The sequence below is a fragment of the Aedes albopictus genome, chromosome 3 (genome assembly GCF_035046485.1).
Source record: "Aedes albopictus strain Foshan chromosome 3, AalbF5, whole genome shotgun sequence".
In the NCBI taxonomy this organism is placed as follows: Eukaryota; Metazoa; Arthropoda; class Insecta; order Diptera; family Culicidae; genus Aedes; species Aedes albopictus.
The window spans coordinates 330,512,975-330,585,063 of NC_085138.1; positions in this window are offsets into that span (position 1 = coordinate 330,512,975).

A 72,089-nucleotide genomic window follows, 5' to 3' on the forward strand; every position below is an offset into this window, starting at 1 on the left:
TGAAAGGTCTGAAACACTTTGCTTCTTCATACGACGCACGACCCACGATCCACTCACGGAGCGATGAGTATGGCAGCGCGGAAGGTTATAGGTACCTGCACAAAGACGACCTAGTAACGGGTTGTTCGAGATTGTCAGAGGGTAACGGATGAGAAGAATGTCGTCGGAAGCCGGATGCTGGTGACTGGGACCCAGCAGAGCAGGGAGCGACATAGGGAAGCGAGAGCAGCCGAAAAACGAATCCACCGCAGAAAAAAAATACCATGATTGCTCAGGCGCAAGAAAGTATGGAGCAGAATGATATGCGGAGGTTTTACGAAACTGTCAATGACGTGCGGAAAAAACAGCGCCTTCTCCCGTCATGTGCAACTACCGTGATGGTGGTTGCCAGGTGGAGAGAGAACTTCGAGGAGTTGTTGAACGGTGGGAATGGAAGAGCAACAGACAGAAATCGAATCGATGACGACGGACAAGCTGTGGAACCTCCAACGCTAGACGAAGTCAAGACAGCCATTAGAGGGCTGAAGAACAATAAGACTGCTGGGAAGGACGAACTCCCGATCGAGCTTCTCAAGCACGGTAGTGAGCAACTGTATCAACTCTTAGGCCGTATTATATTGAAGATATGGGAAGAGGAGGAACTGCCTGCTAGTTGGTTGGATGGTTTCATTTGTCCTCTATACATACTGGAGTGGACTGGAGCGTACGAATTACAGAGGAATTACACTTCTCAATTCAGCGTACAAAATTTTGTCTGGAATTCAGTTTAACCCTCGAGCAGTCGCATCTTTGACTACCTGCAGCGATGCCGTGTTCACGCTGTGTACCACAAGCGTGCATTTTTCATGGAGCGTGTACTCAGTACACGACGCGACCGCTCCCGGGTTAACAGGCTGAGGCCGATTGAGGAGTCCTTCGTCGGCGAATACCAGGCGGGTTTTCGTGAGGGCCGATCAAAGACGGACCAGATATTTAACCTGTGGCGGGTTCTCGATAAATTTCGGGAGTACAACTTGCAGACCCATCATCTGTTTATTGATTTCAAGGCGGCGTACGATTCAGTGAAGAGAAACGAGTTATGGCAGATTATGATCGAACATGGTTTTCCGGCGAAGCTGATTAGACTGATTTGTGCGACGCTTGACGGTTCGAAATCAAGCGTACGGGTTGCGGATGAAATTTCGTTATCGTTCGTAACCTTAGACGGGCTGAAGCAGGGCGATGCTTTTTTGAACTTACTGGAAGAAACGATAAGAAGAGCTAATATGAAAGGAGCGGAACCATTGTCATGAGGTCGCATATGCTCTTGGGCATCGCGGATGACATCGACATCGTCGAGATCGACCGTTGGGCCGTGGAAGATGCGTTCATACCTTTTAAAAAGGGAGACTGCGAGGATTGGACTAACGATTTACACCACAAAGACCAAGACCATGATTTCTGGTGATCAACGTCGGTCCGGCCGTGGTAGTGGTGACGAAGTGGTGCTAGGTGGTGAAAAGTTTGGTGTTGTGGACGAATTTGTTTGTCTTGGTACTCTAGTAACGTGCGACAATGATGTTACCCACGAGGTGAATAGACGGATTGCAGCTGCGTATCGGGCCTTTTTCGGTCTGCGAAACCAGTTCACAGTGGTTGAAATCGCGAAAAACACGATCGTGGGCATTTTGAGTGTGATAATGTGAAAATAATATAATGTGATGTTCTGCAAAGTTGTTACATATTTTAAGAAGCAACTTTTGATAACTTTTGATTTTTGATAAATTTACCCAAAAGTTAAATGAAAAATCTATTTTCTACAAAAGCAAAGAAAACTAAATGGTGTCTTCGGCAAAATTATAGATAATATCATGCAGAAAAATATTGCCGAAGAGACTTTTGCTCTATCTTTTGAAATGAGCGATATATAATAAATTTAGTATAAAAACCCCTTAAAACCTTGAAAAGCTACTAAATGCTTTATATCTCTTTTGGATTAGGTTTTCGAGGCTTCTGATGTTCTGAAGACTTTTTTATTATGTTATTGTGCATCTTTTTTCTTAAGACAGTGTTGCCATATTTTCATTGTTTCTGTGTGATTTTTTAATTTTCCTATAAAAAAAGACTGTTTTTAATAATGAGATATCTCGAAAAGTTGCAAAAAGTTGCAAAAAATTCAAAGCATGTTGAAAAGTTGAATAAAATTGCTATCTTATACAGGTCAACTGATGAGTTGCTCTCTGTCTCTTCGATGCTTAAAATCTGTTTGAAAATTGTCACTTTCACACTTTTTAATGTTGAAATAAATACTTTTTCCATGTGATAATCTAAAAATTGTGCTATACAATGTTCAGCAAAGTTGTTTCATATTTTTAGAGCAAACTTTTGATAAAATTACTTTTTTAAAAAAATTGTCTTAAAGTTAGATAAAAAAATGTTTTTCTTAGGAATCCGCAAATCAAAATGGCGTCTTCAGGAAAGTTGTTCTAAATGTTAAATGGAAAAACTTTGTCGAAGACACCATGACTTTATCTTCAAAAATGACCATTTTAGAGCTAGTTTTATGAAAAAACCCCTTAAAAGTTAAGAAAAACATGAAAATTTCACTTAACTTTTTTATATTTGATTTCCTTGACATGAAATGTTTTAGGAACTTTTTTGTATTCAATAAATGCACAATTTTGTCGACGACACCAAGAAGCTATCTTGAATATTTCTCTTGATAACATGCGTTTTCAAAGAAAAAAAGCACATTTTTGAATACAAATATTTTTTTTATCTAACTTTAAGGCAATTTTTGAAAAAAGTAATTTTGTCAAAAGTTTGCTCTAAAAATATGCAACAACTTTGCTGAACATTGTATAGCACAATTTTTAGATTATCACATGGAAAAAGTATTTATTTCAACATTAAAAAGTGTGAAAGTGACAATTTTCAAACAGATTTTGAGCATCGAAGAGACAGAGAGCAACTCATCAGTTGACCTGTATAAGATAGCAATTTTATTCAACTTTTCATCATGCTTTGAATTTTTTGCAACTTTTTGCAACTTTTCGAGATATTTCATTATTAAAAACAGTCATTTTTTATAGGAAAATTAAAAAATCACATAGAAACAATGAAAATATGGCAACACTGTCTTAAGAAAAAAGATGCACAATAACATAATGAAAAAGTCTTCAGAACATCGGAAGCCTCGAAAACCTAATCCAGAAGAGATATAAAGCATTTAGTGGCTTTTCAAGGTTTTAAGGGGTTTTTTATACTAAATTTATTATATATCGCTCATTTCAAAAGATAGAGCAAAAGTCTCTTCAGCAATATTTTTCTGCATGATATTATCTATAACTTTGCCGAAGACACTATTTAGTTTTCTTTGCTTTTGTAGAAAATAGATTTTTCATTTAACTTTTGGGTAAATTTATCAAAAAACAAAAGTTATCAAAAGTTGCTCCTTAAAATATGTAACAACTTTGCAGAACATCACATTATATTATTTTCACATTATCACACTCAAAATGCCCACGATCGTGTTTTTCGCGATTTCAACCACTGTGCAGTTGAAGTCTCGTAGGCTGCAAACGAAGACAAAACTCGCGTTGTACAAGACTCTGATACTTCCGGTCGCTTTATATGGCCATGAATCGTGGACGTCGAGAGAAGCTGATCGGAGAGCCTTTGGAGTCTTCGAACGTAAAGTGCTGCGAACAATACTCGGCGGTAAACTGGATGACGGCATCTGGCGGCGTCGCATGGACCACGAATTGTACCAAGTACATAAAAAGATGGATATAGTGAAGCGAATAAAACACGGCAGGCTGTGGTGGGCTAGGCACGTAGCTCGTATGCCGGAGGAACGACAAGCTAAAACCATATTCAGCAGAGAGCCAGGATATGGTCGTTGGCTTCGTGGTAGGCCGTGCACACGGTGGCTTTTTGCAGTTGAGGAGGGCCTTAGGGCTCTAAACGTTCAGGGTAACGGAAGCGATTCACAGTGGCCGGAAGCCGGACAAAACCTCAAAAATCGACTTAAATTTTTTATTTTTCTAATATTTTTCTTCCATTATAGATACTTCAACTAATAAAACCCCAAATTTTCAAGTCATTTGGTCGAATATTGAGTCTTGTAGATTTTTTCAAAGTTGAAGTTTTGTGTGCTACTATACTTGTATTTATTGTCTTTATTTTATGAGCTTTATTCATGAGTTCGTTGTAAAAGTTAGGAAGATTTGAATAATGTGACAATATTTTTTGTGTTTTTGGGTATGAATTACTATTACATTTCAGGGATTGTTTGGAATCCAATCACAAAATTATTATGTTTTTACAATATGCAAACATATTGACTTTTATGAAATTTTAAAGAAAAACTTCGTATTAAAAAGATCCAGTACTTGTTTAGGAAACATCAGAAAACGACACCGTATCCCGGATCTAACGTGCAATTTTGTCTAGTTTTTGGCTATATAGGTCACTGTTTGCGCATTTTTGCGCTAAGCGCGAAAAAAAAATTTTTTTTTTCTATCAGGTCACAATGGAGTCGCATGGTTGTGGAGGAAGTGATATTGTTTGAAGTTAAAATTTCATCTTAACATAGTTCAAATTGACATCAGGAATACTAACAATTTAGTGTAGTTTTCATTCTTGTAGGATACCTTCACTAAATCACGCAGTCATAGGGGGAGGGGTGGGGGTTTAGGGTTGGTGATAACGTGATGGCCACATTAACATTTTTTTTAAATATATTTTTTGACAGAAAAACACAAAAGGTTGGTGCTCCAGTTAAAAACAGTGAGCTGGAGAGAAGTGAAGTGATGACAAAATACGAACAAGCCTTTGTTTACTTAGACACTGCCTACATGTTGCTTCACCATATACAACTAACTCTTTTAACAATAAAAAAAAGAAAGACAAAAACAACCGTGAAAAACAAGTAACAATAACTTCAAACCATTGCTCATTGATTTTCTTTAACTGGTCGTTTCTTCGATTCACCTTAATTATTATAATTGCTCAACAAGCTTGGAAGCAATCTCTTCACGAACTTCCATCGAAGTTTCAATACATATTGACACAAATTCGTCAACATTTACGCGTTTCTTCTCTACACGCACATTGCTACAGTTCAAAGCAATAATCACCTATAAAATATAAAAGGAATTCGCTAAACGGCGTAAAACGCTGCGATAAATATTTTTCTGCGTAAATGTCGCGATCATCAAGGCAATCTTGGAATATTTTTATCGCAATTTTATGAAACGAACATGTTACACTCTTTATTATAAGGGGCTTCATTTGTTTTTTTTTTTTAACTTGAAGTTTTAATGTATGTTATGCATGCGTTTTCATAAAACACATTTCTACTGAACGACACACAAAGGGATAAAGATTTTAAAAATATTTGCTGGAACTCTACTGTTCAATGATTACCTATCTCTGATGATCGTTTATCAACAACTCCTTTCGATATTGCGAATATGAGTTGCCAATTCTTTACAGATAGGGTTATTTTGGTTGCTTTGACAAGTGATAGTAGATATCAATGCAGCTTACAATAAAAACTCGGAAGTGCATTAAGTTGTTGAAATGAGATTGATAAAAAGCAGTTCAAATCTTACGCAGTTCACTATATTAGACTATCGGACCCCATAACGATTGAATCAACACACCTCCGTGTACCCACCGTAGAATGTCACGTGGCCTATGGGCAGTCCCTAAGAAAAGTCCGCGTCTGTTAGCCAACATTGGTGTGTATCTGAATTGATCCATTGAAAGATAATGTAGATATACGATTTTTTCTATTGATTTATGTAGTTTTAAAGATTTTGGACCACCCTAACAGCAACAAATAACCAATTATAGTATATTTCAATACCAATACGTGATTTAATAACCCCCAAATTAAGAGGTTAATCAAAATCTACGTTCAGAAAGCACATCGTGATAGCTTATTGTCGATTATTTTTAACATGCTTCCCATAATCAGTAGATTTCAAAATTTTGAGCCACCCTAATATAGTAAAAACAAAATATATGAAAAGTTCCATATCAGAAATAGATTTAGGGAACTAAAATCATCATAACCTGTGAATTTTAGCAATTTCGGTTAACATTAGAGGTTTTGTCCGACTTTTGTATGGAGGCCCGCCACTGTGCGATTGGCCCAGGACCGAGACCAGTGGAAGCGAATGCTTCATTCGGCGTAGACTCACCGCTACGAGTTGTAGCCCATCAAGTATCAAGAAGGTAAGAGGACATGCTTCTTCAAAACCTTCCATGATGAAGTTCGTTGTAGTATCAACGGCATCATCTAAATCACTTGGAGGGTCAATAGATGGTGAATACCCATGAAATTTGGCTGCAAACAAATCGGAGCCTCGTAGCCGTGCGGTTAGGGTCACCAAGCTTCTAATCGCACCATGCTGTGGGGTGAGGGTTCGATTCCCGCTCCGGACGATGAAACTTTTCGTGAGAATAGTTTCGTCCCCGTATCCACTGGTGCATGCTCCGTGTTTGTCCCTTGTCTAGTGTTAAGTTAAAATTCAGTCTGTACAGCCTCTGGCTGAAGACGGTGTCCTCGTCTTTTTTTTTTTTAAAAAGATCCCAGTTTGTTGACCGGGGATTCCTGAAACGCAAAATTTGCGAAGTAACATTTAAATGTTTGAAAAAGATGTAGTGACGGTCAGATGACAATTGCTTAGCTCTTGACTAATTCTACTAGAGCAAAGCGTTATGTCTAACACTTCCTCTCTAGCATATACCATGTGTAGGGTTCTTGTTTAAATACATGTTCAATGTACTAACATACCTTTTTAAAATAAACCTTGATCCAGCTCATACCTGTGTATGTTTGAATGACGTTGATTATGATGTCGGCTCGGGAGAAGGAAAACAACTAGGGAGAAGTGAATACGTAGCGCAAACGAAGTGGACAGGAGATGCCGAAGATCTCGGAATATGGACCTTCTGGAAGGCGTACAGAGTTCGCAGAATAAAACTCTATACCATGAAGTTTGGGCGGTTGCCTATGTTAAGTAATCCAAGATCTGTACTACTCAATCTAACTGGAGCCCATTGGCGTATCTAGCTTTTTCTTTTTTCTTACTCTCCTAAATAAATACGAGAAAGAGCGGAATGCAAGAGGGGGCCTGTGTCCCCTCTTTCATCCTTCTCTTTCTCGTGTTTGTTTAGGAGAGTGAGTGAGAAAAAAGAAAAAGCTAGCTACGCCAATGCTGGAGCCTCTCAAGTTAATATCTGAGCTGCCCCAGATGATATGGTGAGCATTAGCATCACTGCCAACAATCAGCGGAAGGCCTTTTGAAGTGCAGTATGCGATGACTTGATTGAGTGCATCCGTAGGAGATGGTTCATCATGCGGTAAATATTGCTTTTTTCACTGAAAATTTTCGTTGCTTCGCTGAACAACATTCGTTTTCTTCCAGCGAAGGCTTACGCGATACAGCAAATCGCTAAATTACACACTAATACAGCAAAAAGTATGTCAACAATAACTCAATACACATGCATTTTCAGCAAAAAGCTTTATTTGCATGACAACAATCCACTCGCATAACTAACGGGCGGCCGCCGTCAAAAATCAGGATTGCCAACTGTCCGGCGACTGCTGTCATGTCTCCTTGTCGCCGAGTTTGGCGCTGGGTCTTCGGCGCGGAAACCCAAAGGTGGGAATAAAATGTTGGGGTTTGCGCGCAATACATAAAACAATAGACTTATTTCCTGTTGATGTTTCCAACAGATAAATCAATTGTGACAGCACATACATCTCTGATACTAGTTGAGAGATGAGTGTAGTAACGGTTGCGCTGTTGACAAGCACACAGTCTCGAGGCATGACACGCGAGTTTGCCATTTCATTTCTACTGATAGTAGCAAAAACCGGGTTCACAAGGTTTCCTAGATAGAAATTCCTCTTACTAAAGTAAGGTTCTTGGAGCAAGGCTATTTGTGCTGTAGCATTTTGCATAAGTCTGCAAAGATTGATCGTTGCTGTTCTTTTATGCTGAAGATTGATCTGCGCTATCCTACCGTAGCCACTACCCAAACTAGTCAAGATCAAACTCTTCGCAAATTTAGTCAATTAGAAGTCTGATTTTATATTGTCTTGTTGTAATCAAATGTGAAAAAATAGTGTTAGCTTCAGAAAGAATATAGGCTTAATTGCTCTCCATAAAAGTGGATCCTTCTTCCATATTGTGCTATTTCACTTTACGTCAGTTTTTCGTATGCTATTTTTAATGAAATCATTGTGGTGCCAGTGTCATTGGTTAATCAAATTCCCTGAGGACCAGCTCTTTAATATATTTCCATCAACAACTTTTTGCAGGCCCTCTCTAGTGACAGCTGAGGAAATAATGTGTCAATTAGCATTGAAATGCTGGAGTCCCCTACGGGTACTCGAACGTTACCTATGCGACCATACCGGTTATGCGATCCGAACAATGTTTGCATACGGCATCTGTACTCAGTGTTCCAAACCAACAACCAAACGATCCTACGACGGCCGTTGCGTTGATTCAATACATTTGCCGAAGTCTTAGTCTCGTTGGCAGAATCCGGAGGAGTGCCTTCGTCAATGAATTGAACAATTTTCTGCTAAAACTCATGGAGGCACTTTTTATGAAGTAATTTTCCGTGGATGCCTTATACTGTTGATGTCTCAATTTCAACTTATTCCAATTGACGATCGGTTGAGGCTCGAGGAATGCTGAACAGGACGCGTAGCGGAATCTGCAGTCGCCGTTTTCGGCGCAGACACACACGTCTCGGGTAATTGAAAGCTCAAAAGTGCGTTTGTTGTTTGTTTGCATTTTAGCAGCCAGCCAGTCGGCCAGCAGCGCCAGCGAATGGATCAATGTTTGTTCTTTTTATTTTAGTTCGGAATCGAATGAGCATTGGAGGTAGGCACCCTCATCCCCAGCGAGCGTTTGAACGAGGAAAGTGAATTCGTGCTTTCGTTCGCGGGGCTTTGTGGGAGCCATTAGCATTAATACGTTAAAAGAGCGCGCGCGCACTTAGCCAGGTTTAAAACGTATAAATAACGGATTTGCATCAAGGGGGTACGGTTGCGGAGATGCGGTTGCGGTCCCGGATTACCAAAAAGCGAAACGAAGATGTCTGGGCTGTCAGTACCTGGTAAATCAATTAGCATACGTATTTCGTCTGGAGAGCAGTTTTAAAAGCCTGTGACGGCCGATGAAAAAAATCATTCAGAGGTTTTGTTTCTTATTTTCGACCAAAGAAGCGATTCACGAGGACCGCGGCAGTGCGGTGTAGCATCCGCCGTCGCCAACAGATAAATGTTGGTCAATTGTTTAACTTTACCAAATAAGATTAGAAGAGTCGTGAACGGAGTTTGGATTGGAGGGTGGTGGAAATAGAAGAGTATTTATTTATTGACGGATGAAATCGAAGGCACCAAAACGGGAGGTCGACTGAGGGCACTTCGTGACTTCGTTGATTAAATGGAACGATGGCTTAGAACAGAGGTTCTTCATTCATCATTGTGTAAGTATAAAAATGGTTCAGAGCTACATAAGTGTCAACTAAAAATCAACTAATGGAAATATATTAAAGAGTGTGTTTTTTAAGGGAAAAAATCTGATTATGAAACAAAAAAAAACATTCCAAGGAATCCTTTAAAAACTCCTTTAGAGATTCCTTTCAAAAGTACCATTAACATTTTTTTTCTAGAAATTTTCAGAGATTTCTTATTTTACTGGGATTTCTTGTACAACACGTACAAGTAGTACGTTTTATAATTTGTTGATTTTATTCACCGAAAAAAATCAACAAATTTGGAAACGTAAACCTTAACAGTAACTAAAACCCCACAAAACGAACAAGTATTTTTCACGAACTTATCCAGAAATGTTTTCAGGAATTTCTTCAGGGCTTTATCCCGAAAATCATGTAGGAATTTCTCCAAAGATTCTTGCATGATAGAGTCTTGTACCATTTGGGCAGTTGTACCTATTTTGGGCACTTGCTAAGTCGATTCCATGTCAAGTAATTTTAATTTTTGTTTAGGATTTGATACTGTACGTACCTCCACGAGTGAAAAAGATTAAGTTATTAGGTATAACATTGACTAAGTTATAGCGGCAAGTGCTCAAAATAGGTGCACCTGCCCAGTTGGTACAATACCTAACCTTCAATCACAGACAAACAGAAGTATAACTCTACGCACTTTCCATCGTTACCCATTTTAACGGACTATTCAAATATTCTGTAGTTCGCAAATCTCGTTTAACGTTTGCTCACTACCACCATCTACTCAGTGAGTTTGCGAAACACAGCGTAATTAGCATTAGGCGATTATACTTTTATGACGATGATTTTAATCGCACTTTGTTCCAAGTGGTACGTCTGTTTGTCGGTGCTTCAGTGATTCCAGTAGGATTTCTTCTGGAGCATCTTCATGAAAATATCATGGAGAATGCTTGAGAAGCTGCTCCACGGATACCGCAAGGAATTTCTCCTCGTATTCTTTCAGGAATTCAATCAGATATTTCTCTCGAAATATTCCCTAGAAATTAAAACTGAAATTCTTTTAGAAATTTATCAAAATACTTTTCCTAGGGGTTTTAACAGATTTTTTTGAGAGACTTTACCGCTATGCGGCATTCGTCTAAACAGAAGTTTGTCTAGGTGTTGCTTCAACTATCCCAGAAAGAATTCTTCCAAAACTACGTTCAAGGTTTACTTCCTTTTTTTAAATTTCTCAATAAACATCTTCACCAAATGTTTTCATAGGAACAACTCTGATCCGGGTATACATCAGGTTTTTTTTTAAATTCTACAGGAGTTCGACCATAGATTTTGTCTGAAGTTTATTTAGGAATTGCTTCAGAAATTCCAGCACATTGTTTTACGAGAACGGATCTAGCCTCGCGAAAGATTGACCAATGATGCACATATAATAGGTTGACAAACAGTTAAAATTTGAGAATTTCTCATGCATTCTGTAAAAGTTTTAGGTTGTTGAACCTTTTTGTGAGAGAAAATAAAGTTGCCAATCCCAAACATTTTGGTTACCCCCTGTTGTACTTGTTTGGTATTTCAAGGACTTTATCAAGAATATAAGCAGGAGATACCTTCAAAAGTTCTTCTATGTTTTTTAACCTTTGCGTCACAAACGTATTTTGCGCACTTAAAATTTGATGTTCATTTAGTTCTATTTTCTTCAATTTTCACCTGATTTTGATGAAAATTTGACTAAACAACTGGAACCATTTCATAGAATGCATCGGTTGGGCAAGTTGGTTGACCGGTTCCGGATTTATACGGAAACCCTGTTGGGTACGTCGGTTGGGCAAAGGAACTGCCTTCAAACATTTTGCTCTACAATAACGTTTTGGTTATTTTTTCAATATGTGGCTTATCCTTGGTAGATCGATGATAGTAGAACCTAAATAAGATCTTCAATCTCTTAACGAAGTGTTTTTTTCACGAATTGAAATCCATTTTGAAAATTGGGACGGAAATCGAATAACGCCTAAATGTATGCAATGTATTGTAATTTCATGTAGTTAGAACTGTTGTGTAAAATATTTGTTAATATAAATTTCTAAAGCAACTCAAAAAGGGAACTCAATATACGAAACATATAATATTATGTTGATGTACAGTTAAAACAAAAAAATACGCAGTTTATGATTTGATTGCTAAATTCACTGCGTGCAAAATATCTATCAAAGTTACCCAGTTTTACGGTACCTCGGAATCCGGAACAGGCCACTACACTTCCAAATGACCTCAAAGTATCCGAAGATACGAATACTTCATGATTCAGATGTAAAAACTAATTGATCCATATAAGATCTGTAAAAACGAATCCCACTGGGTTTCCGTATAAATCCGGAACTGTTCATGCAACTTCACCAACCGGTGCATTCTATGAAATGGTAGTCATTCCTGGTTGTTCTGTCAAAATTTCATCAAAATCGGGTAAATTTGAAGAAAAAAGAACCAAATGAACATCAAATTTTGAGTTGATTCCTTCAGGAATTTTTTTTGGTAAATTCCATCAGGGATTTCTGTAGAAATTCAAGGAATCTTTTTAAATTGCTCCTGCAGTTCCGTTAAAAATATCTCCGGGGATTTATGACCAATTTCTTGAGACCTTGTTTAAGATATTCCTCCAGGGATTACTGGCCTTTTTTATCAGAAAAAGCAAAATTAATTACTAGAGACTTTTTCCGCAGGATTTCAAGACAAAAGTCCTTGAACGAATTCCTGATGTAAACTGTGGAAGAATTCCCGGATAATATCTAGAAGAGCTCCATGAGATATAAAGGATTTTTGGAAGAGTTTCTGAAAAAAAAATCCCTGGGCAATTTCTAAAGAACTCCCTTAAAACTGCCAAAATAGCAATCAAAATTAATGGAGCAGATCTTAAAGATGTCCCAGGAGGATTTTCAGAATCCCTAGAAAAAAAAATCCTGAAAATATTGGTGGGGGTATTCAAAGAAGAATTTCTGAAGTAATGTGTGGAGGAAAGAATTACAGAAATTTATGATGATACTATTTTTTTAAGATATCCTGAAAGAACTGGAGAATCATCAGCAGGTTTTCCTGTATGATTTTCTTAAAAAATTGCTAGAGAAACACAAAGGATTAAATCTTTAACCCTCCAATACCCAATTTTTTGATTTTGATCTAAATATCATTTTTCGTCATCTAAAATCGATTTAAGCATGTTTTGGAAGATGATTCTTTTTAATTCTCGATTTTGTAAATTTCGGTTTTTGATTTTCTAATTTTTATTTTTGAACATCCCCCCACTTTTATATTTTTCCTGGAAGCCATTTCGGGATGTGGATTTTTTGAGACGAAAACATTTTAAGATTTTATGACTATTGTTGAAATATTAATATTTTAACATTTTTTTCATTGACAATTTTATTTTCCGTGTAATTTTAAGGAATATAAGTTTAGAGTGTATTCGACTCCCTTTAACTATTTTGCTGTGATAGAATGATTTGGGAAAAATTTAAAGTATGTGATTTGTAAAGATTCAATACAAAATAAACAATGAGTTCTGAAAGGTGACTAAAACATCAATTTTTCAATGATTTTTAAAAATATAAATACGATTTAAAAGACACCACAAACCATTTTGAGATATACAGAACAGTCCTAAATGTCAGCCAGAAATATAAAAATTTTGATTGTCCACGAAACAAAAATTACAAAAATGCTCAAAGGCGGGGTTGGGTATTAGAGGGTTAAGTAATTTCGGAAGGAGTTCATAAGAGAACATTCTCTAAAAGAATTCCCAAGGGGTCGGACAGCTTGATGATATCGGGGTTAATATCGGTTGATATTTTTAATAGGGGGATTCACTTAACAGCGTAAACTGATTAAACTGATTAAACGTCGCGATCACCAAGGCAATCTTTGATTATTTCATTCGCAAAATCATGAAACATTTCAAATAAGCGGAAAATCATGGCTTACGCAGCAATTTAATCTGTTTAGTGAGTACCCCTAATATTTATTAAAACCATTCGTTCAATCCAAGTAGCTTCCGTTTTGCTTTCAATGTATGTCTGTCATAAACCAATGTGTCGCAAAGAAAAAGCAAACATCGATGGGTAATGAATTTCAGCGATATCAAATGATAATTAATTCATGAGTTTCTACAGCATAACTAATTATTTTTACAATTTCAGATATTAGAGATGGTTGTTGAAGAAATTCATAATTTTTATAACGTGCCGAAAGGTGGATAGAACCAATTCTCTAAATCACCACTCAACTGGATGTCTCCAGAAGAGGATTAGCGATTTTCTCCTTGGTCACATAGATGAAATAAAATTATATTTTAAACTCTAATCCATAAATAAAACGTAGATTTATTACCCCGTGATTGATCATTTTAGAAATTCTGTCTAGAGCATGCGTGTGCAATGCTTGAACATCAAGCGGTTGGGCAATTTAGCGTCTGAAATGATGTCGTAAAGCAGACTCAGCACTTTTTACATTACGGTTGTTTTCAACCCATTCCCACCAAAAAGTTGCGGGCTCGCTACTTTCTACTACGATGGGGATTTTATCTTTTTGTTAGATGTTTAAACGATATGACCTAGTAAAACCGTTGAAAAGACTTTTACTTCTATTTTTTCAGCAATGTAGCGATTTACAATAGTTTGTTTTAATAGCTACAAGCCGAAAGAAAAACAATATGGTACAGTACGATGCGAATCACAGAACACGGATGACCATATTTATAATAGGATGATAGGATGCCATTCTAGCTAAGACTGCTGCTTGCTCAAGACCCGCTCAATGAACGTTTTGAGAAGCATGAATCCAGATACTTGTGCACACGTTGGAATTATACGGTTCAGTGGCAAGGGATGGACTGCAATCATGAGCAACATTGGCATGTTTACCAGATTTATTATTTTATTAAAGTGCAATCGCTGACTCGAACTACAAGGAACTAAATATACTGATTCGTGTAATCACTTTTCAATATCATTTGACATGATAATAAACAAAACGAATGTCGCAGCACACTTGATCATTTTGATGATATTTGGATTAATATTTTTAATATTTCTGATATTTTGATACCAGATCGAGCTGTCCGCCCCCTTGAGAATTCCTGAAAAAAGATTCGGAAAAAATCTTAAAGGAATTTTTGAAATAATCCTTCAAGGAATACCTGGAGCGAAGGGGCTTCTAGAGGAGTCCTTGAAGAAACTTCTAAAACAAATCTCCTGAGAGTTTTTCTGGCGGAATTTCTGGAGAGTTTCCGAAGAAAAGCTCCAGGATATACTTCTCTAGAGGAATTCCAAAAAATGTTTTGGAAAGAATGCCCGAAAAAATTCTGAAGAAATCCTTAAAGGAATTCCTGCAAGGATCTCTGAAGGAGTTCCTGCAGCAATCTCTACAGAATTTTCTAGTCTAGTCTAGTCTAGTCTAGTCTACACATACACAGCCAATCATTGAAAGAATCCTGGAACTTCTACCATTTTTCTTGTCATTATCAATACTTGCAAGGCGTCGGAGATGTATTACAAGTATTGAAGCGGCCAGGCCTACTGTGCAGCGTCATTGAAAACAATTGAACAAAACTATGGAATGGCGACATCTCGTCAGCCGCTCCGTATCGTGTCATAAATGTGAAGCAAAAACGTTGGAAGTGACGTTGCTAAGAAGGTTAATGTCACTCCGTTGGGTTTCTTCTTCCTGGGATGGGACATAGGTATTTGCCCCTCATGTCCTGGCTCGAAAGCCTAGGCTTAAGCGCCATTGCTCGCTCTCTGAATCGAAAAGAAAATATAACGATCCCTTGCCCGGCTCAATTAAATAACCTATATTATAATAAGGCCGTATGATTTCTACCGACCACATTTCATATAAGAGTGCTTTGTTAGAAAAAATAGCATTGAAATCAAAGATAAATTAGAAAGATCTCACCAAACATCCAAATTGATTGCCCGGTATCCTCTCGCCGATGACTAAACAGCCCGTTTGCGGTTGCAAACGCGTTACGATGAAAGGAATTTCAATTGCTTATATTCTGCTTATATTGCTTATATTTGCGGGTATCGCATACGCGCACTTTGGTGACTATGGCAGTGACCCTTGTAAACGGCGCACTTTCTCTGAAACTCTCCATATTTTTCTGAATTCCTTACATTACCAGTGCAAAAAAAAGACTAACAAACATGATCCTTCTTTTAATGACGGGTTGTTTCAAATCGCACCAACTTCCGCCAAAACTTAACACTTGCAACCAAAAAAAAACCGCCTCGGCGAGATTCTTCCGCAGCGGATGACTTCACTACTGCTGTCCGGAAAGCACATTTGAATGGAAGACTCTTCGGTTTCACTATTGTTTCACCTAAACTGCCAAACATTATTTCGGGACCACAGATTCTACAATTCAGTCATTCGAATCACGACACAATTGTACAAAAACACCTCCACTCGCGGTCACTCCAACGGCATTGAAAGCTCGATTCTATCCGAAAACTAAACTTGGCACAAACTTCTAATGCATGTATGTATCATGAAAAAACGTACATTAAATTTGCATTTCCAGCATTTGCAGCACACATTTCACCAATTCTTCAGCCGAATCAAACGTCACACGGAGTCGAGAAAAAAACGCGACAGAAAATTTCGAACACAACCATCCGCAGACAAAGCTTGCTGCGATCCCTCGCAGCAATCTCTACAGAATTTTCTGCTATAATCTCTGGATGAATTCTTTCAAGTTTATTTGTAAAATATCTTGAGGGAATATCATTTTTTGGAAGAATCTCTGGAGTAATCTCTGAAGGAGTTGCTAATGAATCCCTCAAAATTTCTAGAAGAATTTCTTAGAAAATTTTCAAAAAAATCTGTAAGCGAAGTTCCAATGAAAAATTTCTGGATGAAACTCTGATGGAATTGGACTGATAAATAGGCCTGGATAAATTGCTTCATCAATTTTTGAAGGAATTTCTTACAGCATAGTTTCTGAAAATGTTGAAACAGTTCTAAAACAAATTCTTGAGGAAAACCGAGAAGGAGTTAATGATGAAATTCCTAAGAGACATTTGGGAGAAATTTATAAAGATATCCGTAGACTAGCTCCTAGATGAACCTTCTGGGTAATTTTTTGAGAAACTCCGGAAAAAATATATGGAAGAGAATACATTTTAAAGAGACACCTGGAGGAATCTTTGAAAGAATTCTTACTTAACTCATTCGGCGCTATTTCGAACCTTTTGGTTACAGTTCTAATAGCGTCCATCGTCGATCGACCCTTCCGGAAGCCGAACTGGTTATCTGAGAGGCCAGAGTCATCGGGTTTCTCGGTATAGATCATCAGCCTCGACAGGTCGCCAGGTGGCTTTCCGGGTGTGGCCAATAGATCCACCTTTCCGGAAATTCACCTCTGTCCAGGCACATCTGGACTGTCGAGAAACCGTCCGGACGCGGTGCCTTGTTCAGCTTAAGCGACTTCGCTATTGTAATAATGAGTTCGACGTTCGTCACCGAGGCAATTTGGGCGGTTAGGTCATAGGGAACGGGGGCCCATGGTCTTGTATCGTGACATGGGAACAGCGTTTCCACAACTTTCTGCAGCATCTCGGAAGGTTGTTTTGGGGGTGCCGACACGCCCTGCGTATGGGCCATGACTACTCTGTAGACATCATCCTACGGGGTCGTGTTGGCTACCTGACAGAGATTTTCTAAGCACGCCCGCTTACGTGCCATAATCTCTTTGTTCAGTGCCAGTTAACCGCCCTGTAGGCTTCATTTCGTTCTATTCTATCCTCATTAGTGTGAGTTCTTTGCATTCTCCTTCTAGTTCTGCGATTTCTGGACACCACCAATATAGCGGTTTGCGTCCATTTCTGGGTAGGGATCGCCTTGGCATTACGGTGTCAAATGCACGGCTTTGAGTTTCGACTAGATCATCGCTGGATAGATCGTTGGTATTACCCTCCATAAGCAATCGCTCCACAAATGCCGGTTTATCGAAGCACGAGGTCAGCCATCGCTGAGGGGCCGGATCACAACGTCCGAGGCCATAAAGTCCCGGACATTAAGTCGCGTTTTTTTGCGAAATAGCATCCAAAAGTTTGGATGCGTCATAATATCCTATGTGCCTTCTTTCCTTGGACTTCGTGGCGTATCTGCAAGTTCGGACGTTATGCCCCGAAAAAATGCGCCATAAAGTCCTGGGACTTTATGGCCTCGGACGTTATGATACTGCGCCCATCGCTGATAATGGTCGAGGACTTTTGGCTGTAGCCGTCTTCCTCCGTATTCCACTCTGTAACGAATCGCCAGATGGTCACTGTACGTGTATCCATCGTTGACCCTCCAGTCGCAGCTAGGGCTTAGACCCGTCCTACTAACAAAAGTAGCTGCATAAAAGCTTATGAAGCAAACGCTCTTGGAAGGAAGCTCTTATAAATTCTTATACAGCAAAAATGTTGATTGGGCGGGCTCCAGAAAGTAATGTAAATGATGGACTCTGCACCAGTTTTTTTTTTCTATCGCCTAAGATCGCGACATCCATGTTCAGTCTAGCCATAGCATCGAGTAGACTTAGTCTCTCGTGTTAGTCAAGCGGCTCCCCCACTCAATCGCCCAAGCGTTTAAGTCTTCACGGAAGCCCTGCCCACGGGTCTCAAAATGATTTCGTCTTAAAAATCGGTCACCTAATTAATCAATAGCTTGAGCTTGAGCTTGATTGATCGCCCGCAGTTGCTACTCCAGTATCGCCAGATCAGCTACACTCACACAAGGAACCAATGAGATAGCTGCTTGGGACTAACAGGCATCTTCAGTGTGTGAGCGTTGGTGGTCTTGTATTTTTAGGCGACAATGGCGCCTGCTGCGTCAGGTTGCAGGTCAATGGGGAAGGGGAGGGAAGTGATGATTTGCAATCGCTTGCCCACATCAGGCCGTTGAATCCTCTGCCCCTGCACAAGGTCATGCGGATGCTGGTGGGAAATGTTTTTTATTTTTATTTTTGGCACATGGATCATGCATTGGTGCAAGGATGCCAGGCGTAAAGCGATAGATTGTGTGAAGATTACTGTGAAGCGGCACAGTCCGTTTGGTTGCATAACTTGTAGGCGTTATATAATAGATTGACACTGTGTGTGATGAAAGTTGGATGGACGGGAAACGGCTTCTTTTCAATCCGTTTTTAGTTCCAGCGATCGCTACGAACATACGAATATACATGAGATGTATATGTAGGAGATAGAGAGAGTGAGAGAGAAAGTAGATAGAAAGATATAAAGTAGGAAGAAAGGGACGAGCCAGGGATTGAACCCAGGACCTTCTGCATATGAATCAGAAGCGTGTTTAGCGAAGCTAGAACCTTTCTCGTAAAACACTATTTTTAGGCAACTAATATTCGAACTGTCATGTCTCCGAAACCAGTTAATTTCATTCAATTTAATTATGAGCATCCATTAACAATATCAAGCCAAACTTTACCAACCACCGTATCTAACAAAATTCACGAACGGAGAAAATCGAAAGGGAAGTTCGCTGTTCCCATAGCAGCTCATACATTGAGCATTTCAAAAACGTGAAAAAACCGAGTATTTTTCACAAATCATCCCCAAAGGTGAGTAATACAAGTAGTCCTTAACAAAATTCAGCGCCTCATGTGAAAATCTCTTTTTGCTTACATATGTTACATACGGTGTTGGGTAAAGTTGGGCTTGATATATTGTGTACTTGATACGGCGTAATGAAATATAATATTTTCTTACGACGAATAAAATTATACCGGCTTGACGTTTTCATCCATATAGAGGAAAATTACTCAAATTTAGAAGACCAAACTAAAAACACTAAAATGTTCTTTCTTTAATACAAATCTAGTATATCTTATCAGAGATATCTTGAGAAAAGAAGTAGACAATCTTTGGATAACACAACTAAAATGTAATGACATTGATGTAAAAAATTAACATTTTTTCGAAAAAGATCCAAAAAGTGTCAACCTATCATAACATATTAAACGTTCAAAAAGTGCTTACTTATTAAAGACTGAGGCTGATGGCGTTGCTCTCTAAGCTCAACGGTGCTCTGATATGCAGAGAAAGCTCGATGATCTAGCCAATCACTCCTCAGCGGCAGGCCTTACCATCAACGTCAACAAGACCAAATCGTTGGATGTAAACACGGTCAATCCTTCCAGTTTTACGGTAGCTGGGCAATCAGTGGAGAATATTGAATGCTTCCAATATCTTGGTAGCCAAATGGCGGCCGATGGCGGCACCAAGATCAACATAGGTATACGGATCAAGAAGGCTAGGGCTGCTTTTGCGAGTTTAAGAAATGTATGGAAAAAACAACCAGATTAGTCGACGCACCAAAATCCGAATTTTCAACTCGAACGTGAAATCTGTGCTGCTATACGCTAGTGAAACTTGGTGTGTATCAGTGGAGAACACGCAACGGCTGTAGGTCTTCATCAATGATGCCTGCGGTATATTATTCGTGCATGGTGGCCTCACAATTGGATCTCCAACGTGGAGCTCCATCGTCAATGTCATCGAAAGCCGATAGCGACAGAAATTCGGGAGCGAAAGTGGAGGTGGGTCGGCCACACTGTACGCAGGGGCGGAAACGAAATCTGCAAGCAAGCGTTAGATTGGAACCCAGCAGGACATCGCAGCAGAGGCAGACCCAGAAGCTCATGGAGGCGCAGCTTTAACAACGAAATCAAGCAATCGACAGAAATTTGTCCTGGTCACAGATTAAGGCGATGGCTAGCAATCGCCCAGGATGGAAATCTTTCAATTCGGCCCCCCTGCACCACCGTGGGCGCTTAGGACTGAAAGCAAGTAAGTATCCCAAACATTTTGGCCACCCCCTATGGAACAATCTTATTGTAAGTATAACGGTTTCGAGGTTGGAAGAAGCAACTCCGAACCAGATGTGTGGCGGAGGCTAATGTGTGTATTGTTGTTATATTTAATAAATGATTTTTTTATCCACTAATAAATTAAACGAATGAAAGTATTGTCTTTTAATTTTTCACATCTTTGTCATATTTGAAAACCTTCGACCACTAGTTTGAGAAACACTGACTATGAGTATCGGCAAAAGCGATTTCTGATTTCGGCATTAGGAACGATGTCTACAGTCATTTACAATTATTATGAACCGGAAAGCTTTTTATACGTTTTCGTGAGTCGACGTGCATTAACCCCCGTCGTAAATCATAAACCCCGCTTTATTCCGTGCAATACACCTACGCCCAGGCCCAGCCGATCCCAACAGCAGCGCAGAGTGACTTCAGTCAAAAAGTGCAAACGATCGTAACTTTCAGCAGATTTGTTCGCATTGATCTTCTTTCCGGTTTTTTTTGCCGGTCATCCCACACGTTAAACCTTTCGTCGATGCAACCATGCAGCACTTCGTATCATTCACGGCGCGCCGGGTCCAGTTTGGCGGCCGACCGACTGGTGCGACACAATGATGATTTGAATTTGCATCCCTGCAGCCGCCTGACTGCATCTGCAATCTGCATATGCCAAACCACTATTTGTGAGCCCACTCCGTGAGGGAAGAATCGAGAGCACATTCTGTCGACGACGACGACGACGACGACGACGACGGTCGCAATCGGTGTCATAAACAAATAAACACAAATTTATGTATTCCAATAACGATTGAAATTTACAACCGAGCTAAAAGCTCACACAGTTCCACGATTCCACGGGAAAAAGTGTTGAGGCAAATGTAGGTTGCAACTTTTTGGAAACGGCTTCATGCGGGCTGGACAGGCTGCTATTGCTATGGCACGCCAGGGAGCATTTGCTGCCCCTATCATCCATGAACACGGAACCGTATGTGACCGCTGTAAATAAAAGCACAATTGCTTGTAATATTCATAAAGCATTTGTAACGGGGCTGGCGTGGCATCTCACATGAACGACAGTGGAGCTTTGCACTTTGTTTTTTTTTCTTTCTGACTTCTTAATGGAGCAAAATCAGATCGTGTAGAGAAACGAGGTTGGCGTTTTTTTACAACTTCTGTTGATTTACATTGTAGAATTTGAAAGCAGGTTGTTGGAGGAACATGGAGGAACAAACACTCAACTCACACTGGCTTAACTGAGAAATTTTACAGGGCCAAATTCCTAGATAAGGGCCTGTCCATAAACTACGTAGACTCTTAGGGGGGCCTGGCCAAAGTCTACGCTCCATACAAATTTCGAAAATTTTGTATGGACAAAAGTCTACGAGGGGGAGGAGGGGGGGGGGGGTAGGTTCTCAGATGACCAAAACCAAAGGCTTGCTATTAGGTTCTGATAATGATTGCAGGGAAATGCAGGAAATATGTGGGGGTAAGTGATTCAAGATCATTTGGATCTTCCGACACTTGTGTCAGTGGCCTGGAGCTCCAACAACCTTTTACTTACTTGAACTAGCAGTGTTCACATATCCTCCTGAGACAACGGGCATGAATCAATAAGTCGAAGTTTGGGGTTTTTGCCGAGCGTATGGCCACATTCCACAATCCTCCGATACATGGGGAGCCAGGAGGATTCCAAGTTATTCCCTCATCTCATTGGCACAAAATCTATCGACGTCCTGACGATGTTCAGACTCCTTCCCACGACAAAATATGTAGTTCCTGCGAAAGCAAATAGTACATCATCCTCTGCGTGAGACAAACCGACAAAGTGCTTGCAATACCGAAGAACCATTCCGTATACCAGTCGGAAACCAGCTCTATGTGCACAAGCACACACAAATTGCTACGTACGCTTTCATGACGGCAAGGTACTGGTAGTAGGACCAAAGCAATCTTGAACTCGGGAGCTCTTCAATAAATTGCCGTATTTGCCGTGACTTCGACCGGAAGCACATGAGGCATTTATGAACGAACCGCCTTAAAACGTTCCTTCTTCAAAGAGGCCAGTAACGTTGTCTACCAGCGTGGACTAATCAGAGATGGTAATGCTCGAAAAACATCCTGGGTTAGCGATACCTTGTTAGAAGAATCATGGTATGTTTAGCATCTTCAGCCTCTTCCAACTCGATGAATATACACTGTATATTATACAGCCATTCCATAGAAAAACGATATAGTGCATCTCCGATTGTCGTGAAACTTGGTGGGCTTGTAGTTCGTCGGAAATAATTAGACCCGTATTTTTTTATTTCTTTATTAGGGTGACCAATTTTCATATAGGGTAGTCCAAAAAATCAAGGTTTTTCAAAACTAAAAATTTTCAAAAAATCGTAACTTTTGGACCATTTGACCGATTTTAAACTTCTTTTTTTTTGTTTGAAAGCTATTGAATTGTAGTTTTCAGGAAAAATACATATAATAACTTATTTTCAAAAAATCATACATATCTCATAAACTAAAAAAACATACATCTCTGATTTTTCGATATGTTACGCCAAATTCCCTGTATTTTCTGATAAAAATATAAAACCAGGGTACCTCTTTGGTCCCGAGACCATGAAAACGTGAAAAAACTAATATATTTGCATATTTTATAGTACTCTTTACATTTTAGCCCCTTTAGCGTATTTTTCCTGAAAACTACAATTCAATAGCTTTCAAACAAAAAAAAAAAGAAGTTTAAAATCGGTCAACTGGTTCAAAAGTTACGATTTTTTGAAAATTTTTAGTTTTGAAAAACCTTGATTTTTTGGACCACCCTATATGAAAATTGGTAACCCTAATGACGAAATAAAAAAAAATACGGGTCTAATTATTTCCGACGAACTACAAGCCCATCAAGTTTCACGACAATCGGAGATGCACTGTATCGTTTTTCTATAGAATGGCTGTATAAGTTTCGCAAACATGTGTGATACCAGCGCAGTGGTGAGCTTTTACCGACTGGCTTCTTCTTCCGGATGGAACGTAGTTCAGATGCCTGCCTTCGTCTTGGATACATGTACCATATGCCTAGCTTGACGCATCCGAGAAGCAATGAATCTCTACTGATGCTGCGTTAGGAACGAGCAAACATTGTCCAATGTGTATTTCGTTGAAAATGGGTACCCAAGTACGGTAAAGGCTGGATATGCTGCGCAATACAGATGCCATTGTGATCCACTAGGCTCTGAACAGCAAATACTATCCCACCTCCACGCGGTACCGGCCGGAAACTATGAGCAACCTTAGGGAAGATTGGGTAACCAACCTTGGTGGTAACTTTGGTCGTAGATTAACAGGGAAGGGGGCGTCTGTTCTGCAGGAGGAGCGGCTGATAACAGCGTCTGATCTCCATGTTAAGAAAGGCTGGTAAACGACGGAGTGCCAGGGAAGGACTCCAAGCTCAACTATACACTATGGTCCTCCGGAAAGTAGGAGGTAGGGGTCCGGCCCTACGAGCCAGCCGTTAAAAACATTGTAACGGAAAATCACCAACAGAATAATAAGAACCCAGCGAACAAAAAGGACTTGCGATTGTAAACTCGGTACGTGGAACTGCCGATCTCTCAGCTTCATCGGGAGCACCCGCATACTCGCCGATCTACTGGAGAACCGCGGGTTCGGCATCGTAGCGCTGCAGGAGGTGTGTTGGACAGGATCCATGGTGCGAACGTCTAGAGGTAATCATACCATCTACCAGAGCTGCGGCAAGACACGCGAGCTGGGAACAGCTTTCATCGTGATGGATGATATACAGAGGCGCGTGATCGGTTGGTGGCCGATCGACGAAAGAATGTGCAGGTTGAGGGTCAAGGACCGATTCTTCAACTTCAGCATAATAAACGTGCACAGCCCACACTCCGGAAGCACTGATGATGACAAGGACGCATTTTACGCGCAGCTCGAACGCGAGCACGATCGCTGCTCAAGCCGAGACGTCAAGATCATCATAGGAGATTTAAACGCTCAGGTAGGCCAGGAGGAGGAATTCAGACCGACGATTAGTAAGTTCAGCGCCCACCAGCATGCGAACGAAAACGGCCTACGACTCATTGATTTCGCCGCCTCCAAAAATATGGCCATACGTAGCAACTTTTTCCAATACAGCCTCCCTTATAGTTACACCTGGAGATCACCATAGCAGACGGAATCTCAAATCGACCACTTTCTGATTGACGGGCGGCACTTCTCCGACATTATCGCCGTCAGGACCTATCGTGGCGCCAATATCGACTCCGACCACTATCTGGTGATGCTCAAACTGCGCCCAAAACTCTCCATCATCCAAGCTTGCTATTTGGTGAAAACATTCGCGAAATGATGCGATTCGCTTTCGACAACGAATACGTTTTCACCCTTCCTCGCTTTATCAAACCAACCTTCCGTACGAATAGCACACGAACCGACTCGACGCTGATCAGCATTGTTGGCTGCTCCTTTTCGTCGTTGAGCTGTTGCGTTCCAGCCAAGCCTGTCTTTTCATCGCTTTCGATGCTTTTCGATCAGCTTATCACGAAGCATCGTAGGCTGGAAACTTTATTGGTGTGGTGTCGGTACATGCGAATGATGTTTCTGTATGCGTGTCGAGCGTTCGTGCCGTAGCTTCTAAAACCAACCCATTCGGTGTTGTTCGGCTGTTCGGGTGAGCATGTGGCGGCACTGACAGATGTGAACGATTTTCGTTTGTGAGTTGCATCGTGGTCGTTTTGCCACCTCTTTGCTTATGGTCATCGGTGAGTAGTGTACAGTTCAATCGCAAGCGATAAAAATACAATTGATAAGTTGATTGAGCATTCGTGAGGTGATAATTTGCATCATTGCCGTCATCAACAATGTACGGTACCGGCGACCGCCACGGTACAACCTAGAGCGACTGAAGCAACCAGATGTCGCATCAGCATACGGGCAGAATCTCGAGGCAGCCTGGCCAGACGAGTGCGAGCTCGATGTGGCCCTTCTAGAGGACTGCTAGAGTACATACAAAGCGGTCATAAACGATGCAGCCGAGAGCACTATCGGGTACGTGGAACGCAGTCGACGAAACAAATTATTTGACGAGAATGCAGAGCAATTTTGGAGGAAAAGAACGCAGCACGGGTGGTGCTGCTGCAGCATGGAACCCAGCAGAACGGGGATCGTTACAAACAGAAGCGGAATCAGAAGACCCACATCTTCCGGATGGATAAATCGCTGCCCACAAGTAGCGGAGTGCGAAGAAATGGAAATGCTGTGCCGTTTCCAAGAAACACGGAAGTTCTACCAGAAGCTCAACGCATCCAGTAACGGACACGTGCCGCGAGCCGAAATATGCAGGGATAAGGACGGGGGCCCTTTAACGGACAGTCGTGAGGTAATCGAAAAGTGTGACAGCACTTCGAAGAGCACCTGAATAACGTGGAGAACGTAAGCATAATAGACCACGACAACGGAGGGAACGACTACGCCAATGCAGCAGAGGACGGATGTTCGGCAATGAACACAAGAAATTTTAGGCGAAAGCACTGGACTGTATGGCACGGCAGTAGAGAAACGGGTTTTGGACTGGAAGGAATAACACTGGATCACTTTTACTACACTAAACACTTTATTTCTCGCACTACTACTATTTACACTTGGATTAGTTTCACTTCGCGTTGTCCAAGCCACGCGAACGCTTATAACTTCATCACCTTTGAATTTGAACTGACTTGCGACCGCGCACGGGTCGCATATATAAACCGAAATTCTAATGTTCCAGAATCACGTGGAAGATTCTCTACGCGTATAGAACCCACGCAACGCGTGGGGAACCATCATCAACACGTTAGCTGCAGAACGATCACATTCGTTGATGATGATGACGGTTGCAGCGGCGGCGCTCGCTGCTGCACTCACGACAGGATCTCACGGTACTCACTCTCTCGCTGTTGGTTGCTGCTGTTCCGTCGGCTCGGGTGAGTGTGCGTGCTTCGTGATGATGTTCGGTGACGGTTCCGATGCGATAGTTAGCGTCGGTCGCGCAGCATAGCATGATGCTGCCGTCATTTGGAGCGTATGTTCGCGAACAACGGAAATGAGCCAACTCTCATGCTCAGGGAAGTTAAGGATGTCATTTATCAGCTCAAACCAACAAAGCAGCTGGTAAGGATGGTATCACAACTGAACTCATCAAGATGGGCCCAGAGCAGCTGGCCACCTGTCTGCACCAACTAATAGCCAGGATCTGAGAAACCGTACAGCTACCGGAGGAGTGGAAGGAAGGGGTAATTTGCCCCATTCACAAGAATGGTGAACCTTCGGAATGTCAGAGCGATCACTATTTTGAATGATACCTAGAAACCCAGATCATATTCCGTCGTCTGTCACCTAAAACAAATGAGATCGTGGGAAGTTATCAAGAAGGTTTCAACGACGGCCGGTCGCCAATGGATCAGATCTTCACCGTCCGCAAATCCTCCAGAAATGCCGTGAATACCAGGTTCCAACGCATCACTTGATCATCGACTTCAAAGCGGCATACGACAGTATCGACCACGCAGAGCTATGAAAAATCATGGACTAAAACGGCTTTCTTGGGAAGCTGACTAGATGGGATTAAAGCAACGATGGATGGTGTGCAAAACTGCGTAAAGGTTTCGGGTGAACTATCCAGTTAATTCGAATCTCGCCGGGGACTGCGACAAGGTGATGGACTCTCATGCATACTCTTCAACATCGCTCTGCGAGGTGTGATGCGAAGAGCTGAGCCCAACAGCCGGGGAATGATTTTTACAAAATTCGGTCAATTTGAGTGCTTTGCGGACGACATGAACATTTTCGCCACAACATTTGGAACGGTGGCAGAGCTGTACACCCGCCTGAAACGCGAGGCAACAAAGGTCGGACTGGTGGAGAATGCCTTTAAAACAAAGTACATGCTGGTAGGCGGAACCGAACACGACCGGATCCGTTTGGGTAGCAATGTTACGATAGAAGGGGATACCTTCGAGGTGGTGGAGGAATTCGTCTTTCTCGGATCCTTACTGACGGCTGACAACAACGTGAGTCGTGAAATTCGAAGGCGCATCATCAGCGGAAGTCGGGCCTACTACGGACTCCTGAAGAAGCTGCGATCTAAAAAGATTCACCCACGCACCAAATGCACCATTTACAAAACGCTAATAAGACCGATGGTCCTCTACGGACACGAGATATGGACCATGCTCGAGGAGGACCTGTAAGCCCTCGGAGTTTTCGAGTGACGCATGCTAAGGGCAATCTTCAGCGGTGACAGGAGAACGGTGTGTGGTGGAGAAGGATGAACCACGAGCTCGCTGCACTTTACGGTGAGCCCAGCATCCAGAACGTGGCCAAAGCCGGACGGATACGATGGGCAGGGCATGTTGCATGAATACCGGACAACAACCCTGCAAAGTTAGTGTTCGCGACAGATCTGGTTGGCACAAGAAGGTACGGAGCGCAGAGAGCATGATGGGCGGATCAGGTAGAGCGTGACTAGCGAGCATCAGGCGTGACCGAGGATGAAGAACGGCCGCCACGAACCGTGTATTATGGATAAATATTGTTTCAGTTTCATCTTAAATTTGATATAATACTAAATAAAAACAATGAATTGTAAAGTTCTTATCAAGATATTGAGTATGCCTGTCAGGACCGTGCACAGAAAAGGTGACAAGGAAGGGGTTTGTCCTAACTTTTGCGAAGGGTTGAGGGGAACCTGGTGTATGTAACATCAGTAATGAGGGGGGTTTAACCTCCAAAATCTGTGCACGGGCTTGATGCCTATATGGTAATAAATTTCAATTTGAGTACACATGGTACTTCTTTGATGATGATAGGGTCATGGTAGTATGGAAATAAGACCTTCTTCAATTTGAATGCGCCGCAATTTGGAAATAACATGTATTTATTGTAATTGTAATTTTTATTAACGTCACGCAAACTTATCGGTTGTTGAGAACATCAAGGTTCGGTACCAGCCACAGTCCAAGATCTCAGGGTTTTGTAGCGGTTCAGATGTCATTTTACGAAAAAAAAAAAAAAAGTTGAATGAAAATGTTTCCAAGATACGTAAAGTGAACCCTGCTAAACTTCTCAGTCATCAAGTTCTGAACAGGTGTGACCGACAAATGCTTTCAACAAAAAAGCATCTTGACATCTTAACATCTTTCTTTATTCAACTGACCCGAAATGAGGTACACATCACCAGTCAAAAGGCCCCCCAGCATCCGCCCAAGGTGAAAAAATGATTAGCAATCCCCAAGGAGGTGTGTCTTATTTGAAGAAGCGAATATTATAATTCAGACATTGCTGAACACAGCCGCCATGCAGAAAGGCAGGCGAAACTAGGGCAGTTGAGTGGGTAAAGATAGGATTGAAAGCTCGTACCGCTCGGACCCACCTTCCCTGGCACACTCAAAAGGAAAGCCGGCTAATGAGCTATCGATCCATCCATCCGATCGATCCGACAACGTTCGTCGACAGTCACCACCACGCGGCGGTTGATGGATGTTTGACCTAGGAGAAAGGCTTCAAGCCGATTTTGGACTAATCGTTGGATTCATGACTTGCACGAAAGAAAAAAAAAATGAACCCGAGGCCAAAGCCATATCGGGACACTTTCACCGGTAAATTATCTTCTTTAAGTTTTACAAGCTTAATTACATTTTTTCGCTTGAAATTGAAAAATCATTACCAAGCCCTTTGCCACCAGTCGGGGGTAAGATTTATCGCTCGCCTGTCGCATTCGGAATGGAAAACCGTACAGTTGGCACCGTCCTTTGGTGGAATCAATGGCATATTTTTGGACAGAAGTTGAATAAAAAAAAGTGCTGAATCGACGAGGACCGTCCCGGACGAATCCGGTAGTGTTGCGTTTATCTCTTTAACGAAGCGCTTAATAGCGTGTAAATGGCGGTAGTTGGACGTCGGAAACGGCACCGCGGCAGCAGTACAACAGTCCATCGAGTCGATTTTTATCGAATTCAATTAACGACCCATACATTGTGCGTATACATTTATGAATTTGATGTAAAAGGAGCTGCAGAGTGGATTGAGGTATTGAGTCGACGCGGGAAAAGGTGAGATTAAAGACCTTCCCGAATAATTGGTAATTATGGACTGCTGAGTGCTTTCTGCAAATGATAAACGAAGTGCGTTTTTAGTATGTTAGCAAAAATTGTTGATGGTTGTTATGGCTGACGGTTCAATGAAAAATGGCAAGCGATGTTTCAATCTGGTCTGGCCATTCATTGTTTAGCTCCACTATCGGAATGTAGCAGGTTTGAAACATGACTGAGGAAAAATACATGCTGACGCTAGCCGAGAGATTTCCGCTAGAGTAACACAAATGCAAAACGATCAATGGTAGACAGAGGAAGCTACACTGAAATAAATTTTGTTGTGAATATTACCGATTCCATAGTAAAATTACTAACCGTATCAATGATTCTCAACCGATAACAAAATCTGTTAAGTTCACTGTAATATGATTGAAGTAACAATGCATTGCAGTAAATTTGACTAAAAGCGTAGTCGCCTCAACAACAAAATATTGTCAATTTTTCCTGGACACGCATCTTACAACACGGTATGGTTAAAAATACAATGCCCAGCTGTTAAATTTAGATTATTTTTGGTAATGTTAACAGCACTGCTAGTTAAATTGACAGTGTTTTAGTGGAATTAACAGAAAATAGCTGTCGGTTGAGAATCATAGGTACGGTTAGTAATTTTACTATGGAATCGGTAGTTTCTACAACAAAATTTATTTCAGTGTATCAATTTAAAACTCAGGCAGTGTTGAGAAGCAATTTTTGTCCCAGTTTGGAAGTTACACCATGAAGAAGAAGGAGAAGAAGTAACACAAGCTGCATTGCAATATATTTCTCGCATTATTAGTCATAACGGTGTAACGGAAAAACATTGTATGGCATTTAGCGAAAATACTGATACTATGTAAAGGGGATTGTAGTGTCCACCCTATCATTATTTATAAACACCTTGGGTAGATCAATGGTTAGTGTTCATACTGTACCTCGTTGTATACTGTCCTTGGCTAAATAAAATATCTTTCAGTTTTGTTCAGACCAGTAATGCGTACACACGTATGAGTAAGTCATAAAATGTTTTGGGGCATTTGTCAATCAATCAATTTCTTCTTCTTCTTCTTGGCGTAACGTCCTCATTGGGACAAAGCCTGCTTCTCAGCTTAGTGTTCTATGAGCACTTCCACAGTTATTAACTGAGAGCTTCCTCTGCCAATGACCATTTTGCATGCGTATATCGTGTGGCAGGCACGAAGATACTCTATGCCCAAGGAAGTCAAGGAAATTTCCTTTACGAAAAGATCCTGGACCGACCGGGAATCGAACCCGTCACCCTCAGCATGGTCATGCTGAATACCCGTGCGTTTACCGCCTCGGCTATATGCGCCCTAATCAATCAATTTCTGCTCATAAATGGTGTTTCGAGATCTGCTTTTATTTTGGCTACGAAAAGACATTTGAAATAAAGTTCGACTGTAGAATCAACAGTTTTCGAGGGGCATTTCAGTCTTGCGTTAAATCAAGACAACTGTTTTTTTTTTAATTACGACGTTTCGACCATTTGACTTGTTCTTCCTCAGGGTATATAAACTCACATTTTTAATGGCACAAATGTCCCAAATGGAGGATAACGTGCCTCTGGAGCCGGCCTTCTGATATGTTTTCTGAAATTCTTTCCCTGGACACCACATCCGTACGTAAGAATTTTGACAACAAATTCGAATTCGAGGACCCTGATTCTAGCTAGTAAGGTATTTTTAATATAAGCAAATGCTGTTTACCAGAGTGATCAATGATACCCTAAGCCAACAGAACCAAAAAACTCGGATTTTTAACTTATTTGAACATATTCTGAACATATTCTAAACATTCCATTCTGTAGTTACCTTGGATTACGATACCAATAAAAAATTAACTAAGAAGATTACAAAAATCAGCTACGATGAGCAGTGCGCAAATCTGCAAATCTGAACTCGTCGGGTGAGCTTCCCACTAAATCCTACATTTGTCGGCAGCAAGAGAATGTGCTCAAATGTTCACTTATCTACATCGCCCTAACGGTATAATCGTAATTGTAATGCAACAAACCAGACTTAATAGCTAGAAGTTCCTCCAGGAATTTCTTCGGGAGTTTCAGCAAACACTCTCCGGTAAGATGGCCCTGGGATTCCTTTAACCCTAGTAGGATGTTAAAGACAGGAGCGCTGAACGTACACCACGCCATCTTAGGAGGGTTGAGTGTTTCTCTCCAAACACCTTCGGAATTTCCTTCGACAGTTCTTTCCGGAGCCCTTTTGGAAGTTCATCCCGGAATTCCAGCGGGTGTTCCTCGAAAAAATCTTGTCGGAGACTGTTGGAAACTGGAAACTCTGAAAGAAATTCCGAGAAACTCACGAACGACACATGTAGAAATTCCCGAGGAATTCCTTGAAAAATCCCCGAAGAAGCATTGGAGACATTCCCAAAGAATGCGTGGAAAATTTTCTAAGGCTCTCCTGAAGAAATTTCCGAAAAACTCCCACAGGAATTCTCCGAGAAATTCTGGAGGATTTCCTGAGGAACTTCTGCTGGAATTTCCGGAGAGCTGCTGGAAAAAATCCAAGGAAACTCATAGAAGGATTCCATTGGAATTCATAGAGAAATTCCCGAGAAACTTTTGCAAGGAATACTTGAAGAACTTCTGAGAAAAAAAATCTTGAGGAACTCCTGAACGAGTTCCCGGCGAACAACTTGAGGATTCCCACGAAAAAGCTCGTTGAATTTCCGGGGAAATCCTGAAGGAATTCCCAAAGAACATCTAGGAAAATTTCCTAGGTTCTCTTGCAGAAAATCTTGAGGAACCCCAAAAAAAGCGTTTGAAAAATTCCTGCAGGAGAAATCCGTAAGTATTTTATTGGGTACTCATTCAGGAACTCCCGCGGAATTCCTGGAGGAAATCCAAAAGAAGTCTTGGAAGAATTTTTGAGAATTTTCTGAAGGAATTCCCAAGAAGCTTCGGAATAAATTCCCGAGAAACACCTGGAGAATCTTTTGAAGAACATCAGGAGGAATTCCAGAGGTTCTCCTAGAAAAATCTCGAAGAACTCCTGAAGGACTTCTGGACGAATTCCCTACGATCTCTTTGAAAAACGCCTCAAGAGATTCTTGAAGAAACCTCGAAAAATAATCAGGAAACTTCTGTTGCAATTCCCGAGGTATACCTGGTTGAATTTCCTGGAAACCTATGAAGAAATGGCGGGAGCCTCCTGGAGAAATTTACGAGGAATTCTGAGGGAACTCTTGAAAAAATGTCAGAGGAATCTCAGAAGAAATTTCCAAGAAACTCCAGCAGCAATTCCCGGAACTGTTGGAGAAATTTTCGGGAAATTCTTTTACAGAAATTTCCGAAAAACTCTTGGAGAAATTCCCGGGGTACTCCTGCAGGAATTCCTGAAGATCTCCTGGAGATATTTCTGAACAAATTTCTGAGGAACTCCTTGAAGAGTTCCTGAGAAAATCCTTTGGGAATCCCTGAAGGAGTCCTGGAGTTATTCTCGGGAATCTCTTGAAAATCCTTGGAATTCCTGAGGAACTCCTGAAAAAAAAAATGCCGAGGCGCTTCTGGGAAAAGTCTTTTGAAGAACTCCTGGAAGATTTTCCGGAGAATAACTTGGACATTGCCCTGAAAATGTTGGTTGAATTTCCCAGGAACTCCTAGGGAAATTTTCGAGGATCACTTTGAGAAATTCCTGATAAAACTTAGATGATTTTGTGTAGAAACCCACGTAGCAATTTCCGGAGAATCCCTGGAATATTTCCTGGATTGCTTCTTCAGGAATTCACGGAATCTCTTGGAAAAACCCCAAAAATTTCCTGGAGGTATTCCCGAGGAACTTCTCGAAAAAATTCCGAGGAAAACCTGCAAGGACTCCTGAGGAACTGCTGGAGAAATTCCAGAGGAACTCCAGAAAACTCTGAGGAATTTTCGAGGAAAATCTCGAACGAGTTTTCGAGGAACTCTTGTAGAAATTATCGATGAAGTCCTGGAGAAATTCAAGTGGACTTCTTGGAGAAATTCTTGAGAAACTCATAATATTTTTTTTACTTTCTGTAGCAAATCTTGGGGATCTCCTGGTGGAATTTGCAGAGCCTGCTGGGGAACTCCTGGAGGAATTCTTGGGGAACTCCAGAGGAATTTTCTAAGAACTTCTGAAGAAACTCCTGCAGCAATTCCCGAAGAAAACTTTCCAAATCGCAGATGGAATTTTTGAAGTACTTCTTGAGAAATCCCCGAAGAATGCTTGAGGAAATTCACGAGGAACTTCTGAAGGAATTTCCGAGAAATTCTCATAACTATTTTCTGGGAACTTCTGGAGGATTTTACATGGAATTCTCGCAGAAGTTCCCGATGAACTCCTGGAGAAATTTTCAAAGAACTCCAAGTGAACTCCTGAAGAAATTCCATAGAATTTCCTGGAGAAATTGCAAAGGAATTCCCGTTGAACTCCTCGAGAAATTTCCGGGGAACTCCAATTAACTTCTGCAGGAGTTTTAAAGAAATTTCTGGAGGAATTTCTGATAAATTCCTGGAGAAATTAATTGAAAAGTCCCAGGGGAATCCTCGAGAATCTCCTGCAGGAATTCCTAGAAATTTTTTTGAGGAATTTCTGCAGGAGTTCCCAAGGAACACCTTGGGGAATGGTTGAGCTTCCGGGGAAATCCTGGAAGAATTGCAGAGGATTTGCTGGGGAATTACCGAGGAACACCTGTGGGAATTCTTAAGGAACTCTAGGAGAAATTCCAGAGGAATTCCAGAGGAATTCTTGAAAAAAAAAAAAATCCCGTAGGAATCATCTCGGAACTCTTAGAGGAATTATCTATAAACTTTTGGATGAAATCTCCAGGAATTTTTGGAGGAACTCTCGAACAAGTCCTGGAGAAATACACGTGTACCTCTTAACGAAAGTCATGAGGAGCTCCTGAATAAACTTTGAAGATAATTCCGCAGCAACTACCGGGTAAATCCTGGAAGAATTTCAGGGAAACTACTGAAGAAGCTGTTGACGCACATACCAGCGTTCATGGCATGATCACTGTCGGGTCCGAAGGAATGGGTAATAATCGAGAACTAGCACTGTGACCAAGGCAACTAATTTACACACACGATATTGTAGTTCAAATGGACTGTATATTGAGGTAGTTAAATTCACAACACGAGACGATTACTTTACTGAACTGGCGATAGTTTATTCTAACTACGGAACGGCACAAACTCGGTTGTTCTTACTGCGCGCGCGTATATTTCTTCCTGTGTATCGCTTATACTAGGACTATTTACAGTAAACTACTAACTACCGACTACTATATACTACTAACTGGATTATGGTTCTATGGCGGTTTTATAGGGATCATAGTCACAAACATTTTTGGAAGAACAAATATTGCAGTGTTTTGAGACAATACTGGGCTGAATACAAAAGTTGTCTACATCTACAAACATAAATGTATAGTATCAGCTACACTGCATCGGAACTGCATCGATTATGCCGACAATCGTTACAGAGATCGTGATCAACTATTACAGTGCAACTTTCCTATTGCGAACTTCTATTTACGCATAAACAGAAGCCTCCGGGAGAAATTCTCAGGGACTTCTTGATGAAATTTCTAAGAAATTTTTGAAGAAATTTTCAAGAAACATCTGTGCAATTCCTGGGGAACTCTTGGAGAAATTTATGCGGAATTCTCAGAAAACTATCGAAGTAATTTCCGAAAAAGTATTCCAGAGACTCCTGCAGGAATTACGAGAGCTCTCGGAGAAATTATTGAAAAAAAAACTCCTTGAGGAATTTCTGAGGAATTCTTGGAGAAATTCCCGAGGATTTCTTGGAGAAATCCAAAGAAACTTCAGGAGAGATTTCCGACAAATCCCTGCTGCAATTTCTGGGGAACTACTGGAGAAATTTCCTGAAAACTCCTGGAGGAATCGCTGAGGAACTTCTGGAAGAATTCACGAGGAACTTCTAGAGGAATTTAGGAAGAAATCCAGGAGGAACTCCCGAGGATCTCTTGGAAGAATTTCAGAGAAACTCCTGAAAGAATTCCTGATGAACTCTTGGAGGAAACCCTGGAGGTACTCCTGAAAACAAAATCTCGAAGAACTTCTAGACAAATTTTCGGGAAACTCCAGGAATAACTCTCGAGTAACTCCTTGAGGAAGTCCTGGAGAAATTTCTCAAGATCGCTTGGAGAAATTCCTGAGGAATTCCGAGGAACTCCTGAAGCAATTCTTGGGGAACTTCTGTGGAAATTTCCAAGGAACTGCTAGAGAAATTCCCGAGAAACTCTCTCTGAAATTCACCACAAAGTCTTGCAGGAATTTCCGAGAAAGTTCAGGAAAAAAATCTTGAGGAAGTCCTGAACGAGCTTCCGGAGTACACCATGTGGAATTTCCATGAAAATTCTGATTAAATTTCCGGGAAAACCCAAGAGGAGTTCCCGAGGAAATCCTGGATGGATTCCGGGGAAACTCGTGGAGAAATTCCAGAATATCTTGTGGATAAGTTCCGACCTGAAGAAATTTCCAATAAACTCCTGAAGCAATTTCCTGGGAACTTTTGCTGAAATTCGCGAAAAAGCCCGACCGGATTTTCCGAGGTACACCTGAAAAAAAAAATCATAAGGAAATCTTAGAGGAAATTCCGAGGAATTAAAGGATGCTTCTAGAAGAATTCCCAAGAAACGACTGCTGTTATTCGCGAGGAAAACTCCCACAGAAATTCCCAAGGGAATCCTGAAAAATCTTGAGGAATTTCCAAGGAACAACTTATGGAGTTCCCATGAAAATACAGGTTTTATTTTGGAGAAAATTCTCAAGGAATTTCTGGCGATATCTTAAAAAAAATTCTGAAGAACTTCTGTATGAATTTCCGTGGAACCTTTAGAAATGTTTCCGGGGAACTCTTGGAGGAGCTTCCAGAAAAAAAAAACCTGGAAGAATTCCCAGGGAAATCTTGCACGGATTTTTACATAAATGCTGGAAGTTTTCATGGGGAAATCCGAGCCACTCTTTTAGAAAATTTTGTGGGAATCCTGGAGGAATTTCCAGGAAAGTAAGAACAATTCCTAGGAAGGAACTTCATGTAAATATTGGTGGAACTTTCGGTGAGCTCCTCAATTAATTCCCGTTAAACATCTTGAAGTACCCGTGAGGGCCCCATGGATGAAATTCCCAAGAAATTCCTGGAGAGAATTTGTGAGGAAATCCTGGAAAAAATGGAACTTTAGCGAAAGGAGAGAAAGAACTACTGGATGGAATTTTTTGAGAAATTCTAGAACACCCTGAAGTAATCTTAGGAAACCCTTGAAGGGATTTCCGGAGAAGCCCTTGATATCGTGGGGAGCTCGTCGATGAATGTCAGGAGAAGATTTCCAAAAAAAAAAAAAACTAGAGGATTTGCTGTGAAAAATCCTAGACGACTTCACCTAATGAATTTCCGAGGAAATCCTTGAAGAATGCCTTGGGAAATTTTGGAGAAGTTCCCACGAAAGTCCATCAAAAATTCTTGGGGGATTATTGGAACAATTCCTGAGAAACTACCTTGAAGATACCCAGGTGTAGTAAATTGTCAGATTGTGTTGTAGCACGTAATACCAACATCAACTTTAATATTTATAATGTCAATTAAAATAACATTTATAGCAAGTACCCAATTTACTACACCAGGGATATTAAAAAGGCATTCCAAAAGATATTTTGAAGGAATACATGTAATTAACCTAAATAAATTGTCGAGGAACTCCTGGAGGAATTTCTGAAAAAACATTTCAAATTTCAAGAAAATCCTAGAGAAATTGTCATGAATATCATGGAGAGTTCTCAAATTGATACTGGTGAGTTCCGGTAGGTATCACCAATGACATCCGATTCGCTAGACGGGCGCGCATATTCCTTCAAGCGACGTCGGAGCCAGTTCATGTAATCATATAGGGTTGTTTGCAGTTCAGAAGGAATTTTTCGTCTTTCGTGATGCATGGAAAATTCTTGTAATTTTACAATTCTTGAATTGTAAAAAAAACAAAGCATAGGGGCTGTACAAGGAGCTGTACAGTAATAACGTAAGTATTCATGGGGTGAGGGAGGGTTCTGAAAAATTTTAAGCACCATACAAAATTATTTGGGTACTCATAATAAAAAAATCTTACAAGGGGGGAGGGGATGTTTAAAAATCGTAAAAATATCCCTTACATAATAAATGGACAGCCCCATATGTGATAGTTGAATCAAGTTATGAATCGAGTTAAGTTCTACGACATCAGGCGACTGATTTGGTTAAGTAGATCCATGGATTAGATGAATAATAGCGCCCGTCTAGCGAATTTGGAGTCGTGGGTTCGATTCCCACCGAAGCCTTGGTTAGCCTTAGAAAAATTCTAGAAATTGACAGGCATTTGTTCTTCTTCATGGCGTAGCATCCATACTGGGACAAAGTCTGCTTCTCCGCTTAGTGTTCTATGAGCACTTCCACAGTTATTAACTGAGAGCTTCCTCTGTCAATGACCATTTTGCATGTGTATATCGTGTTGCAGGCACGAAGATACTTGCCCAAAGAAGTCAATTAAATTTCCTTAACGAAAACCGATAACCGAACCCGTCACCCTCAGCATGGTCACGCTGAATACCCACACATTTACAGCTGTGGCTTTATGGGCCCTTGATAGTATTTGATTTTTCTTTTCGTCATTGGTGTTTGAAGTTCGATTGTGTTCACAGTAGAGTAAGAAAAATCTAGGAATAATATGAGTCATCTTGAAGTTTGATGCAAACATGTTTAATACATGCAAATTGATAGACACCACAAAGTCATTAAATTCCACCTCACCACGCTTATATATATTGTGTGTGAACGAGCATTAGCAAAACTATTCTTTCCACTTTGAAGATCAAGAGCAATCGCTCCCAATAAAGCAAGATAGGCCAATTTACCCCGACCAATCTGTTCAAGCTTCTGCCCTATCCTAACAAAACACATGTTATAAAGGCAAATTACACATATTTACATAACAACCTCCTAGGCAACTCCAAGTCCTACTATCGCATGGGATCCAATTTTGACCACAATTACTCTAACGGCCGCAACCATGGACTGGACAATCATCTAGCAGGGATACGCCTCCTCCCGCCGCCTTCAGTAGGCCAGCAGATGCTGCAGTTGGCAAAAGAATATAAACACCTTTCTCCCGTCTCACCCATCCCGAGACCTCTCATCGTCATGTATCGTATACTCTCACGCAAACACAATGAGAAACCCCACTGCCCCGGAGTTGGTCAAGCAAAAACCAACTAACCAAACCAACCGAAGAAAACCTTCCTTCATTTTATGCTAATGCCTTTTTTCTCATACTGACCGACGACCAGCTCACGTAAATCCCATCCCGAGGTACGTGAGCTCGCATAAATGGTAACTGCCCGGTCATCCCCGTAACAATAACGATGTAATAATACGATGGAAGCTCGTACTCTCCTCCTGTTCCGTTCCTTCCGTGAACCGTACGGTACACACCGCATCAGCCCAAGCTATGAATGTAGCATTGGAGCACCGTCAGAAATCTGCTATGTGTGAGGAGGTTGATCGTAATTGGTTCTTGGGTCAGCTGCGCCTTGGAAAGCCTGGAGGAAAGCTGGTCCCTTCAAGATTGACCTTTCGATTTCTACCGGGCATGGGACGTGCAAAACATCCACTGACCGACTTTCTCCGCGCGTCATAAATTGCAACCGAGTCCCGAAAATTTCCCTTTGATCCCATCTGATTGACGACGCTACGATGGTGCGGTGGTGGCGGCAAAGCTGTGCGATCCAAACGAATCGATGATGAGATGTTGTTCAATTGAATTGCTGTGTAGATTATATCTCGCTGATTGACCGGTGAAAAAATCTTCGACCGCTGATTGTCGAAGGCGGAAGTTTCGGTAGCTGGTTTGTATCATGCCGCCCCCCTTGTTCTCAACCGGGTAATCAATATCTTGTTTGGCGAAAGCGACGAAAGTGAAATTTGGTTTTATGTTTGATGACGCTATAATAAACCGTTTACAGATCGAAGTTTGAGCAACTAGAGGATTAGATTCGATTGAGTGATGATGTTGATTGATTGCTAAGCTACGAAATAGCGACTGACCTGCAACAGAATTTGAAACCCGATTTTGAAAAGTATAATCTTCAATCCTACTCAAAACAAGAAATTTTGGCACAACTTTGTCTGTTACTTATAAACAGTGAAGCGATTTGTCAGACAAAAGAGGCACAAAACAAACAACAAAGAAGACGCGGTGATTACTCTTTATCCCAACTGGTAACAGATAATGACATGATCTCGAAAATGTTTGTTGCAGACAAAACGGAAGCTGAATTTGTTGCAAATTTTTCAACTCTTGAATAATCAATTATTACTAACCCAAAATCGAATCTTTTTGATGATACATATTCAGTAGCGTTGCAGTATTTACCGACTTCAAGTTACCGCTCGAAAATCACAATGCAAGGCTTAAAAATCTCTAAAATCGTGGTGCACGATCTTTGTCCTATTCTGTTCAAGTTGGGACAAACCTATGTCGCATTGGGTAAAATGTCACAACAAATTCAGGTTGCGACATTGTCGTTATTGTTGCGCGATGGTTGAATTTTGATTCACTGCTTATAAATGCGTTTATTTGCTTGCATCACTAAACACTCTTGAGGTTTTTAAAAGCAGTTTGTTTCAAGTATTAGTCAAAGAATTCGTTGAGCAACACCTTCTAGGATTTCTTCGAGAATTTCCATGCGATTCTTTCAGAAATTTCTCAAGGGATTTTTTAAAAATATCTCCAGATATTTACTTATTAACCTTTCAGGACGCGCGACCATGAAGCAGTTGAAACTGCACCGTGCTCGCGCTGTATACGGCGAGCGAGGTTTTTTGGTAGCGTTGTTCTTTTTACAACGGCGCGCGTCCTGCAGGGTTAAATGAAATCCTTCCAGTAAATATATTAAATAAAAACCATCCAGAATTATTTTGAAAGTTATTTTTAAAGTATTTTCAAGAGTTTTCCATGAATGTAAGCAAGCACAGAAAAAAATAATTAAATTTAAACGACATGTAAATCGTAGTTAATTCACACGAGTTTAAACGAGTTTTAACGAATAAACGATTGAAACTTGAGTTAAAATAGATGCACATATTTTGAGCATTGAAAAACACTCAGTTTTACATTTTTATTATCTTAATATTGCACTGCAACGCATTTTCATGTTTGCGTTAATAAATAAATTGAAAAGCATACGATTTCCCGTTGAAGAAGCTAGAAATTTCAACTATCGTGTAAATTTACACGATCACTCGTTTAAAACTCAAAATACAAATGGCGTCCCTGGGTTAAGTTTTGTTTTGCTGGCGATCGCAAGAGTTGTTCTTACGGAAACCACCGGAAGATGCGCTGTTTATAAGTTTTATATCGTGGTTTTGAGTGATTGAGAACGTAAATACAAGAAAACCATAAGTTAAACGAATGCGTGACGTCGAGTGTGGATCACAGTATTGACAAAAACAGCGAAAATAATCGGCAATGGCGCCTCCAACAGCAGCCCCCGCGTATCTTCCGGTGCTCCGTTTTGCGATGCGCTTCGCATCAAGAACAACATTCATGGCGCAGTTTATGGTAAAACAGAGCAAAACAATTCAGCTGATGTTTGATCCCTTTGTGAAGGGACCGAATTCTAGACAGAAGTCGAAGACGGCTAATAACGGCTAATGTTTTAATGTTCCTGTGAATCGTTGAGGGGTGGGAGCTGTCTGTCTTGTTATTAGCCGTCTTCGCAGAAAGGCATCATTAGGAAATCATGGGTACTGGTGGAATGCAATCCAAAGCTGTAAAAATACACCTACGTGGTTTATAAACCCATCGTTTAAATTTAAACGAATTTAATTTTACACGACTCAATTTACAGGTCGTGTATTTTTAAAACATCACTTAATTTTGCGTTTATTTCGTTGCTCCAAATATGTGCATCGAAATAAACGCAACATTACACGAAAATTTTAACTGTGAGGGATTTCATCAGAAATCCTTCCATAGGGTTTTTTTGTGTTTCTTGAGCTTTTTCAAAAAATATTCTTGGAAAATTTTGGCAGAGGTTAGTCAGAAATTACTCAAGGAATTCATTCAGACATTACTTCACTGCAGCAGTACTTCATGAAATTACACAGAATATAACTGGAGACATTTTGCGGGGATTCCCAGAAGAAATTTCGAAAGGAATAACTGGAGAATTATTTGGAGATTCCAGAAAGATATTATAATAAAAAACCTGAAGAGATTCCTGAACCCAAAAACTTTGAACCAACTATGGAGGAGTTCTGAAGTATTCTATGAAGGAGTCTCTTTAAGAATCTCTGAGGAATAACTAGAGGACCTTCTTGAGATGGGACTCTGGAGGAATTCCTTGAAGTTTTTTTTATTAAAAAAAATCTAAAGTAGTCTTTGTAGGAGTTTCTGGGGGAATTTAAGGAAAAATTCCTGTATGAGATTCTGAAAAAAATACCTGAAGAGATTTCTAGAGGGATCTTCTGAGGAATTTCTGAAGCGAATCTTAGAATAACTTCTAAAGGAATCCTTAAAACATTGTCTGCAGGAATCTGCATGTCTGCATAAATCCCAAAATATATTTCTGAGCGGATTTTTGACGAATTCTCTGAAACAAACCCTGGAAGAACTTCTGAAAATATTCTGGAGGAGTTCTTAAAAGAAATTCTTGTAAAATGTATGAAGCTGTGCAAGAAGACAAAAATCCCTGAAACATTTCGCTAAAGGAATTTTCGAAAACTAGCTGAAATATGTAACAAATCTGGAGGGAAATTCTTGAAGAAATTACTAAAATATATTTCTAAGTAAATTGACTTATTCGAAGGAATCTCCAATGGTATGCCCGGGAATCTGGAGAATTCTCTGCAGTAATCCCATGAGAGTTTCTTAAGCCATTCCTGGAGAAATGCCAAAAAATAAATCCCGAATGATTTCTGAAAGAATCCCTGATAAAATCTCTGAAAGGGTGGGTCCCTGAAGGGTTCCCGGAAAAATCGCTGAAAGAATATCTAAAAAAAAGTTTACAATGAATCGCAAGAGAAAACTATGGTGCAGTCCCTGGAGGAATAGTTGAGGAACTTCTGAGAAACTCGCTGAAGGAACGTCTAGGAACTTCTTGAGAGGTGTTCTAACAAAACCTGACAAAAGAATCTGAATTTCTTAAGGAATCGCTGGAGAATTTCAGGATAAATCGGTGGCGTATTCAGAATATCATCCGGATTAAAAAAAAGTCATCCCAAGCAGCACACAAGTCACAAAGGAGTGTTGACAGCGCGAGTTTTGGTTGTACTGGAGCTATATTCACGAAATTCTAACCCAAAGGCAAAACAGCTTGAAAATGACTCGTATTCAACCAAAATCCTGCGCTGTCGACACTGTTTTGTAACATGTGTGCTGCTTGAGCAAAAGTGTGCCTTAGATTCAAAATTGAAGTAATTTCATTGAAGGCGTATATGAGACGCTGGAATTTCGGCTTTGTGAGTTGCTATTTTGAAGAACCCTTTATAAATTTTCTAGAAATTTCCTTAAGCACAAAGAAGGGAAAATTTATTCTTAGGGTACAAATAACAAAAGAGGGGGTTAGAAGCAAAGGGGTCAAAGTGACAAAAGCCTTCTTTCGAGTAAATGTGATTTAAAGTTTTCCACCAATTTGTTCATCCCATACAAAATGAATGTAGGTTTAAGATCGACCCAATTTTCCCTGGTTTATTGTTATTTTCCTAATCATCGTAAAAAAATCTAAAAAAGTTCCAGAAAGCTTGAAATCTGAAGAATTTTTCAAGATGCATCTGGGCCCCTCAAATTCTTCTGTTTGTAGCGTTCCACTTCTGGATGATATACAAAGATAAAAATTATGAGATTTACACGTCATGTAAACTTCATTATTGTCGTGTAAACTTAGTGTTATGATGGTTTACATGATATATCATGTAAATTTGTATTATATGTCATGTAAACTCTCAGAGTCATGCTGAATTACATGACATATAATGGAAGTTTACATGATATTTCATGAACTTTACATGATATGTCATGTAAACTTCTGTGATATCCCACGCTCCAATTATGTGCATCATATGTCACAGAATTTTACACTATTTTTTCGATCTGTGTAGTACAATTAGAAGAGGATGGGAAGGTCGCCTGATTCCGTGGTAGGTCATCATTCACCGTGTATCAGAAGATTTTTTTCTTTTGTTTTAAAATTATCAAAACCACCTAGCAAAGTCAATTCTCTTCGTTTATATTCATTTTAAGTAATAACAATAATTGAAAGATCCATTTAGAAAACGAATTCAAATTTTCATTTTTTTTCTACTTATATGGGGCAACATGGGTCACGGTGAATGGGGACCACTGATTTTTAGGGTATCTTTTTACCGTGCCCTTTTGTTTCAATAAAAAAAAAGAGTGGAATCGTACTTTCTTGGTAAACTTGCTTCGATAATGCAAAATAGAAACCTGATAGGTGAATTTAATTGGTTCTTGGTGAAATAATATCGTTACTACATTTAGTTAATCGCTTAAATCACGTAAGCGCAGTTTTGTTTTTTTTTTACTACGAATGCAGTGACTGAGCTAAATATTACTTCATATAAACACATTTTAGTGTCAAAATGGTACTGTAAAAAGTTTCTAACCCGCGTTTTACATGGTAACAATCCATTAGTGTTGTATTGGTGAAATTAAAGTGAAACTGTCAAACCATTCCATTGTAATATGGAAATAATGAAAAAATATTCGAAGGCCCACGGTGAATGGTGACTTGACGGTAGTTGTGAATCTTGGGAAAAATATGTGCACTCTTACCGCGGTTGTTAGTTTTATCATTATGTAGCCGTTTCATCCCAATCAATTGGGTAATATTTACATATGCAATCTGAACAGCCTTTGAATTGGTGTGCATTTTTGTGTATGGAAAAATTCACGCTAGTGTTCGTGTGTTGAAATGTCACTTATCCTTATTGAGTTGTCCAAAAAAAGTCTCACGAAACCTACTGCAAGCCTATCCATATACGCGAGAACAAAAGATGTTTACAAAGTTCTTACAGATAGATTAACATGGGAAATCTGAACACAAACCACTACCACACAGGAATTTGGATTGGTCAATACTCCAGACAAAATGTTCACCAACACTATCGTGAAAGTGGAATGTTTACCTTTTAACGAGGGATATTGGGTCAAAACGCTTATTTCAGATTAGATCTAATGAATGTGTTGAGTATGAAAAAGTGGAATTGATAAATAATTTTAAATTTTAGAGTATCGGTATTTAAATCAAGTTTTTATAGAGTACTAATTCTTTGTAAAAAGACACACAACACTTCTTTTCACAAACTTTCTTCGCCAAGGTGCGTTTTTCTTTATTTGCTCCCGCTTCTGTATTGAGTGAATGTTAATATTGGTGAGCTCTGGTTGCGCACAAGAAGTGGCAACAAAATAAGATCACCGTGGCACCCCACGATAACACCAAAACAAGCAAAAAAGTACCTCCTGAATCAGCTGGAGTGTGGAGGAAGCGGGATCGTCGAAAGAGCGAGAAGCAAGTGTAAATCTAATTTTGTTTTGTTTTGCTCGATGAGGCGTTACCGGCCTTACGCGTCCTTGACATTTTGACATTTTGGGCTCAGACAGCCCGTTATTTTGCCAAAACCTGCTGTTGGGTAGCACTTTAGGCGTAGGGTAGAAGCTTCACCCGAGCAGAAGGGAATAACAACAGCATAATACAATGCGTTATTTTGGCAAAATAACTGCATAAAGGAATCTGTTATTCTTATGTTATTAACATAACATATTAAGTTATAGACTTGCATGTCATAAGCGGCAAAATAACAAATACCATAACAAAAAAATGTTCCTGGCAGACCAGTTTAATAACATATTTTGTTCGTTTAAATAACAACGTAATAATAATGAATTTGAAAAAAATTGTCAACAACAAATTTTGAACTTGAAATGTTATTAATAATAATCTAAAATCAAAACTTGTTATGATGCACAGGTAATACAGTACTGGACTGAATAAAATACGCATTGATCGATTTCTTACAAAATGTTTAAGTTTGGAATCTCTGAAACTCAGCTTCTAGTGCACATTTTTTTACTTCAAAATTTAACTGGATACTTTGAATAACTTGAAATTTAACTTGTTAAGAAATAATACAATTCCATGTAAGATTTTAATAGCACGGTCCGACAATTTTTTTGCCCAGCTCCAAATTTCACTTTTTCTGATTGCTCCCGACTAGAAACTCATATATCTGAAGTTTTGACCCTCCCCCTCCTGGGAGAGGGGAGGGGCGTTGATTTGAAATTTTGAAAAATCGAAAAATTCCGAGGTTTTTCGATGGCCATTTTGGCTAAATGCACGATATCAAAAAAGGAAAAGGTTGACCACGGAGCTTTAGGGGTTGTGCAACTACCAACAAAATTTCACGAAGATCCGTCAAGCCATTCTCGAGAAACGGTGTTTTTACGAAATGATGTTTTAAAGATTTCTTATATTGCACACAAAGAATCCAACTACTATATGGCACAATTGCTGATTTAACCATGCCGTTTAGCATCATAGTGTCTTCGAGGAAGTTTTTCACTACAATAACGTGCTTCTTTTAACCTGTTGGTCAAAATGATCAATCCCCCTAAAAGTGAGATAGAAAATTTACTTTTTGAATTTTTCAAGATACAAGGTTGATGTCTTCACAAGAGTTGTAGAAAATGCTGTTCTGAATAACTTTGTCGAAGACGTCAAATTCGCAACTCGCTCAGTTTTCAAGATACGTTACGGTTTTATTACCTTTAAAAGTGTTTTTTTTTTTTCAATAACTTTTTGCACAAAAAATTTCGAGCTGGACAGAACAAAAGTTGATTTTTTGTCGGACCGTGATAATTTGTCAAGGTATTTGAATTTTTCCATCTATTTTGTGCAACATGTTTATACTGTTTTAAAAATTATAAATACGCTAACGATTGACTGCCATTTTCATTTGAGTACAATATCCAAACAAGTTTCTACTAGCTCTTATGATACACATTCTAACGAAGCAAGTAATATCAACTTTGCTGATGTTTCTTGCTAAAATTAAGAAATAGGGTTCTGTAAACAGGAGGATTGAAAGTGGAAATTGCACAAAGCGATCAAAAAATATAAGAAAGGAAAAAAAATCTCATAATACAATATTGTATTTCCAAACAGTATGAAAGTTACTATCAGATAAAAAAAGGTATTTCTCGACTGGTAAACGTAATTTTCATTGGGATATTTGATCAAGAACTATTATTACGGGCCTTTTAAAAGCAAAAGCTTTTGTTTCAAATTTCTCAACAAATCCAGTAGGGGTGGTGGGGGTAAAGTGGACAACCTAAGCGTTGTGGTTGTTTCCAGTGGAAATGCGGCAAAATCCATCTGCTTTTCCGAGTAACATGGAAGGTCATGATGTACTCTAGAAATCTTGTAAGGGATTACATTTAAAAAATATTGTTTTCTTTGATTATTTTCTTCACCAAAACGTGCATAAAACTAGCGTGAAAAAAATCGGTTGGGGTAAAATGGACAATCGATGGGGTAAAATGAACAAGTCGTTAAAAGTTATATAACAGCATATTTTTTCTATGTTTTTAAATGCAAACTATCAAATTTCATACGATACCTTTATTTTGTTGTTTTCAAACTTTTAATACAAACTTTGAAACACACTTTAATAATTATTGTAAAAATAGTGTAAAAAACAAGCACTGTTTTTGATGAAAATGATGTTTTGTAGATGTAAAATATTTTTTTTAACTTTTTACTTCAACTATCTCACGACATGTATGACGGCTGATAATTCTGGAGTTTGCAAAAAAAAAAATTATGAAATTTTGGTGAAATTTGAACCGATTGTCCATTTTACCCCCACTATCTGATTATGTTAAAATTATTTTCAAAACTTTTTTGTACAAAACTTAAATTTTTATTTCGTTCAAATATACTCTTCTATGTGGACTTTATTAGTTTAGGGTGTAAAACTTATAATAATTTGAAAATAACTCACGAAAAAACCTTAGCAATGATAAGCAGATTTTACATCATTTCTGATTTTTCACGTGATTTTTAAAGTTTTTGTCATTTTGAAGAGGTTTATTTGATTTTAATGTTCAAGATCAGCAAAAGTATAATGATTCATGCTTAGGCATAAGCTTCAATCGTTAAAACATTTTGAAAAACAATAAAAGTCATGAAACTGTACCCTGTCCATTTTACCCCACCTGTCCACTTTACCCCCACCACCCCTAACAGCAAACGTAAAGCAAACGAATGTCTTCATTACTCTTTACTGTATTCGTTTTGTCTTATGACAAGTTATACCATCCGAATTATCAAATGAACTGAAAAAAAAAATAAATTATTTAAATTTAATTTGTTTAGGTACGCCAAGAAACTACGTGGTAGTTCTTATGTTGCGGAAAAAAACTTTAAAAAAGAAACTTGACCTCAAAAAAAAAATTGTGGAAATAGTTCTATTGATTTTTCCCAGGGTTTTGATGATGACATTTAGACAACTTGTTGAGAAAGTGAATATGATGAAAACTCAGATTAATTTTGGTAGGTAGTTATGGATAAACATTGTTGAAATGATTAAATAACACCTTTGTGCAAATGCATATTTGAAGCATGAAGTAAATTGTTAGAGAACTCGATTGTTCTTCATAATATCATGACAATTGAAAGGAAATGTAAGCATGTGGAGCACAATATGCTATATTTTGTAATGTAATGCTATAAATAGAAAAAAAACACATTTCATGGCTATGAAGAAAAGATAAACATGAATTAACTGGAAATAAATGGACTTTGTACCATTAAACTATCTTTTATCATGTGCGAACTTTTTCCCCAAGTATGGGGCAAATGTTCGCATTGAAGTTCTTGCATTAAAAGCTTTAAAGCTACATAAAGAACTCGATAAAATCTAGTGCTATTGATGTTTTGAAGGTTACATGATAGCGAATCGTTAAGCATAGAAAAACGAAATTATTGTCTTTCCGCTTAATAGTTATTTTGTGGAGACTGTTAGATGTGAACTTTTGCCCCGCACTAATTTATAGGCAATTGTAAGCAAATTACCTCATACAAATGTGAAGGTACAAGTAATTGTCTTATTTAGAATGCCAAAATGATTGACTTATTGGAGACTGTGAGAATAGAATTGTGAAATTAAAAGTGAAAAAAGTTATTGAGGAAAAAAACACGTTCAAGGGGCCGCCAGTAATACAAACGTAACGTATCTTGAAAACTAACGGAGTTACGAATTTGGCGTCTTCGACAAAGTTATTCAGAACAGCATTTTCTACAACTCTTGTGGAGACATCAACCTTGTATCTTGAAAAATTCAAAAAGTAAAGTTTCTATCTCACTTTTAGGGGGATTGATCATTTTTACCAACAGGTTAAAAGAAGCACGTTATTGTAGTGAAAAACTTCCTCGAAGACACCATGATGCTAAACGGCATGGTTAAATCAGCAATTGTGCCATATAGTAGTTGGATTCTTTGTGTGCAATATAAGAAATCTTTAAAACATCATTTCGTAAAAACACCGTTTCTCGAGAATGGCTTGACGGATCTTCGTGAAATTTTGTTGGTAGTTGCACAACCCCTAAAGCTCCGTGGTCAACCTTTTCCTTTTTTGATATCGTGCATTTAGCCAAAATGGCGATCGAAAAACCTCGGAATTTTTCGATTTTTCAAAATTTCAAATCAACGCCCCTCCCCTCTCCCAGGAGGGGGAGGGTCAAAACTTCAGATTTATGAGTTTCTAGTCGGGAGCAATCAGAAAAAGTGAAATTTAGAGCTGGGCAGAACAAAAGTTGATTTTTTGTCGGACCGTGTAGTTATCGCAATCCTCTTATTTCGAAAACAATCGAAAAATTGTCATTTTAAAATAACTCTGAAATTTTCATATCTAGATTACCATGTTCTTCTGCAAAGTTAACCAATCTAACGAAGCACACTACTTTTCTGAAAGTCGCAATTAAGATATATTTATGGAAATGGACGTTTGGCGATATTTTAAAAAGTTTTTCTCAGAAATCTTTTCATTTGTAGCGGATCAAATTTCAATCTTTATATAGAACAATGAGTTAGAATTTCCTTTGAGGCAACAAAACTCAAGAACGGATGAACCGATCAGCATGACTCTTGCACGATTCGATTCGTATTCGTGGTGGCTGTGTTTATATGTACAAAAAGTTACGTATGTGTATCAACTAAGTAAGAACATTGATAAATTACTGATTTTTCATGATATGAGCTCAACAGTTGACAAACCACCACAGCTTGGCAAAACATAGTTTGCCGGGACAGCTAGTTTATTATAAATATACAAACAAAATTTGAGATCGCTACCCAAGAAGCTGAGATTCAACCCTCCAAACAATCAATGCGCACTTTATTTTCTCCAGTTACAGTTACTGTCGTATTATTATAAAACACTAAGTAGAGATTTTGACTCATTTGCAGTTGGGATGTAATGCCAGGAAAAGACAGAGAAACTGATGAGTCAATATGCATAAGCTTCCCATCACGGAATGCTGCAAACAACGTAAATCTCGAATGAAGCATTTTTAAATCAAAGCTTGTTATTGTCGTGCTATTGATGATCAAATATTTGGACAATCTTAATACTAAAATAATAACTAAACATGTTTTCCAACAAAATATATTATTCAGATATAAATTCAGATGTTATTTAATGAACGCATACTTATACCATGATTATAACAAAATGAGATTGTCCAACAAAATATGTTATGGAGCAGCAATGCTTTGATAAGTTAATAATAACAAAACAAGATATAAAAACAGGTTATGTTATTTCCTAGTTATTAATTTGATATTCTCCTCTGCTCGGGCAGTTTTGGCCAGTCCGGAGTTTTGGCCATAGTGCGGTATTGAGCCTGTTGCGATCTAAACCGACATAAATTTATTTTTTACTAGTAGATCCTAATACAAAATGATGATTACAGCCGTGAAAACCACACATTTCGATTAAAAACTGGAAGAAAAAAATATATTTCCTCAAAAAATCAGCTCCCATGTATCTATGTATTTTGGCCAGGGTGCTTCTAATTTGGCCACTCACATAAGAAATACACGTGATTGGCCAAAATAGAAACCAAACTTAAGAATATGGCCAAAACTGCGGCAGTGCTTCTATTTTGGCCAGTGCCACTTTTAATACAAAAATCACGTATTGGTTTGATTTCTGCATTTTTTCTTTAAAATATAGATTGAAAACTTTCTTTTGACGCATTGGTTGTTTTCATAGGATTATTGGTTATTTTTATAAAAATGATTTCCCTTAGACTGGCCAAAACATCTTTGCTACAGGAAAAAAAATGCGAAAACTTCAAAGAGCTGTCTTAGGCTAAATTTGGGGTATATACACTAAAACCTCTTTTTATGCATGTTTTTTTATGCACTTTTAATTTATGCACCTTTTTTTATGCCCTGCATAAAAAGAGGGAAAGCTACTTAGAACCAATATTGTGCATAAGAATATTTAATAATAACAGGAATTATTACAACGGCAGCCGAGGAGTGTTTACATATGAGAGCAAAAGAAGGTTACAGGTTCGTTTTTGGGTGTTTCCGAAGGTCTCATGTGCGTTACATGGGCTACGAGTGGGCCTTAACCCGGGAGCGCTCGCGTCGTGTACTGAGTACACGCACCATGAAAAATACACACTTGTGGTACACAGCGTGAGCGTGGCGCCGTTGTAGTCAAAGACGCGACTGCTCGAGGGTTAAGAAGATTTCGGAGTCATTTCAGGAGTCTCAGAGCATTTTAGGCTGGTTTCAGAGCCGTTACGGAGGCGTTTTTAGGGGTTTTGGTTTAGGATGATTTTTTTAGACATTTCAAGATGTTTCAGATCATTTTCGGCGTGATTCAGAGGCGTTACGGAAGCGTTACGGAAGAGTTTTCAGAGTGTTCGGAGCCTCTCAGGTGCGTTACATGGGGTCCGAGGGGGTTTAAGGGGGATTTTGGAGGCATTTCAAGACGTTTCAGAGCATTTTCTGTGGAATTAAGAGGCGTTACGAAAGCGTTAAGGAGGAGTTTTCGGGGTGTCCGGAGCCTCTCAAGTGCGTTACATGGGGTTCGAGGGGATTTAAGGGGGATTTTAGAGGCATTTCAAGACGTTTCAGACCATTTTCGGCTTGATTCAGAGGCGTTACGGAAGCGTTATGGAGGAGTTTTCAGAGTGTTCGGAGCCTCTCAGGTGCGTTACATGGGGTCCGAGGGCGTATAAGGGGGATTTTGGAGGCATTTCAAGACGTTTCAGAGCATTTCCGGCGGGATGCAGAGGCGTTACGGAAGCGTTACGGAGGAGTTTTCGGGGTGTTCCGAGCTTCTCAGGTGTAGACATGTGCGCCGCCGCGCCGCGCCGCCGTCGCCGACGATTTTTTCACGCCGCCGCCGCCAGTCAAATTGACCCGGCGCGCCGCTGTTCATATTTTTCCACGCCGCCAAACAAAATTTCCCACGCCGATAAGAAAACGACAAAGATTTTTTTTTCACGCCAACCTGTTCAACTCTTATACCAATAACAGCGGTAATTTTCAAACAGTGTCTATTTTTTTCCTTGTGCATATTAGGCGTTTTTTTCTGAAGTTCTTCTTAGGAATCTATTGCATTTTTTGTGATTTCATTTAATGACTTCTTACAGCAATACTGTTAAGATCCTTACTTATTCTTTTAAGGTACTAAGCTTAACTCTTTTGAAAATCATAACGGATTATCAACAAAATTCTTGGCGATATTTTCATTAGGTCCATAAACACATTCTCCTACATATTATTTTTATACTCTTGGAAGATTTTCATGGCAATTTAAGAATGACATTCTGAGGCATATATTCAATGAAATCTTCAGAAATTCCTTTACTGGACTCTCAAGATATTTCACCAAGAAAATTTTCCAGAATTCTTTGAGAAGTTTCTTGAAGTTAAGAGGATTCTTTAAAAAAAATCCGAATGTTCTCTTAGAAATATTTTTAGAGGTGCCTTATGTTCCTTCATAAATTTTCAAAGAATTTCTATGGAGAACCTCCTGAAACGGCATCCCAGAATTCCCCATCAGCTGCTTCGAAAATTCAACCAAGACTTATTCTACACACTTAGTTGAGCTCGGCTAATTTTCATTCTTTTGCCGATATCCGCACAGCCGAGTGCTCGGCAACCTAAATTCAACTGAAATATCGGCAAAAAATCAATTATATTCATAGCAGCATCTATGGGTGCCGCTGGCATCAAACTTCAAACGTCAAGTTTTTAGCCGAGATTCAGCAAATGAACTTGAACCGAGATTTGCACAGCCGATCTCGGCATTCTGTTTTAAGTGTGTATGTCTCCAGGAAGTTTTCCAAAAGTTCTTTGTTTATTTTATTAAGTGATTCTAGTACATATTCTTTCAGTGATTTCTGCAAAAAATCATACACGGGTAAAAATCTGCTCCCAAAAATCATAAAAACGACTCATGATTTCATGAGCCTAGTGCATTTTCGTTTTATAAAAATACACCATGATTTATGATCATGATAGTATGATCCATTCTCTCGTAACGCTACCAATCCCGAGCAGGAATGAATAACTGACACATAACTGGAGCATACCAAAGTCAGGTATCATACCAAGACAAGGTATTGATCGGTTATCCAGGTATTGAAAATAACTTATTTTGGTATTTTGTAGGTATTGATAAAATACCTCAACGAGGTATTGGTTTGGTGTTGAGGACTGCTTGAGGTATTATTCAATTATGGAAAAATAGCTATTTATATGGAAAAATCGCCGAGTATTATTTAGGTATTGCCATACCTGAAGTCATTATTCACGCGTTATGCACAGAATACACACCAGTTATTAATTTAGGTATTTTACCTCTTATGCAGGGCTACTTAATACCTCATTCAGGTTGTAGGTATTCGGTTTTCCATACCTGAGTTAGGTATTCTTCAGCTATTTTCTCCTGCTCGGGATGCGTTACTTTTTTGCTAAAATTATGAAGATTAATCATGGTAGCGGGATTTGGACTCATGGTTTCGGATGCGCAGCGCCTATGATCCTAGTGAAATTTCATGGACCATGAAGCTAAATCATGGTAGCAGGACTTGGACTCATGGTTTCGGATGCGCAGCAGCGCTTATGATTCTGGTGGAATTTCTAGGACCATGAAGCTAAATCATGATGTTGAGAGTTGGACTCATGGTTTCGGGTGCGCATCGCTTATGATTCTGGCTGTTTTTCTAGGATCATGAAGGTGAATCATGGTAGCGGGATTTGGACTCATGGTTTCGGATGCGCAGCGCTTATTATTCTGGTGAAATTTCAAGGACCATGAAGCTAAATCATGGTAGCGGGACTTGGACTCATGGTTTCGGATGCGCAGCGCTTATGTTTCTAGAGGGTTTTCATCAGCTACATTCCTTAGTTTCAATTTCGCAAAAAGAAAGATTATAAATAAAATTCACTTACCACGAAACAAAGACTTTCGACGGAGACGGCGGAGTCAGAACAGGGTCGGTGATATTCCGTCGTTTGACCGAGCCGGAACCGGATCGAACAGGTACGGGGCGAGCAATGAAGAGGCACGGCACGGATTGATGCAGTCGGGCCGGCACGGAAATGGAATCGGACGGTGCCTGCGTCGTTTGGTGCTGCAGAAACAGTGCTTGCAAAATGAAGCGTTTTCCCCTGGACGAAGCAAAATTTGCTCCTCTTTGACCGACGCTGTTCAACCCAGAGCGGTAGCTGTATACCTTCATTGGCTAACATGCTTCAGAAGCAAGTGGGAGCATGAGCAATCAATTTTATTACTGAGAGTGAGAAACGGTGGTTCATATGCGTGGTGGCTCTCTGAATCTTTCTCTTCGCCGGCGTATACGGCAATGAATATACTTAGTTTTTATCCCGTTATTACAGTGCAAATAACATAAACTCAAATTAAATCGATTACAACAATCACGTACAACATTCCCATACAAACAGAATGATTGTTTTTACAAATTTTGAGCGACAAATAAAACCACTGAATCATTTCCCCATCTTCACACTCACCGCAGCAACTGAGCATGAACGATCACCAGTCAGTTTGCTTCACAAGCGAAACGACCGATGAGGAATAGGGGCATCTGGGGTAATACGCACTGTCGAGGCAAAACGCACCCCCTTTGTTTTTCAGGGATTATCGGTTTTAGAGCTTTGAAACCTTATCAGCATCATAGAACGTCTTAATAAATGAGCATCTGGAAAATTTTACATATCTGCGTTACGTAATTAGTGAGAAAAATGAATAAATTGAAAAGCGCGATTCTGATGTAATTTTCCCGATCGTTTGTCGAATGATTTGATGGTGAAAATCGACCAAACATCTAATGCTGTTGTGTTTATTCAGTTCATTGAGGGCAATGCTAAGCATAGGAAAAATAACTTAAACAGTAATCTACGTAAATTATATGTTTTAAACTATTTTATTTTTTGCTATTGATTGGGGCAATATGCACTCCATTGGTTGGGGCAAAACGCACCTATAGAAAACAAGCTGTAATCATATCTATGAGTGCTCTGTAAGTAATCGCAAACAAAATTGAGTTATTGTTTGTCTTAAAACCTTATAAAACATGCATTTTGTCTAAGAAGTAAAAGATTTCAAAACTCGACGGTGCATCTTGCCTCAATGTTGTGGTGCGTCTTGCCCCTTTGTTTGAGTGCATCCTGCCCCATTGTTGTAGTGCATTTTACCCCGAGCAAGGGTGCATACTGCCCCGCATAAACATACGAAGCCGTAATGTTAGTCTTTACAAAAAACGTAATTTTCAAGAGCTGAACTGTATTAAGGCTGAAATTTTGTTTGGTTTCTCTTAGAATGAAAGTATATGCAATGAATGCATGCATTAAACCAATAAATTATTGCCTTTTTATATGCATTTGGACGCATCTTCCTTAAGTGGTGCGTATTACCCCAGAATCCCCTAGCAGTCGCAGTTGGTTCGGGTTTTCTTCGCTCCTTTTGCGTATTCGTTCGTAGTGGTTGCTGGCGCTGATAACTGGTCGTTTTCTTCATATTCACTCAATTTCAAGCGCTGTGCAGAAACGATAACTCGGGACGGGACTGGTGTCGTTTGACGCCACCGGGACAGAAACGAACGAAGCCGGAATTGGACGGATCCGGGGCGAGGGATGACAGCCGCAGTCGTTTGCGGTAGAACGGGAATGATGGCGTGCAATAGGATGCGTCTGCGTCGACAGAAACGGACGAAGCCGGAACGGGATTGGACGGATCCGGCGCGAGGGATGACAGCCGCAGTCGTTTTAACTAGAACGAGAACGATGGCGTGCAATCGGATGTTATTTAGAAATAAGAACATTTTTGGCACTTTTTTTATACTCACCGGTTTCTTTAGGAGAAGGCTTCTGCTAACAATACACTAGAGAGCACAAAAAATACATAATTATTGGATTAAAACCAATATTTCCATTAAATTAATGGCTTCTTACATTTTTCCACCATTCACAAACGATGCCGCACACTGAATGACCACGTTTTGACAGGTACGCGTAACGCTTGATAATTTTCATGATTTCGAGCTCATGAAAATGGTTGCACCGAATCATAATATTAGTTGCTCGGATCCTACAATTAAGATTCGTGATCATGTTTTCATAAAATGACCGACTTTCATGTTTCATGATTTGTGAATCATGAAAGCGGGATCAGATTTGTTTCCGTGTAGAGATTCCTTTATGATTTCCACCGGATATTCCTCTATGTATTTCACCAGAAATTCCTCATGATTTTTTTTATCTGTATTAACGAGATTTTTAGCCCTAGGCTAGTTCATCTCGGGACTCACGCTTTACTTTCCTTCCGAAGGAAGAACTCACATTTTGCGAGTTTGTCGGGAGTGGGATTCGATCCCAGGTCCTCGGCGTGATGGTCAAGAGTTCTAATCATCACACCAGGTCCGCTCTCGTCCTGAAATTATTCCGAAGAAACCATTAACATTTTTACTCGGATTCTTCAATAAATTTAGAAATATCTTCAGTAACAGTTCCTAGAAAGTTTGATATAGGGGAACTTACCTATTTTCAACCGTTCCATCATAAGGGTTTATTTAGAACCTTTTGAACTCAAAATTTGCATCAAATCTTTCACAATCAAGTTAAAGTACTCGACCATGTTTCAAGCATTTTGGCCGACAAAACCCCCTCATGGCGAAGAGAACAAACCTGCCGATAATACCCTTGGTCACCCCATATTCCTTTGAAAATCTCTAGGAACCTTTGCAGTTAAAGTATTCCTCCAGACATTCTTTATTTATTTATTTATTTATTTATTTATTTATTTATTTATTGACTTCATCTTCAGCATACGCTGTACAGACTGTATATACTAAAACAAAACATTAATGTAAGTTCCTAATACTGGCTTTAAATCTATTAAAATCCATTAAAATCGAAAACACTAACATTTAACAAATTAAAACATACTTCTAGAGGGTGATTCTGCCCTAACACGGTACGGTGCCTACTGACTAAGAACAAGGAACGAGAACGGGTACGGCGCACAGGAACGAAGAATCTAGCCTGTTGTAAAAGATCAGGACAGTTAATTCGATTATTTAAAATGTCGTAAGCGAACATTCTCCGCAGGAATACTCGGCGTGCTTGTAAAGTCTCAAGTTTGATAAGTTCACAACGGTGCTCATAGGGGGGAAGTCTCAGTGTGTCATTCCATGGGAGTCTTCGTAAAGCAAACCGCACAAAGCAACGCTGCACTCTCTCAATACGTGCTATATGTGAGTTATGGTATGGTGCCCATATTTGAACCGCATATTCAAGAATACTACGAACAAGAGAGCAATAGACAGTCTTCAGCGAATACACATCACGGAACTCCAACGCGTTCCGACGAACGAAACCCAACACTGCGAAGGCCTTGGCAGTAGTCATCGTGATGTGCTTGTTGAAATCCAGTTTACTATCCACTCCCAGATCATTAATGGACGTCACACGTTCGATGCCGACACCGTTTGCCACGTAGCGATAGTTGAAATGTCTTCGAGATTTGGTAAAGCTTATTACTTTACACTTCGACGCGTTTATCTCCATGCCGTTCAAAACACACCAGCTTTCTATCGTTTCAATGTCTTTCAGGGATTCCTTTAAAAAATGTTCATGAATTCCTCCTGGAATTCTTTCAGAGTATCCTCCATGAATTTTGATAAGAGATTTCTTTCGGAATTTTTCTAAATATTTATTAATAAATCCTTGTAGGAAATCAATCAAGGGTTTCTGAGGGAGAGTTTTCAGAAATTTATTTAGCAAGTCTTTCTTGAACTATTTCAGAAAATTCCCCGGGGTACTTTTACATAATCCTGTAGGGATTTGTTCAAGAATATCTCCAGGGATTTCTTCAGGAATTCGAAAAACGATTAATTCAGAAATTCTTAAAGGGTTTTTTTTTCAGAAATTCCTTCATGGACTTCATCTGAATCTTACTAAAGAATTCCTTCTGAAATATCACTTAAGACTCCTTCAGTAGTTGAAGGGGTTTTCATAATTGTCAGTAAGAGATTACCTCAAACATTTTACTTTGTTTTAGTTTTTTTTTAATTTTCAGAATATTCAGAGAATTTTTAGCGGTTCCTTCAGAAATATTCCCTCCAGGATTTCTTTAAGATATTCCTCCACAGATATTTACAGTAGTATTTTATGAAATAACATAAACCAATGCGTAAACATTTCCTGATGAGATTTAATTTTATTGAAACCATTTCAGAAACAAGTTGAGGGAAATCCTGAATTTTTGATAGATTTTTTATGAGAAATTTTTGAAAATATTCAAGGAAAAAATCCTGGTGAAGTTTTTGAGAAAATCCTTGAAAGCATTTCAAAAGGACTTCATTGAGGAATTTCTGTATTAAATTATGAAGAAGCTTCTGCAGGAATTCTTGAACAAAAATCTTCGGAAATGTGTGCAGAAATTGCAGACAAAGGTACTAAAAGAAATCTTGAATAAATCTCCTCCGTCCCTAAATGACGTAGCATTTAAAGGGGGAGGGGGGGGGGGAGTCTAGGATTCTATGACGAGTCATGTATTAGGTATGAGAAAATATGCTCCTAGAAGAATTTCTTGAGATATTCCTGGAGAAACGTTAAGAAATAAATGAAACGTTTAAGCCTTTCACACTAAAAAGATGAAAATTGTAATAATTATTCTGTATTGAAGTTTTTTAATGACTAGAACTGGCACTTCACGAAAAAAAATTGGTCGCACCGATTACGCCGCCGCCGCCGCCGCCGAATAGGATGTACGGCGTGGCGCCGGCGTCGCCGCCGCCGCTGCCTCAAATTGCTATACACGCCGCCGCCGGTGAAAACTGCTTCGGCGCACACGTCTACTCAGGTGCGTTACATGGGGCTCGAGGGGGTTTAAGGGGGATTTCAGAGGCATTTCAAGACGTTTCAGATCATTTTCGGCGTGATTCAGAGGCGTTACGGAAGCGTTACGAGGAGTTTTCGGGGTGTTCGGAGCCTCTCAGGTGCGTTATTTGGGGTCCGAGGGGGTTTAAGGGGGATTTTGGAGGCATTTCAAGACGTTTCAGAGCATTTTCGGCGGGATGCAGAGGCGTTACTTAAGCGTTACGATGAGTTTTCGTGGGGTTCGGAGCCTCTCAGGTGCGTTACATGGGGTCCGAGGGGATTTCAAAGGGATTTTGGAGGCATTTCAAGGCGTTTCAGAACATTTCGGGGGATTCAGAGGCGTTACGGAAGCGTTACGGAGGAGTTTTCGGGGTGTTCGGAGCTTTTCAGGTGCAATACATGGGTTCCGAGGGGGTTTAAGGGGGATTTTGGAGACATTTCAAGACGTTTCAGAGCATTTTCGGCAAGATGCAGAGGCGTTACTTAAGCGTTACGAGGAGTTTTCGGGGGGTTCGGAGCCTCTCGGGTGCGTTACATGGGGTACGAGGGGATTTAAAAGGGATTTTGGAGGCATTTCAAGACGTTTCAGAACATTTCGGGGGATTCAGAGGCGTTACGGAGAAGTTCTCAGGGGTTTCGAAGCCTCTCAGGTACGTTACATGGGTCCCCGGGGGGTTCAAGGGGAATTTTTGAGGCATTTCAGGAAGTTTCAGAGCAGACTCTGAAATGCCTTAAATCGCCCCTCAAACCTCATGCAACGCCCTTTAAAGTCTCCTGAGATCCTTTGAATTGCCCCTAAAGCCCCTTGGAACGCCCCTGAAACCCATTTAATACTTTTGAAACACCCCAGAATTCTCCGTAATCCCATGAAACACCAAAAAATCTTGACAGAACACCCTTGTAAGGCTCCTTAAAACCCCCGAAACAATCCCTTAAAACGCCCCTGAAGCCCCTTGGAACCCCCTTTTTGGGCTCTTTGGGAACATTCTGGAAACCCCCTTAACCTAAAGTGACCAGATATAATTTGCACTAATGCGGGACACAGTTTTAATAATATCAAAATACAGGTTGCAGGCGCAGCAATTTTAAAAGTTTAAATTATTGTTCAATTTTCGAAAAATGATGAAATTTTTAAGAATTTGATTGACATGTTCATCAAATATAGATAATGCAAAACAAAGCCCCACATTTTGAAAATAAAACACAATATTGCAATACAACGACTATACATTTGAAACAATAAGTTTTAAATTTAAGGTGTCCAAAACATTAACATAAAGATATTAAAAAATGATGCCCCTGCGCCTGCATAGTTCATAAGGATGTTTTAAAAATAAGCTTTTTAGAATCCCAACATGGTTGACTTTCGTACCTGCTCACGATTTTAGGCACATAAATGTCGCGAAAAACAAAGCCAGCTCTTCTTATTTGAAGCATTTTTCAAGTGAACAAGGGCAAAATAAAAATTACACTGTCATCAGACGTTTACTTTTTGAGACTTGTACATGTTGAACTGGGATCCCAAGTCGTTTATTCTGATATTATTATTTTAGAGATCCATATTTTTTTTTATTACCATCTTTTTTGGAATACAAGAGAATTCTTTCGAAATGTTTCAATATTTTGTCATAAAAAATATCTGTTAAAACATTGAAAACATTGACGGGAATTCTGAAGAAACTTTAAAAATGCATAAAATCCCTGCAAAAGAATGGCTAGTGAAAACTTTGAAGCAAAAAATCATGAGAAGTCCTTTCAGGCATTCCTAGATGAATAGCTGTAGGAGTTTCCAAAGAAACCCTAAAAAAAGGAAAATCCTGTGTGATTTTCAAACTACCTTGCTTAAGAAAATCTTGAAGGGACTGTAGCAAGTAAATTTCAAAAGTTTCAAGAATGTGTTCGAAAATATTCCTTGTGAGGTTACTAAGCATTTTTCAGTATTTCGCTGGATGACTCGTATCTAACGCAATTGTACTTTTTTCACTGGAGTTTTTCAGGTATTACTCAAAAATTTCCCAAAAAATTTTTTCAAGAATTCATTTATATTACCCAATAAGAATTCATGCTCGCTTTAAAAGTTCTACCATTTTTTCCACGCATCTAGCAGTCTTCGGCATGCTTCTCTTGAGATTTTATCTGACGGGATCTGTATAACTCAAAAAATCACCCTATGGGTTGCTGTAGTGTGGACATATATATCGATATTTCTGGGAATACTTTTTGGAATATTAAAAAAAAAATGTGAACGAGTTATGGCAAAAAGTCTTCAAATTCACTTGCAGAGAATTTACAAGAATCAAGCAATATGCGTGAAGAATAATCATTAAGTTAAAACTCACGAATTAAAAGAAATGGAAAAAATCAAGCAAAATGAGCCACGTTGATTCATTACTAAAAGTTATTTGTTCATTTTTTCTGAAGTTTGCATTCAAAAAGAACAGAAACAGTTCAACATATTAGTCAGACATATCTGTCAAGAAAAAAAAAGTATTGTAGCGATTGTTGAAATCCGGGACATTTCCGGGACACTTTTCAATGCGGGACGACTATTTTCAATCCGGGACAGTCCCGCACAATCCGGGACGTCTGGGCACTTTACCTTAACCCCACCTCATCTGCCCAGGAGCAAGATCTGTTCTCGCAAACTAGATTTTCTAATTAAAGCCCAAACTTAATTTATGCATAAATTTCCCTCTTTTTATGCCTTTTTTAATTTATGCACATTTTTAATTTATGCAGTCCCAGCCATGTGCATAAAAAGAGGTTCCAGTGTATGACTTTTTTTTTTCATTACAGTGAGTCAATCAATGTCTATCTCAACTAACATTTTCAGCGCTATAAGCTTCAGTCATTTGCTTTCTGTTGTGTAGCAATCGAATTGAAGCAGTCAACGCTGAATAAAAGGGAAGCTAGTCAAATATAAACCATAATCTAATACACGGTTGCAAAACAAGCACCATACAACTCCAAACTAGGTTTTCTGAAAACAATCAGTTGTTACTGGGGCTGCCTTTTCTGCATTCTATTCCAACTCCGGGAAATTTCCCGAAAGATGTGAAAACTTAAACAAATCGATTAGGAGTCACCACTAACAGAACAGCTGCTAAATACTCTACAGTACAATTCGTATTACTGACAAATCCACAGACCAGCAGCGCTTTGATGGCTGTTATGGAATATCATTACAGCTAGAGCTGAATTAATTATTAAAGAAACTGTATACCAACATGGCTTATCGGATGTAGAAATTATTGTCAAAACAAACTTTAAGCGGGATATATAGCTACTACACAAATACTTTATAGCTATCCATCTCTTTGCTGTGGAATTATTTTATGCTTTTATAGCACTTTAATCCAACACCGGAAGATTTTCCGGAAGATGTGCAAATCGAATAAGAGTCCCTACCAATAATACAGCTGCATTTATAAAGTACGTTTTATAATGTTGCAAACACACAAAACAGAAGCACTTCGTAGCTGTTTAAAGAACACTCTTTCAGCTAGGCGCTGTCCATAAACTACGTAGACTTTTTTTGGGCCATATCAGACCCCCCCCTCCCCCCTCGTAGACTTTTGTCCATACAAAATTTTCGAAATTTGTATGGAGCGTAGACTTTGGCCAAAACCCCCCCTCCCCCCCTCAGAGTCTACGTAGTTTATGGACAGGCCCCTAGAAGCTGTGTCGAAGAACCTGTTGGCACAATCACACAGCTTGTTCAATGTAAACATGATTGCGTTTGACACTTCATAAGCTATTGCAACAAGATTAAGTTGGGTAAGCTTTCATGTGACTCAATTATAAAGCCTTATCTGGAGTAAAACAATACGGGCACATATGCCCAAGGAAGTCAAGTAAAATTACTTTACGACAGGAGGAATGACACTTGCTTTTCTAACTGGGAAAATCCGCATTTACCCGTTACTAACCGTCGTTAACCGCGTCTAACTGCTTCTCAGTTAGCAGCGGTTAGCGATGGTTAGAAACGGATAAATGCGGATTTTCCGGTTAGAAAAGGATATGTCATTCCCCTTGCTTTACGAAAAGTTCCAGGACCGACCAGGAATCGAATCCTGGGCTTATAAGGGCCTTTCAGGTACGCGTACGGAAACATGGCTCTACTTGGAAGAGCTTCTGTAAAAAAAATCTGTGAAAGACCTCCCAAAAAAACCTGCACGGTTTTATTAACCGTTCATGAAAATGAATGGTCCGGAACGACACAGTTATGACATTACTTGCCGAAACGTCGGGCAATCCAAACTAGTCGTTTTGTTTTTCCCAGACTGAGAAAGCCAGTTAGAATATTTGAACCCTATAATGTATTCCAGATAATTTTGAATCGTTTGTTCATAGAACTCTGCCTGAGTTAGTTGCAAAATGTTAGATCCAAATATATTTATTTTGGTTAGAACAAACCATGTCGCCATTATCGTCTGAGTTACTCATTTTCCCAGTAGTCACTGGCGCCTCCGACGTCTTGAATTTTGCATCCGCAATCTAATCGTCTGATAACGTCCCGCTTGTCACGACTCAGATTTCTTCTGAATAGATTCTGCCCCTGGCGTACACTTAATTATTCGCAAACATTGTATCTATCCACTGCTCGATTCGTTTCCTCTTGAACCGGCGTGGCCAAGGCGTGTGAAGGAAAATCAGAAACAGAAACTAATCTCACCTCGACAGACACCAAACCGATAAAGTCACACATATGGTTGGCATGGCAGAGATCAAAACCATAGGTACAGAGTGATAAAGGAGGAAATGGTCTCGCATTGCCCAGATGGGGAGCCCTGTTAGGCCCGGGTGACGACAGACAACATCAAGCGTCCAGAACGGGACCTACCGTTATCTTAATCTTAATAAACACACAAACACACACATTTTCCCGCATTCGAATCGGTTCGAATTGAAGGTGGAAACCCGAAGTGGACATCACATTGGAACGTGTGCTAAACGCAGAGCACTGCTAGATGAGGATGACCACTAAATAGCTGCCACCACGTACGGAACCTCCATGTGATGGATTCCGGTTCTCTCTCTTGGTTTCCACAGTCTGATGGTGAGGAGTGCATTGATGGAAATTGATGTCACACAGTACCCTGGATCGGTTCTCCTAAACAGACCAGCCAGCAACGGAAAACGGGTTGCATATGGGAGTAGAACTGTTGTTGGAGTTGGTTTCCAGCGCACGGTTGATGCATTTGATGCAATGCATTAGATAATGTCACCGTGTCAGTGAATTGCAATGAGTATCGCCTGTTGAATAGGCAATGCGAATATGTGTACTGCCAAGGAAGAAAGTTGCATTTCCTTGGGGATCACCAATCCAACCGCCGCTGACGGCCCACTTAGAAGATGGTAGGAACCGTATCGGCCGGCAGTCGGTCGTCGCCTAGAGGCGGCTTGGAACGTTGAACTCCACAAATGGAAGTCCCTCCTGGTGGAGAAAGATATGTTCCCGCTTAAGGAATGGTTGGTCCCCTTTGGTGGTGCAAGAGTGGAGCATTCAAACAGCATGCGCAGGGGATCCCAAGGGGTTCCGATTCCGTTGTGACAGAGTTGTGATAGACTTGCGATTGGCATGAGAAAACTTATCGCTATGCCATTCTTTTGTACCACGCCGCTGGATAGTGGGATATATACGAGGTCAGATCTGCACATAAAAGATCGCTGAAAATTGAACTTACCAAACATTATATTACGAGAGACTCGGTAAAAGGGGAGGTACACGGAGGCCTTTATCTGCTCTGCACGAATTCAAACATTTTTTCCCACTGTCCAATGCTTGGGATGTATACCTACTGCTGGTAGCCTCTGGTGTGTCCATCAGCAATGTTATTATCAGGATGAAGTGTCGTCTTGGTTGCTGCCAACTGGTTCCAAAGTGTTGGATTTTTTTCGCGTACCGCAGGATGAAGCTGTTTCTGATAGAAATGTTATCACTGGCTGAAGAGTTAATTGGGTGCTTCCGGCGTTGAACAGGGTTTAGACATAGCGTGAGTTATTGGCGATATGGGATATTAAATCAACATTAATTATTGTCGAACAAATTGAAATACCAGACGGTGCGTTGTTAAATTGGATCTGAAATGGTATGCTTTGTGCATTAGATGTTAACTGCTATTTATTTATGTTACCCGAAGGGTTTGACCAATGTGTTCAACTATTTGTTTTACATTCAACAACGGATTTAATTCGTTCGCCTTCAAGGTGCTTCAAAATCCTCGTGAATATAATTCTAACTGTAAAAACGAATACCCACATAGAAGCTCACTTCCTCTCCTCTTCTTGGCGTAACGTCCTCACTGGGACAAAGCCTCCCAACAAACATTCTTGCTGTATAAGAGCTGAACAAACCACTCTTAAGCAAATTTTAGCTTAAGAAACTGTTATTCAGCTACTTCTGTTTCTTGGGCTGCTTCTCAGCTTAGTGTTCTATGAGCACTTCCACAGTTATTAACTGAGAGCTTCCTCTGCCAATGACCATTTTGCATGTGTATATCGTGTGGCAGGCACAAAGATACTCTATGCCCAAGGAAGTCAAGGAAATTTCCTTTACGAAAAGATCCTGGACCGACCGGGAATCGAACCCGTCACCCTCAGCATGGTCATGCTGAGACATATGGACCGCGGTCACTTATCGAATTTTAATGTAATTAAAGCACTTGTACTAATACGACGATCAACTTTTTCTCCCTTTGCAGCTCGTAAAACTCTCTTTCAAATAAATACAGAACGTCTTACTCGAATCATCCCAAGCAGTACTATCCTTTAGCGATTCACCATTCTGGCAGCCGCCGGCTCCTCCTCCTTCAGGAACATAAAGTTAACTGTTTGTCTTATTTTTCCCTTTTCCAAACTCAGTTTCGTAAGGCCACATCTCGTCAACAAGCCTAAAATACGTCATCACTCGCGTGACCCCTTGTTAGTCTGGCATCGCCGCCGTCCCAGGAAAGATAATCCCAGCTGGGGCGCATCTCTCGAAGGAAGATAATCTTATTACTCCTCCTGTGTGTATGTATTTATCTCTGCTTTGGTCTTCGGGTTGGGATTGTTGTGCACCAAATCGAAGGATTCGTTTTCCGTTTCGTCGTGGCACTCAACCAACGCCGGTTTCACGCTTGGCAATAGCTGCTTGGAGCGTCGTAAAAATTTATTATGGGCAAATAAAAACGAAGTGAGAATTTAATAATAATCAAATTTACTCTTGTGTACGTAGCCCCTTTGTATACGTGGCTACGTAAACACACTTTTATAGAGAGTGTGAACGTTCGTCTCACCTATGGAGGTCACTGTCTGTGTCACTACTTTTCATCAAAAGAATTTTGACAAAGTGTAACTTGGGTTTCAATATTGAAGTGCCTAATTTAATGATAGCTACGCTTACGAGTTGTGCAAGCCGGGCTGAAAATCTCGTATTATGTTTCTAGTTCAAAACCGAATTAGCGACATTCTTTCTTTGACTTCCGCTGCTTTTGCCTTGCGTTAAACACAATGTCGGAAGTGGGGCACTGTATTGTACATCTGGTGCTCTATACAGCGCCCCACTTCCGACATTGTGTTTAACGCAAGGCAAAAGCAGCGGAAGTCAAAGAAAAAATGTCGCTAATTCGGTTTTGAACTGGAAACATAATAGTAAAGATAAATAGGATAGTGGACGTATTTTGGCCTGGGGCAGATGTTTTGGCCCATCTTGGGAATTTGGAATTTTTAAACACGAGACGAACTAGCGCTCTACATGGCCACAGCAGTCACGCAAAGCTGCGGAATTCCTATCGGTTAACAAGTGCAGTAAGCATCCTAAACCAGAATATTTTGCCACAATACTTGCAGACCGTACACAACCTCGAGGATCTGCAGTTTACTGTGAATTCAGCTACGGTGGCTGTTGTCTAGACGCTGGGATTACGGACGCGCCTTCAAGGAGACGTTGAAGATCGTACACGCCCCAGCACACAGAAACTCACGTGGATGCGATGTTTGGACTTTGGAGAACCGGATCGCCATATTGCGGACCAAGATTGGTCGATTAACACAGTACAAGCAGGGGAATCGATCAACGAGGCTAGTTCGTTATGTTGCTGAAGCCCGCAGAACTCCGAGATCTCACAGAAGTCAACATTTCGGAGATCCTCGAAACCCATGTACAGCGGTTGAGTGCTCTTGCGAAACGATTGCGGTGTTATGGAGAATGTTCGAAGCGGGAAGAACAAAACCGGATGTTCAACATTAACGAAAGGGAGTTCTACAACTGCATCCGAAACGACAAGCCTGATTATGGACAAGGCCTTCCGGAGATTGGCGAAGTCACACAGTTCTGGACCAATTTATGGGAGAACCCTGTCCGGCACAGCGACGATGGGATGTGGTTGGCAGAAGAAGAGCGAGAGTGTAATGGAGTTGGAGATATGACCGCGGTCGTAGTTGACACCCTGGATTGTACGTGAGGCCACCCGCTATACCAAAAATTGGGCTGCACCAGGACTCGATTTCGTGCACATTTTTTATATAAAAACTCACGACGATTCACGGGTGGTTGGCGAAATGTTTCAACATGGTGCTAGAAGACCTCACGCAGCTACCAGAGTTCATTACCAGGGGTATCACTTATTTTCTGCCGAAGGACCACAGCTGACCCAGCAAACTACAGACCAATAATGTGCCTTTCAAGTCTGTATAAAGTGCTGTCGTTGGTAATAGAGACAGTGTTGGTAAAAACTCAAAATCTCAAAACTCATGGTTGAGTTTTTTCCACGGGGATGCTACGGTGATCTGATTTTGTTGCCGCTTATCGTGCGAAACCAGAGCTCACCAATACTAACAATGACTCAATACAGCAGTGGGAGCAAATGAAGAAAAACGCACCTTGGCAAAGAAAGTTTGCGAAAAAAAGTGTTGTGTGTCTTTTACAAAGAATTTGTACTCTATCGGAACTTCAGACGCACAAATCTCAAGAAACAAGCTTCAAACAACAATGCATTTTATTATTCTGTTCTTGCTCACTTGTGATAAGCTTAAAATATGAAGCTCAGGTGCGCTGATTTTGTTTACGAAGAGGTTTGTGCCCTCAAAATCGTGAGTAGGTGCCAAAGTCAGCCATTGTGGCGGCCATATTGGGATTCTAACAAGTCTGTCCTTAAGTACCGACACTCTCAAATTCAAAATTATCATTTTATTCCGCTTTTTCTTGCTCAGCACATACATGAGATCTAATCTGTAATAGGCGTTTTGACCCGATATCCCTCGTAAAAAGTTAAACATTCCACATTCACGATTGTGTTGGTGAATATTTCGACTGGAGCATAAATTTATGCTCCACGTAAGGAGGCACAAACCAACCTGTCAAACTCTATAGAGAAAAAATAGGATGCCGTCCCCTTGGTTTTTTCACGCGCGATTCTTGACTCGCCAAACTCACTGCCGTAAAAATCAAGCATGATTTGACTCATGATTTTACTCATTGCTTTATTTCTCGGTTTGCTTATTATTTGCAACGAAGTGTTGACGATTGCATGACAGAAAGAGACCATATCTTGCATGTTAAAACATTAAATGTCGTTTAAAATGATTTGGATTCGTTTTACAAGCGAACGAGTCTTCGGCGCTTGACTCGCGAGAGCGAGATTTTGCATGAAAATCTCGCGCGTGTGAAAATGATTCAGAATCGCGCGCGAGTTTGCTCACGCAGGAGCGGTTTGTGAGTAAGACTTGAGTGTGATTTTACCAACATTGAATAGAGAGTAGGATACAAACACACTGCGATGCCGACAACGTGATGACCGGGGAACAAAAAGGGTGCCGCAAAAACACGCAAGGCTGCAAAGATCAGGTCTTCATAGATGTGGGGTCATTGTAGATTGTGGCATAGCCAGCCATGCCTTGAACCCGGAAGTTGCCAAGCGGAGTAAACAAGTAACCGGAAATCATCAAGGCAACCCTGTATGTTATTTTGTTAAACAATTCATTCCATTATCTACTCTCGAATAAATAAGTATAGTTTAGACGCCTTCTCCTTATTCCCTGAATACTTTACAATACAGAATACTTTAAAAATTCAGCAACTACCTGTTTGGCCGACACTTTGAGCTCATGACCGACCACAAGCCATTGACTGGTTTGTTCAACCCGAAGGGTATTCCAGCCACTGCAGCAGGACGGTTACAATGATGGGCTGCATTCCTGGCAAACTGTGATTATGAGATCCGTCACGTGAAAGGTGTGAACAACGTTGCAGCCGATTTTCTATCAAGATTTCCATTGCGATGTGACGACGACGACGAAAATGATGAAGATAGCGTAAGTTTTTTTGAATTTTATTGAAATTGAAACACGTTCTCTGGTGGAGCGAAAGCAAATTGTGATTGAAAGCCGAAGAGACAAGCTGATCAGCCGTGTTGTCGAGTACGTCCAATCCGGATGGCCCAGAATGATACAGGAGGACGAACTGAAGACATTCTATCAGAAGCGTGATGAATTGTGCGTGGAGGAAGGAGTTTTGCTCTGGGGTTATCGTATCGTGGTTCCCACCAAATTGAGGAAGATGTAGTTGGACGAACTTCACAAGGTACATCTGGGAATCGTGAAAATGAAGAGTATGGCCCGATCATATTTCTGGTGGCCATGTTTGGATTACGATATCGAGACCCTCGGAAAGAAGTGCGAGCTGTGTATCCAGCAAAGACCGAAAGAAGCGATCCTGTCTCACCGTGGCGACTGACATCTGCACCAGGAGACCGAGTACACGTGGACCATTTTTCCTTCCGCGGATCGGATTTCTTCGTGATGATTGATAGCTACAGCAAATGGATTGAAACTTTTCCTGTGCGCACTTTGACTTCAAAAGAAGCAATCGAGAAACTGTGTGAGTATATTTCAAGATTTGGTTCAATTTCAACTTTGGTGTCCGACAATGGAACAGCGTTTACGTCGGATGAACTTCAAAACTTTTGTAAATCAAGAGGAATCAACCATTTGCGAACGGCGCCATACAGCCCATGCTCGAACGGTGCTGCAGAGAATGCTGTGAAAACAGTGAAGACTGCTTTGAAGAAGCTCAGTAATGATCCAGCATTCCAGAAGAAATCAACGTCCATCATGATCAGCTCTTTTCTGGAAATGTACCGGGCTTCGAAACATGCGACGACAGCGGAAAGTCCATTCAAACTGATGTTCGGCAGAGAAATGAGGCTGAGGTTTGATACCTTGAAGTTTGATGCAACAAGACGACAGGACGACACAATCCAGAAGGTAAATAACAGAAAGAAACAAGAAACATTTGCCGTTGGAGAAACTGTGTACAGTGACCCCACAATTTATGAATCGGCAAAAATGACCACAGTTTATGGATCACTCCATCTGATCAACATGGTGATTCATAAATAGTGTACAAAATTAAGGTGATTCATCGGTGTGGGGTCACTGTACGTGCGAGACTACAGAAACCCGAAAAAAAGCATCTTGGATACGAGGAAAAATTTTGAAAAAACTTGGAGCGGTACTTTTCGAATGCTCATCCGAGGAACTTGGTACTATCAAGCGACGATCTCATCAAATTTTGAAATATCCGTATGATGACTATGAAGATGATAGGAGAATCTCAAACGGCCACTGTAACGGGAATAACAACGACGACGCCGACTCGGACGCAAGCTATGTATCTCTTGAAGACGATGTGGAGGATAATCCGACCAATCAACCGAATGGAGCTTAGGCACCCTACACACTACTCAAACGGTTTGACCAACATTGACTCCGCCCCCAGGTTGGTAGTTGAGTTGGTGCTGTGTTTGACCGTGTGTGATGCTGTTTGACGAACCGATTTGACAGTTCGTCAAACCGATTTGACGGTTGACGGTATGGTCGGCAAAAATCAAACCAGTTTGATTTTACTCAAACCAACGGTGGGCGGAGCCAATGTTTGACGAACCGATCGTACCGTGTGTAGTGTTGTTGCACAAACATAGTGCGATTTCAAATAGGAGAGTATGTTGGTGCAACCTCAGTGACATGTTGGTGCAACACGATTTGGCAGTTCGTCATACGGTTGCAGAAACATTCGCTGGTTCGACCAACCAGGGGGCGGTGGCAATGTTGGTCAAACGGTTTGAGTAGTGTGTAGGTGCCTTACGTTACGAGATATAACCGAGTTGTTTGACCACCACGACGTTAGGAGGGGGAGTAGTTGTGGCATAGCCAGCCATGCCTTGAACCCGGAAGTTTCCAAGCGGAGTAAACAAGCAACCGGAAATCATCAAGGCTACCCTGTATGTTATTTTGTTAAACAATTCATTCCATTATCTACTCTCGAATAAATAAGTATAGTTTAGACGCCTTCTCCTTATTCCCTGAATACTTTACATAGATCAAGCCACCGAAAAGCAGAGGAACCTGAGCATTGCGTACATCGACTACAAGAAGGCGTACGACTGAGTACCATACTCGTACCTTCTAAAGGTACTGCAGTTGTACAAGGTAGACGGGAACGTCATCAGGTTAATGCAACACGGGGAATGTGGAGCATGTCCCTATAAATTACCGACGGAACAGCTGTGTTGCGGTCCAGAACTGTCAGCATCAGTAGGCAGGAAATCCTTCCTTCATATTCTTCCCGAAACAAACCTGCAGCACGTCCGATAGCTCTGAAGTTAGTTTTCTGAATGAAGAAGCATTCACATGCACGCCACTAGCAGAATCATCGCATCCATTTTTGTTCGAACACAATATTCTGACCCACCCATAAAAATACGGAAATATGGCATACCTTTAACATCTAATCTTTCCACAAAAGCTCATTTTCAAGTTCCACATCAAGATCTACACAAGTTCCACCAAAAACACATTCGATTCGGTTTTCGAGATCGCCCAATATTTTCGAATGCAACAATCCGAAAAACGTCAGATGGACTTCGTTTTTGTTTTGGTCCGTCGCGTCGTCCGTATTAATTTTCGTCTGGATTGGAAGTGCATCGACAAGTGCATTGCCGATAAATATTGTTATTTCTCTTATATTCTACTATGATTGATCTACCGAATATAAATGACCATAAACATCATTTAACCCAATTAATGGCTTGTAAGCTAATTTTCCAAATATGTCCATCTTACCCACCCTACTGG